Source organism: Phragmites australis, chromosome 22 (genome assembly GCF_958298935.1).
Source record: "Phragmites australis chromosome 22, lpPhrAust1.1, whole genome shotgun sequence".
Classification (NCBI taxonomy): Eukaryota; Viridiplantae; Streptophyta; class Magnoliopsida; order Poales; family Poaceae; genus Phragmites; species Phragmites australis.
In genome coordinates, this window is record NC_084942.1 from 23,873,074 (window position 1) to 23,935,374 (window position 62,301).

The 62,301-nt window shown below is 45.6% G+C and overlaps 7 protein-coding genes across 10 annotated transcripts; 3 read left to right on the plus strand and 4 right to left on the minus strand.

Moving 5' to 3' along the window:
* Positions 1-2,554: 2,554 nt before the first annotated feature.
* LOC133905491 (ribosome biogenesis regulatory protein homolog) lies at positions 2,555-4,980 on the minus strand. Its single transcript, XM_062347297.1, has 7 exons — positions 4,670-4,980; positions 4,164-4,215; positions 3,944-4,072; positions 3,617-3,734; positions 3,285-3,471; positions 3,084-3,197; positions 2,555-2,985 (listed from the first exon to the last, which is right to left on the minus strand). The coding sequence occupies exons 1-7, from the start codon at positions 4,919-4,921 to the stop codon at positions 2,860-2,862; spliced, it is 978 nt and encodes a 325-aa protein (XP_062203281.1). The 5' UTR covers positions 4,922-4,980; the 3' UTR covers positions 2,555-2,859.
* A 5,145-nt stretch (positions 4,981-10,125) lies between these two features.
* On the plus strand, positions 10,126-13,728 carry LOC133905511 (receptor protein-tyrosine kinase CEPR1-like). The gene is made up of 2 exons (XM_062347320.1): positions 10,126-12,937; positions 13,057-13,728. The coding sequence occupies exons 1-2, from the start codon at positions 10,396-10,398 to the stop codon at positions 13,422-13,424; spliced, it is 2,910 nt and encodes a 969-aa protein (XP_062203304.1). The 5' UTR covers positions 10,126-10,395; the 3' UTR covers positions 13,425-13,728.
* Positions 13,729-35,377: 21,649 nt separating this feature from the next.
* LOC133904643 (EPIDERMAL PATTERNING FACTOR-like protein 2) lies at positions 35,378-35,886 on the minus strand. The gene is made up of 2 exons (XM_062346108.1): positions 35,788-35,886; positions 35,378-35,650 (listed from the first exon to the last, which is right to left on the minus strand). Exons 1-2 carry the CDS (start codon positions 35,884-35,886, stop codon positions 35,378-35,380), a joined length of 372 nt encoding a protein of 123 aa, XP_062202092.1.
* Positions 35,887-36,798: 912 nt separating this feature from the next.
* LOC133904334 (pathogenesis-related protein 1-like) lies at positions 36,799-37,803 on the minus strand. The gene is made up of 2 exons (XM_062345801.1): positions 37,233-37,803; positions 36,799-37,156 (listed from the first exon to the last, which is right to left on the minus strand). The coding sequence occupies exons 1-2, from the start codon at positions 37,670-37,672 to the stop codon at positions 36,814-36,816; spliced, it is 783 nt and encodes a 260-aa protein (XP_062201785.1). The 5' UTR covers positions 37,673-37,803; the 3' UTR covers positions 36,799-36,813.
* A 1,400-nt stretch (positions 37,804-39,203) lies between these two features.
* Positions 39,204-39,963, plus strand: LOC133905201 (transcription factor RAX2-like). Its single transcript, XM_062346933.1, has one exon. The coding sequence runs from the start codon at positions 39,211-39,213 to the stop codon at positions 39,670-39,672; it is 462 nt and encodes a 153-aa protein (XP_062202917.1). The 5' UTR covers positions 39,204-39,210; the 3' UTR covers positions 39,673-39,963.
* A 1,733-nt stretch (positions 39,964-41,696) lies between these two features.
* Positions 41,697-49,647, minus strand: LOC133904723 (CSC1-like protein RXW8). 4 transcript variants are annotated; one of them, XR_009907499.1, is made up of 15 exons: positions 49,501-49,647; positions 49,360-49,422; positions 48,426-48,784; positions 48,156-48,302; positions 47,851-47,914; positions 47,546-47,755; positions 47,054-47,245; positions 46,669-46,967; positions 46,059-46,335; positions 45,619-45,894; positions 45,127-45,360; positions 44,733-44,991; positions 43,551-43,622; positions 42,121-42,240; positions 41,697-42,011 (listed from the first exon to the last, which is right to left on the minus strand). XR_009907499.1 is itself a non-coding variant. In XM_062346227.1 (13 exons), the coding sequence occupies exons 3-12, from the start codon at positions 48,704-48,706 to the stop codon at positions 44,770-44,772; spliced, it is 2,202 nt and encodes a 733-aa protein (XP_062202211.1). In that variant the 5' UTR covers positions 48,707-48,784; positions 49,360-49,422; positions 49,501-49,647; the 3' UTR covers positions 41,697-42,240; positions 44,733-44,769. The 4 variants fall into 4 exon arrangements, 2 of the variants coding, with proteins under 2 accessions (XP_062202211.1, XP_062202210.1); XR_009907498.1 differs by having other exon boundaries at positions 41,697-42,240; XM_062346227.1 differs by lacking the exon at positions 43,551-43,622 and having other exon boundaries at positions 41,697-42,240.
* An 8,070-nt stretch (positions 49,648-57,717) lies between these two features.
* Positions 57,718-58,578, plus strand: LOC133904256 (uncharacterized). Its single transcript, XM_062345714.1, has one exon. The coding sequence runs from the start codon at positions 57,963-57,965 to the stop codon at positions 58,341-58,343; it is 381 nt and encodes a 126-aa protein (XP_062201698.1). The 5' UTR covers positions 57,718-57,962; the 3' UTR covers positions 58,344-58,578.
* Positions 58,579-62,301: the final 3,723 nt, after the last annotated feature.

Here is a 62,301-nt window from a genome sequence, read left to right on the forward strand (position 1 = left end):
ATTGATAGGTCTCCTGCGAAGTCCATTTAGCCAGGATACCCCTTTACTTAATACACCGACAGTAGCTCCCAAGCCTCCCTATGACCGTGGTCCAACCTGGTCGCGCCACTTGGGTCCTGGGCAAACATAGTTCACCCAGGGAGTGGTCGTTTGATGTCGTTAGTTCCCAAGGTTTGACTCCGAACTTCGTGTCATGTGGGGAGGCCTAAGTATCCTGAGAGAGAGAAAATAGGGGGGAGCGAGAGAGAGACAGATTGCCGCTGGACCCGAAGGATTCTTGGTTCTGTCAGCGCGCCCCCTTGGGACGGCACGAGCCGGCTGGCCAGGCCAGCCGAGCGGCACGGCGGCCTTGGCCGAGCAGCGGTGCGGCGAGGGAAGGGCGAAGCGGCGGCCAGTGTGGGACGACGGCACAACGTTCGCACGAGCGGCACGAGGGTCAGGACGGTGGAGTGAACAGAGGAGGGGAGTGAGCTTACTGTGGTGGACGGTTCGTGGACAGTGAAGCTTCTGGGCAACAGGACTGCGACACGTGCACGGCGGCGACGTGGCTGCGCGCGCACGACGGCGACATGGCTACGCGCGAGCAGGGCACTACGGGGGTGCTCGGGCGAAGCTCACCGACGACGGGCGCGGAGGAGTGGTGTGGTGCGGTGCTCGTGGATGCGCACGTCGACTCAGTGGGGATGACAGCACGGTGAGAAGCACGATGGCTGGATAGCATAGTGGAGTAGCGATGCAGCGGCGATGTGCATGTGTGTGTGCTCTATGGTGGATGTTTGTGTGTTTGCAGGAGCAACGTGAAGATGAGCAAAGAGTAGAGAGGCTGTGATTTTGTGATGTGCTTGTGCATGTGTGCTCGTGTGTGTATTCCTGTGTGTATGTATGTATGGGGGAGGTCTAATACTGGTGAATACTAGAGAGAGGGAGGAGGAGGAGAGCTTCCCATTGAAAATATCAGAAAGAGTGCAAGGCATGGGAGAAGGTGGCCGGTGTAGAGCAGAGTAGGACTTTTGTGGTGGATGAATAGTAACCATCAGAGAAAAGATCAGGAGAGGGAGGATTGAGAAAGAGCATTTGAATGTTAAATTCAATTGATGTAATTGAATTTGAGATGGATTTGTTAATAATTCAAATTGAACAATTTGAATTGGTAATTGGATTTGGAAATATTCAAATGAATGTATTTAAATTTTGTAAACTTGATTTGTAATGATTCAGAGGAATGTATTCGAATATGAAATCGAATGTATGATGATTCGATGAATGACTTGAAATTGTAATTCGATTTGTAATGATTCAAATTGAATGATTTGAATTTAATTGGAATGAGCAAATCAATGAATGACTTGGATTCAAATTGATTTAGAACATGGATTTGAATTAGATATTGAATGACTTTGGAACGAGAATTCGAATTGAATTGAAATTGTGAAACGATTAAATTGGAAGTATTCGAATATAACTCGAATGATTTGAATTGCATTCGGATACGAATTTGACGATGATTTGAATGAGACTGGCTTTGAGATATTTGGGATTAAATTCAAATATAAGTATTTGAATTTGATATTGATTTTATAAAGAATATTTGAGTTGAATTGGAAGATCGATTTTCACATATTGATTTGGATTAGGAAATTACTGAAAGTAATTAAAATAGATTCGAATTTGAGAGACAGTCAAATTTGAATCACCACACAAGAACCATAAAAGCAATAAACCAAAATGCATATGCTCAATTTTTGAACAATTAATTAATTTAGTGATCTTTGGAATACTTGACCAAAATAATATATTTGAATATATACATACGAGTATATATACATCAAATATATATTTCTTTGATTTTATACTCGTTTAATAATTAGAATTTTTTTTAAGTTAGAGTGAATTTTACTATTTTTCTAAAATGCTAAAACACATGTGTTACAAATCTACCCCACTCTTGTTCTGGCACTGTAATATGCATGGATAAACATTCCAGAGTTTGGGCCAAAACGATCAGAATCCTGTGGGCCTTTACTGGGACCGGAAAAATATAAGTTTGGGCCCAAACGAGGGGATGACCCAACCTGTTGAGAACAAGGCCTAGCATCAGCATGTGGATCAGTTGTTGCGCATATATAGCAGCTTCTGAAAATGCATGCATGGTAATGCTTTTCACGACATCATAATGCACATTCAGGTGAAAATTGATACTGTACACTACATCGCCTCTTCACCGGATTTGGCGTTTTGGTGATCGATGTGGCTCAACTCTGAATTTTTATGTGAAAATACATTCATTCCCTCTGCTCTTGTTTGTTGCTCAGTCCTTTCAGTCTTTGGTCGGTCAGAACTCAACGGAGTTTTTGGATTCCCTCCGAATAAGTTTCAGTACAGCCTCAGTCTTTTTGCAAGTCTAAACGAAACAGTTTAAAGTTTAACCTACCTGACTAGTTCTAGTCAGTACAGGTCTACAAATGCTACAGGAACACCTACTTGGATACAGGTATATATGACAGATAAGATTTTAGTAACACTACCCATGAAGGAAAGCAATAATCACGAAAGCTAGACAACCGATTTCGTTTACAACTAAAATGCATTTTCATACATTAGGCAGCTACTCGCTCCTTTAGATTGCCAACGAACTTATAAACCACACTCCCAACAATATCTTCGAAAATATAATACGCGCACATCAAGGCAGCTATGTCCTAACATTCAGGTTCTCGTCTCATAACCAGCAAACAAAATAACAATATTTCTCATGGATGAGCCAGACAAATATAATAGTAAAATTTGCCGATCTTCATGAGCCTTCAAAACTGTGATCAACTCCTACAGGCTACAGCAAGTCACAATAACAATGCAGACCTAAGCCTTTTTCTTTGATAATTTCTTGTGGGGTATCTTCTTGGGCCTAAGTTTATCAGATTTCGAAGACATGTCTTTGTCTTTCCTTCTCTGCTTTTCCTTCTTCACTTTGTACATTGTAATTGCCTGGTTACAAAATTATTGGCACAAGCTGTTAGTTCGCTCAATCAAACAACGGGGAAAAACAACAGAATTTATGTAAGACACTAAAGCCTGGAGCTTACCTTGCCGACATCGATCTGTTCCTCAGAGCTTTTGGCAAGTAGAGAGTTTAGGATTTTGTCATTCTGCTGTTTCTCCAGGTTGCCCATTCCCTTCCCTTCAACAACAGGGAGGAACTACAGAAATAACACAATTCAGCTAGTGCACAATAGCAGCCTTCGAAAACAGAGACTCACAGAAAGCAAAGACGTTCAGATATAAACCTTTCTATGTTTGCCAGGGTGCTTTGGTGGTTTCTCGCCAGGCAACTTCTCATCAAACTTCCCACCACTCGCTGTTGCTGATGAAGCCATGCCAGCAACATCCTCAAGATCCTCTTTTCTAGATTTTTTTGGAACATCAGCTTTAGTTCCTGTGATGGGCAAAGCTGTTGCAGCAAGCTGTATATGACTGCATACAAAAGAAATTCGAGAGCTGTTAGATAGAAGCTTGACCTAATAATGTAATGTACTGAACAGTTCTGCAAGGTTCGTTACTGATACAAAAAAGAATTCATAGGACCAAAGAAAAGGGGGCATTAGCGAAGGAAAACAACCTTGGCAAAGCACCAACTTTTGCAGCTCTCTTTAAGTTCTCTAGTCTGTTCTTTTCTTGCTTGTCAACCCGTTTCTTCTTCTCATCCCTCCTTTGAGCAAAAGGATCAACACCAGCCTCTGTAACAAAAGCAATAGTTAAATAACAGGGTACCATTTTATCCACCGGCATCAACAAATGCATGATTAAAGCGGTGTACACAAGAAGAATGTAGGTGATTAAGCATTTATGCTCGTAGCATATGGAAGTTGCAATAGACTACCTAGTGGAATATAAATGCAAAGAACATTAGCATTGCTGCAGAACAACTATTATGTCATATGTATACCATCTGTTGCTTTCGCTTCAATGATCGGAATGTCCTTGTCATCATTAACACGGTCATAGCCATACGTTCGCTTCCAGGTTTGAGTTTGCTCATCCCATTCACGCTTATTCTTCTTGCGCTTTGTAATCCCTGCGTTATGTCCATCCAATCAAAAGAAAGGAAATAAGTCTAGTTCCAACAAAAGAGTTATAAAAAAAGTTAACAAGGACATCAAGGTCACCTTTCATCTTTGCGAACTGCTCCCACTTAGTAGGTGGCTTCGGCTTCGGTAGCTGGTGAGAACAGAAAGAAACCGGGCTGTTAAACATGAAAAACACCTCACAATACAATCTTCTTCAAGGCAAGTGCAGCAAGTACATGCATACATCAACATAAAGAAGGGGTCGTTCAGATTGATTTCGACAAACAAAACAACACGCCAGCAACTAGAGTTTCAGCTCGAATCATGGCATACACACAACGTTTTCTTCAAACGTTGAGTAAAAAACGATACCACAGTTTGAGCTCAGAGTCGTGGCATTCCATGGCAGCTAGAGTTTCAGCTCAAAGTACATGTTATGTAATTACTAAAAAAGATCGAAAATTCGGCACGAGATTTAACAGAGCTAAACAAGCAGTCCAATTTAGGCAGACGATGGATGCTAAGTAAGGGATCACTGCAGACAGACACGCACAGACTAGCTCTAGGTGTTTAGGGGAGAGAGAGGGGGGGGGGGAGGTTCTCACATGCTTCTCGCGGGGGAGGCGAGTGGTGGGCGGCGGGAGGCGAACGATGGGGCCGTCGCGATCCTCGTTAGGCGGCAGCGCGAAGAGGGCGTCGGCCACCGCCTGCGCCAGCTCCGTCCCCTTCCGCAAGCAGTCCTCCCTCAGCTCCTTCCTGGAGGAGGGGGCGGCGGCGAGGTGATGCGACGGGTCGTACGCCATGAGGTTGCCGAGGTCCACCTCGTAGTTGGAGGCTGCGGCGGCTCCCTCCGCCATGGTTGCGCTGCCTGCGGAGGTGGGGTTCCGTTTGGGAGGGAGAGAACTAGGGTTTACTTCTGGGGGGCGCACGGCCCATTTAAGGCCCCTGCTGATACCAACCAATTCGCAAGTGGGCTTCATTCCAGATCTAGCCCAACTCAAGAGGCCCATATTCCGGCCTTCCAACTTCTCTACATTTTTTTTTTCGATTTTCCTTTTCTCCTCTTTCCCGATTTTTCTCTATAGTTTTCAGAGGTTTGAATCGAATAATGATGAATAAAAGTTGTTGAATTCATAGAACATTGCATGAACACATGCAGTTCACACCCTCAGCTAACTGGGATCCTCCTCCTCCTCCTCCTCCTTTTCTTTTTCTTCTTCTTCTTCTTCGAATCGACAAAATGAAACTGGTCAATGGAGGAACCCGCTTTGTTCCTCAAATCAAAACAAGTGAGCTATCATCAAACTTGCATCCATTCACCGTCAGGTTCCCTTAAATCAAAAACCACCGTAGATGCTCAGCTACTGCTGCAACCGCAAGATAGGCGCTGCTCCAGCATAAATTTTTTTTTAAAAAAAAAAGGAAAGAAAAGCTTCAAGTTTGTTATATCTGCAACATTGACTGACTAGTGAGTGAAATGTTGATGCAACGAACTTTGTGGCTTGCCTTCAAAAGGAGTATTCATTCTCCGTCCACTACAAGCTAATGCTATATGACAGTGTTTTCACCTTGCTAATGACCGTAATCATTTCTCCTTTCACTAAAGGTTTCAAATCTTTTAACCGGTTCTCCTGTTTTTCATGGTGAAAGAAAAAGGGATTTACCATACCATACCTAACTCTTCCATCGTATAATGCTCTGTTATCTTCGTTCATAATATCACACACACTCACACACCATCAAGCAGCCTTTTTACCATCCATACATGTCTGATTATCAAGGTCTCCTTTTATAATTTCCACCTCAGCGCCACGGTGAGTTTTATCTAATCACAAGTGCTCCCTTTTAAGTGAGCATCTATATCTGTATCACCACCACCTTACTACCACACCTCCTTATCCACCGTGGATTCCTTCCTGCTCATGGACCCACCACAAAATTTGTTCTTATTCATCTTTCACAAAAGTTCTTGAAAAAACATTTGACTTTTCATGCATGTTATTCTTTCTAGGACAATGTTTTCTTGTTCAGTATGAGGACGGAAATTTTATTCGGTGCTATCCAAACAGCTGAAAAGAAGAGAAAACGTCGGAGCACACGCGTGCATTGTGACGTTCGTGTTGTTCTATTCTCATGACATTTAAATCTATTTTCGAACGAAATCTTCTCATGACATTTTAAAAACAGTGCAGAATATGTGCCAACGTCTAGAATGTTCTATCACTAATGGTGAAGTGCCTAAATTCAATTAATTATTCCAGGTTGAGAATGTTGACTAATTGACACTTGGGGCAAATCCAAGATCATCCATCAGTAAAAATTTCCCAAAAGCTTGCATATCAGTTCTCATCATGCGTGCTTTTTTAGGCTTTACTCCATTCGGCGATTATAATACGACAAACTAAAGTACTAATTCAGTTAATAAACTACTAAGTACAGTCTGAACAGGAAAAGATGCAGATTGGAATATGCACACATTGCTAATAAACTATTAAGTAGTACACATCATTGAGGCCAGGCCACTACTGAGAGGAGGAGCAGCACATAAGCAAGATGCTGTAGCACACACTTGCTTATTTCAATAGCTGCTACATTCTGGTACAGGCTACACTCCACTAACTCTCAACTCTAAATATAAGATAATAAAATGTATTTTAGGAGAGGAAGAGGCTTTACATTTGTCAGCTTGCTGCTTATCCTCCTAAAGTAGGAGCAATGATTGGGATTGGCACCACCTGAGGCTTTGTTCTTGTTCCCCATGGAGATTGCAAGATTAGTAGCTGCACTGTGACTGTGGGAGAGCCAGTAGCAGCGCATCTCTGCTCTATCACTGCTGCAAGTTGAGCTGCACTGCACTAGTACATGCCTTCACTGTTTTTGTTGCAGTGACGTGAGTGAAGGAAGCCTCTCCAGCTTTAACAGTGCTCTCCATTTGTGACGTCTGTCTTCGCAACTATTTTTGTTTCTGTGGCGCAGCGTCGTAACAGCGTGGTCGAAACTATTGGCATCCTCGTCTCCACCCGTGCCCACGAATCCCGCAACCACTGCCCCGCCCGCGGTTGTAAAACATAAATCGAACCCCTGGCTGCGTTTCCTTGTACTCAACCGCGCACAAGCCCTAAAATCTTGTCGGATTTTATCCACCCGAGAGCTCCCGTGACGCTACCGGACTCCGCCGAGCCTCCCTCCCCGTCGCCGAGCCTCTCCGTGCGATCCCGATGTCGTCCGAGCTTGCGACGGTGTTCGCCGGCAACATCTCATCATCATCCGCCGCTCCCCGATGTTTTTCCATCACCGCATCGAGCTCTCGTCGCCGCCAAACTTCCATCAAGGTGCGTCGTCATTGTCGCGCTTCTCCGAGTTGTCCTGAAGCCCAGTGATTCGCCAAACGAGCTCACCGCAACCCTAGGATCTCCTTCTGTCGTCGTCGTCGACTGCCAAGCTGCCCTTCTCCGGCAATCCTCAGTCGTCCCCGAGCCGCCATCGTCATCGATCCTAGCTGGAGCTCAGGTGAGCCCTCCCTCAGCCGTCCAATCTCGCGTAGATGGCCCAGATTAGATCGGGCAAAAACCGTACCCCTTCAGTCCACCATGGACCGGTGGACTATGCCACCTCAGCTGGTCAACGGGACCATAGACCCAGTCAGCACCCACGCAAGCCACAACGTCATTGTTTTGTCTGACGTGGCAATCCCAGTCAGCCAGCCATGCCACATCAGCGGGCCACGCGAACGCTTTGTCCTACGTGGCACGACCACGTTAGCCAACCGAACCGATTCAGCAGCCACGTCAGCGTGTTGACGTCATAATTAGATTTTCTAAATAAAAATTAATCTGTTAATTCTTTTAAATATATAATTTTACATATAGACCCCCAACTTTTCAGTTTTCACAAAAGACCCTTTCGGTCCCTGTTATTTCTCTTTTAGCCCCTAAACTTTTACAAATAGGCCCCTAGATTTTTTACAAATAAGTTCCTAGAACTTTATATTTTTCCAAATTAGCCCCTCCAAAAAAAACCCCATAGCTTAAAACCTTCGTAACTTTTTCATACGAGCTCCGATTTAGACTATTCTTACGCTCCTGCGATCGTAGCAGCGAGTACTATCCGTTATTAATCTTTTTATAGTGACTCGCTACTGTTTGATGTACTGTTCTTAGACGTTTATGCTTGTTTGTTTCCGGTGTGTGTGATTACAATAGGAGACGAGCAGTTCGTGAACTTGCAGGATCAGACTTTCGAGGAGTTTGAGCAACCTGCGGTTGAAGGCAAGTGTCCTTGATCATATTGATCCCATTATAGGAAAGTGTATCTTTTATTTTTCTAGATGCATGCTTGTCAATATGAATCCCATGTTTAGGATTTACTAGTATTTTTTCGTGATTATCCTTGTCGCTTGTGCTGTAGTCTAGGTGTCAAGGGTAGAAATGCTTAGTCATGTTGTCAAGTCAGGTGGGTTAAATGTTAATCTAAATAATGGTCTATGCAATATGAACCGGATTGGGTAATCTTTGTAGCAACTTTGATCATAGGGATCTAGGCATGTTAGTTTGGTTGGTATGGCTGCTGTGTGCACATTTAGTGATGTGCAAGTACATGTTGTAGATCCTAAGGACCGGTTTGTGAAGCCTGTAATTGGCATAACAGCGCAACCACGAGGTTTATATGGGTAGATCTAGCCAATTAATTAGATGTCCTCCTTGGTTTGTATGCACCAATGGGCTGTTGAGTAACACAAGATGAGGCATCTGGAGTGGATGAAATCCCTATTAGCAGTGAAACTTTAGTGGATGCATATGGATTTAGAGGTGCTTTGTAAAGTCCTTGTAGTGAGACCCCAGCTCTACACCACAGAAGTGTGAAGCAAAACGGGAATCACGACTCATGGGTAAAGTGTGCAAACTCTACAGAGTATAAAACTGATTGATCAGCTGTGCTTGCGGTTAAGAGCAGGCTCGGACTTCTTCATGATTAGTGAGGGATCTTGGATGATTGGTTTTGGGTAGTCGGGTAGTGGCCCCATGAGTTGGTGGCCGGATATGGAATATTTGGTGAGTCTGGTAGTCGGATGGAATCCGATGAGCTATTCTTTTAATATTGGGGTCATCACATATAGTCAATAAGATTGCTATGTTTTTTTGAGTCTTAAATTAGATTGGCATAGATGCAATAAACCTAAGTCAAGCTTTTCTTTCCTTAATCCTTCATGTTATATTTTTCCACACTTACTGAGTACTGCATGTACTCACGCTTGCTTTCTCCCAATCTTTTGATGCTGCTCAGAAGGTGAGGATTTTGAGGACATCCGGGCCGATAGGGTTGAGTACTAGGAGGGAGAAGATGTCGATCTGAAGACCATGTCGTAGGCTGGCGCTCCCCCGAACAACGCCTGTAGTTAGCTGGAAGATCTATCACGGAAGTTATCGTAGTGTTTTCTTTAAGACCTACGGATCCTTTTGTAATGAACCTTATCGCTATGTAATGATATTATTATATTATCACTTATGAAGTCACTGTGTATATGAAAACTTGATCCTAACATATATGTAAAATATATCTAGTTTGTTCTCTTGAAAACCGGATGCAACACCATTTGAGCAGAAATGCTACTCGTAGCTGAGAGCTCGATTTGTTATTGGTTATCATTGACCACTGGTTTATGTCAACTCTAAACAGAAACTGATAAACTGAAATGGTTTACTAATAATTTGGCAACTCCACCTCACCACCTGAAAGTGTGAAACACATTTGGGTTCAGTAATTGAGTAGTGCTCAGCCAGGTCGGGCCGGACCGGGTCAAGCTAGACGGGATAGTGTTAGTTGTGGACTGAAGAGTGGCCAGGCCCAGATGAGGCCCTGCCTGTTGTTAACCCTGAACAGCCACTGGACAAGCTGGGCTTGACTGGGCCAGACCTGACCAGCTGGTGCTGCATGCCAATTTGTTTGATCCGCACAGCACTGCACAACTGCACAAGAAGAGGCTGGAGAATGTTGCACACTGGACTTCACTGCACTGCAGCTATCAGTCGGTTTGGTTGTTATTGGCAATGAGCAATTGGGCATATATCCCTCGGCCAAGAGCAAAAGGCAAAAGGCAAAAGCATGCATCTCTCTCTGGTCCTCCTTCTCCTTCCCATCATCAGCAATTCCAAGTCCCTCCACTTATATACTCCCTCCGTTTTTGATAGCGCCTCCTCACCATTGCCTGCAACAACATCATCTCTCTCTCTCTCTCTATCTCTCTCTCTCTCAAGAACAGCAGCACCAGCACAGGCCCAAGAAGAAACACCATCACTGCTTCTGTCTCCCAGATTGGATACTTACTGGTGCTATGGTGGCCACTCTCTGTTCAATTCCGGCCTTGTTGTGGTGTTTGGCCGTCGTCCTGTTCGCGGCCGGCGATGGCGTCGGCACGTCAGTGGCAGCATTGGACACGCAGGGTACGTACCTTTCTAAGATGAAGGACGAGTTCGCCGGGCCGGGCATGTCGAGGTGGGACTTCTTGACGCCGGCGCCGGAGTACTGCAGCTTCCAGGGGATCGCTTGCGACGTCGGCGGCAACGTCACCGGCATCGACGTCACGTCGTGGCGGCTGATCGGCAGGCTCCCGCCGGGCGTCTGCGCGGCGCTTCCCGCGCTCCGGGAGCTCCGGATGGCGTACAACGACATCCGCGGCGGCTTCCCACTCGGCCTGCTCAACTGCACCTTCCTCGAGGTGCTCAACGTGAGCTATTCCGGCGTCTCGGGCCCCGTGCCGGACCTGTCACCGATGCGGGCGCTGCGCGTGCTCGACATGTCCAACAACCTCTTCTCCGGCGCGTTCCCGACGTCCATCGCCAACGTCACCACCCTCGAGGTGGTCAACTTCAACGAGAACCCCGGCTTCGACATCTGGCGGCCGCCGGAGTCACTCATGGCGCTGCGGCGCATACGCGTTCTCATCCTCTCCACCACGTCCATGCGCGGCGGCATCCCCGCGTGGCTCGGCAACATGACGTCGCTCACCGACCTCGAGCTCAGCGGCAACTTCCTCACCGGCCGCATACCGCTGTCGCTCGCGCGCCTCCCCAACCTGCAGCTCCTCGAGCTCTACTACAACGAGCTGGAGGGCAGCATCCCCGCCGAGCTCGGCAACCTGTCGCAGCTCACCGACACCGACCTGTCCGAGAATCGGCTCACCGGCGGCATCCCGGAGGCGCTGTGCGCACTGGCCAACCTGCGCGTGCTCCAGATGTACACCAACCGCCTCACCGGCCCCATCCCGGCCGTGCTCGGCAACTCCACGCAGCTCCGCATCCTCTCCGTGTACCGCAACCAGCTCACCGGCGAGCTCCCCGCCGATCTCGGCCGGTACTCGCCACTGAACGTGATCGAGGTGTCGGAAAACCAGCTCACCGGGCCACTTCCGCCGTACGCCTGCGCCAAAGGCCAGCTCCAGTACATCCTCGTGCTGAGCAACCTCCTCACCGGCGCCATCCCGGCGGCCTACGCCGAGTGCACACCACTGCTCCGCTTCCGGGTGAGCAACAACCACCTGGAGGGGGACGTCCCCGCGGGCATCTTCGGGCTCCCGCACGCCTCCATCGTCGACCTCTCTTACAACCACCTGACCGGGCCGGTGCCCGCGGCGGTGGCGGCCGCCCTGAACCTGACCTCGCTGTTCGCGTCTTACAATCGCATGTCCGGCGAGCTCCCGCCGGATATCGCCGGCGCCTCGGAGCTCGTGAAGATCGACTTGAGCAACAACTTCATCGCCGGCCCAATCCCGGCGGCCGTGGGGCGGCTGACGAGGCTGAATCAGCTGTCCCTGCAGGGCAACTGGCTGAATGGCTCCATCCCGGAGACGCTCGCCGACCTGAGGAGCCTGAACGTGCTCAACCTGTCGAACAACGCGCTGTCCGGCGTCATCCCGGAGTCGTTGTGCACGCTGCTGCCCAATTCGCTGGACTTCTCCAACAACAACCTGTCGGGGCCCGTGCCGCTTCCGCTCATCAAGGAGGGGCTGCTGGAGAGCGTGGCGGGCAACCCGGGGCTGTGCGTGGCGTTCCGGTTGAACCTGACGGACCCGGCACTGCCTCTGTGCCCGCGGCCGAGCCTGCGACGAGGGCTGGCCGGGAACGTGTGGGTGGTCGGCGTGTGCGCACTGGTGTGCGTGGTGGCGACGCTGGCGCTGGCGCGGCGGTGGGTGCTGCGGGCGCGGCAAGACGCGGAGCAGGACGGGGCTCCGAAGTCGCCGGCGTCGAGCTCGTCGTACGACGTGACGAGCTTCCACAAGCTGAGCTTCGACCAGCACGAGATCCTCAAGGCGCTGATCGACAAGAACATCGTGGGGCACGGCGGCTCCGGGACGGTGTACAAGATCGAGCTGAGCAGCGGCGAGCTGGTGGCGGTGAAGAAGCTCTGGGTGTCGACGCGAAGGACCAGCAAGCAGCAGCACGACACGGCCATGACAGGCGGCTGGCTGGGTGACCGCGAGCTGCGCACGGAAGTGGAGACGCTGGGAAGCATCCGGCACAAGAACATCGTGAAACTCTACTGCTGCTACTCCGGCGCCGACAGCAACCTGCTGGTGTACGAGTACATGCCCAACGGCAACCTGTGGGAGGCGCTCCACGGCTGCTTCCTGCTGCTGGACTGGCCGACGCGCCACCGCGTGGCTCTCGGCGTCGCGCAGGGCCTCGCATACCTCCACCACGACCTCATGCTCCCCATCGTCCACCGCGACATCAAGTCCTCCAACATCCTCCTCGACGCCGACTTCGAGCCCAAGGTCGCCGACTTCGGCATCGCCAAGGTCCTCCAGGCGCGCGGCGCCGCCGACCGCGACGCGTCTACCACCACTATCGCCGGCACCTACGGCTACCTCGCGCCAGGTATATACTCCATCAATTGCTAATCCTACCTGACTAATAATTTTAAAACTAATTAATTAATTGGCGTGATTATTCTTAATTAATCCATTAACGTGCATGCATGCATGCGCCATGAGCAGAGTACGCCTACTCGTCCAAGGCGACGACCAAGTGCGACGTGTACAGCTTCGGCGTGGTACTGATGGAGCTGGCCACGGGGAGGAAGCCCATCGAGCCGGAGTTCGGCGACACGCGCGACATCGTGCACTGGGTCTCCGGCAAGGTGGCCGCCGGTGCCGAGGCTGACGCGCTCGACAAGCGCCTGGCGTGGAGCCCCTACAAGGAGGAGATGGTGCAGGCGCTGCGCGTCGCCGTGCGTTGCACCTGCAGCATCCCGGGCCTCCGCCCCACCATGGCCGACGTCGTCCAGATGCTCGCCGAGGCCGGCCCCGCAGCCGGCCGGACACCCAAGGACCCCTCCGGCCAGCCCAAACTAGCCAGTCCCTAGGAATTCGAAGCAGCTAGCACGTACGACAAGCTACTATCGATTAAACTAAGAGGTGAGGTCCAATCGATTAGGCAAGAACATTATGATTATAGTAGTAGATTATTGCTATACTAATTGAGACGATTTACATAATGATACGAGCATGCAAGTTGCAAAGATTGTTCGCTCTTGCACTAAGAGATATATATATACTACATATACATAGGGTAGCAGCTAGGTAGCCAGCTTTACTGGGCCGTCGTTCTCCACAAGTGTATCGTCACTGACACTCATATATACTGCTTGGTGTTTAAGCAGAATCTGATGCTCTGAGTGGACCAAGAGAAAAAATTGTATCGTATATGGATGGAAGCAAATATGTTAGTGTATTCGACATTGAAATGTTCCTTTCTCTTTGGATCCATGGATCGAGCCTTTCTTTCTCTCTAACCTTTTCTTGTCCATGCATGCTTTTGTTTTTGGTGAGAGTGATGCCAACTCAACTTTGAGAATTTTTTCAGCTGTGCAGGTGTTTTTTACTTAATTTATTCGACCCTTTTTCCTTTTCTTTTTTGGCTAAAGGAAACTAATTAGCTCATGTCATGGAAGAAGGTTTTGGCTGCAAGTGCAGTGGAAATTTATTCCACTTGAAAAGTCAGCTGGATTCTGTTTGTGGGCCCAGATAGTGACGTGGCTGCGAGTACACTGCATGATAGAGTGCCATGGAAGTTGACTCAGCCTATTGTCAATAGGGCTCACGCCTACTTGATTAGTGCCACGGTGGCATTAGAGTACTGTGTTAATAATCAAATATTGTAATCCACGTGTAAAGTCAGTGCTGGAGTAGTATTTACTTTTACAAGTTAAGAAAGATAGGAAAAATTTGCTGCATGGTGACATTTTTAGCAACAAAAGTTTTATATACCAACATCTCATATCTTTTGTTCTTTAAGTTTACATCCTGATGAGAATCAAGCTTATCGTATGGTATACTTCACTACCCTTAATATGTGCGTGACACGTGAGATTTCATTTTTCATTTTTGGGATCAAGCAAACAAAAACCTCGATTACGCTTTTATGGTCGAGTGCCATTCCAACGGAAATCGGGTAAAGCATTCAAGTGCAAGGCAAAAAGATGTGAATTTTTTTTATCCTTTCTTCTATCTGCTAATTACAGATGTGAAAGAAAAAAAAAATTGCAGTCACTTTCACTATTTCGTTTTCAAACATTTTTGTAGGATTCAATCCCTCGTTCAAAAACTTGCTCCAATTTCCTTTCTTTGATACATTCAGTACACTGAAAAAAGCGCATGTCCACAAAGGACTTTTTTTTTTGTCTAAATTGTGCAAGTAAACATACTCCAGTTTATTCGAACGGTTCTAATATTTTGGACTGGAGACTTTTGACAGTCCTTGGAGAACCATAAAGCATAATTCAGTTTCAGATTTTTTTTCCCTCTAAAGCTTAAGTTCAGACCACCATATATTATTTTGATGTTCCCTTTTCCAAAAAAAATATTATTTTGATAATACTTCACATGTTAATGCGTTTTCCCCTTAAGGATACAGCCTTTCCAATAGAAATCAAATGAAATGTCAAACAAAAAAATTCAGCACTTAGAGCAACAATAATTTTGCAATGGAAAAAAAAAAGGAAATATGAGCTGGTTATTTGCAAGCGCAATGTGCTATAGGTATCTATGAGTGCCTGAGCCTTTCCTTTCATCAGCCGTAGAAAGTGCCAATAAGAATCCACTAATCTAAGTGGGAGCATTGCATGCTGTGGTATGTAGCAGTTGTAGCTCACTAGATCTAGCAAATTTGGTGGTCATCTTTGTTGTAGCCTCACCATGTTGAGTAGGATGCCATTGATCAACATAACATGCATGGCATTTGCAATTTTCGATCGATAAACTAAGCCTGTATTGATCATGCCATAGTGTCATCTCACCATTTTGGCTTTTGAGTGTCGAATATGTAAGTGGTGTTGATTCATGAAAATAGATGGAATATCATATAGTTATAGGATAGTCGACACATTATTTTTTTTCTCAAATACACAGTAGAGGTGCGTATCTTTGTATTAAGTGAGAGAAAATGACTTTACAGATTACACAACATCCCTAACTGGGCAGGGAAAGGAAAAAAAACTAAAATTTAGGACCTATTACGAGGTAAGGAAACAACAACAAGAAGGACAGAGCTAACGATACTAGAAGATCGAACCGAAACTACTAAGCCAAACCCTTAGGATGGAAAGTTGTCTTGCCCCAACGATATACCAGCGATCAATATCCTCCCGAATGAGGGTCATCAGTGAATCAGAAGTGATGCGATGATTGTTGAAAATAATATCATTGTGCGACAACCATAGCCTCCAACAGGTTAGTAGGACCATGGAGTTGAGGCATTTCTGATACTCTTTAACCACACGTCGCTAGAGCTCTAGCCACCATTCCAAGAGAGAAATTGTTGTCGTAGGAGCACGTAGTCCCATAGTTCTCCACCAGATCTCCCTCACTAAGGTGCAGTGAAGGAGCAAGTGGTCAGTGGTTTCCGGTAGCTGGGCACAATGTGTACATGAGTCTTCCGTTTGTAGATCATGCCTCTTCCTTTGGTCTGCCATCCATAGCCTCCTATGTAACGCGAGCCACCTGAAGAATTTTACTTTCGCCGGAGCCCAGGACCTCTACACCAACTTAGCGCCCTCAAACTGAATGGAGCCGAGGAACATGACTTGGTATGCCGATTTAGCTGTGTACTGCCCTGGCGGCGTCCATTTCAAGATTATCTGATCTTTTGCGTTACTCAAACTAACAGATTCAAGATAGCTCCAAAGCCTTAGGTATTGAGCTATGGCCAGTATGCACAATGGTCTGGAAATATCTTTTATCCATCGACGGTTGGGCAACATATCCCTCACCGTTCTAGTCTTTGATATATTAGGAGCAACACATCTAAAAAGTTTAGGAGCCATGGTTTGGACGGAGCAGCCGTCGATCCAAGGATCTATCTAGAACAAGGTCCTCATGTCGTTGCCCACTTCAAATTTTGTAGAAGCTGCAAAAAGGGTGGCAACCTCTAGCTCGTGATGCAAGCAAAGGATGGCCCATGGTTTAGATGGATCAGAATGTTGCCACCATAACCAACAGAGTCGCAAAGCCAAGCCGGTCAAACGGAGGTCTTTGATGCCCAAACCACTGTAATCAAGAGGCCGACAAACGCGTGACCAGGCAATGGCATTGCGCTCCCAATTCAAAGCCTTATCTCCGGACCAAAGAAAAGCTTTTCTAATCTGATAAATATTCTTGATAACCCAGGGTGGCACTGCGATAGAGATCAGCGTGTGCAGAGGGGTAGAGGATAGAACTGATCTCACCAATGTTGCCCGTCCAGCCTTAGAGATCAGCTCTGCCTGCCATGGTGGAATCTTGGCGGCTACTTTGTCAACCAAAGGCTGCAAATGTCCTCTGCGGAGCTTGCCGACCGAGAAAGCGGGAAAAAGTTGGGTCAAAACTAACCTGTAAGTGGTGGGAGAATCTCATGTTCCTTGTAGTTAAATCTCAACTTCCCTCCTGCTGAAGAGGAAAAACATAAGATCAGGAATATTCAGGAAAGTTACTTTTGTGTGGTCAATGCAAGCATGGATCATGAAGGTTAAGGAAAGGCAAGCTTTTTTTAAGTAATCCCCCTTAGCCTTGTCGGGATCAAAGCGTGATTGTAATAGTGCACTAACTTGCCAATTCTTGCAAGCCTGTAGGCTAAGTGGTTGAATTATCCTTGTTATGATGTGATTTCTAGCCAAGAAGATACCTCAGCTTTCCAACATGTTCTCCAATGTTCATTTTGTAAACATAAACTAGCATTTAATTATGCAAAAAAACAGGCTAGCAACTTTTGAGTAAATGGAACGATGGAGCAATAATATATCGGTGCACCATTCAACAGGGCTGTTTCTTCAAGCAACCGGTTAAACACATACCAAGATCTCTCAGCATAACAATTGCGAATATCTGAACAAAATGCCTGCATTAGTAAGGGGAAGTAGCACAACAAACAATACCCTGTCGTGTTAGAGATCCATTTTTATAGCAAAGCATAACCATGAAGGTCTTGGGATCAACCGGGTTAGGAAGGATATTTCCCTCCAGGGATGGCTCAGGTGAATCAGTGACCTGAAACCTAAAGGACCATAAAGACACCTCTATTTAGCACCAATGCTTGATAAAATGAAACAACTTGGTATAATGAGTTGTTTTCTTTTTCTTTCCTATCAAGATCCTCTTACTAACTAATCCATAGCAGAAGAAGCTTTTGTTTGCACCCTATGCCAAATTCAGAACAGGTCATAATGTGCATTTTGGTACGCATTTCTTAGTAGCATTGTTCTTGGGGGAAAACGTATTTTGTAAAACAAGGTGACTAATGACAATATACTTTAAGTTTTTATTCTCGACACATATCAAATTATGTCATTCTTTTATAGGACCAAACAGACATATCAGAAGCTACTAGCTAGTAGCTTACTGGGTGGAGCAATCGAAGCCGAGAAAGAGGGAATCGTCGGGGAAGCGACAGTCATTGTTGGCGTCAGTAATGAGGTAGGGTGAGTAGAGCAAAGCAGAGCAGCTGCCGGTGGCCGTGGATTTTGACGACGGGGAGGGGAAGGTCCAAGGCAACAACAACAAAAAATACTTTGGCTACTTTCGTTGAGAGTCGAACTCAAGACCTCCTGCTTATACTAAACGGGTGCTCTAACCAACTAAGCTAGGAAGCTGCTTACTGTAAGTTTTCTGAACATTGATAGAGTACAAAAAAGTGGACCTCCCAGAGGTAGAAGATGACTCTCCTCGCTCAATGGCATGCAAAATCAAGCTCGAATTTTACCCTACGGATACACGTGCGTCTTCATCCTTGATTTACCCTACGCATGCACATCGTCAAGCAAAGAGGCCGACTTACGACCACCAAAGGTCCATGTTTTCCGGCCGCAAAGCATCGTGCAAAATTTCAGACCATGATTCGATATGTAGTGGGAGAAATTAAAAAGAGAAGCCGCTGCCTGGGGTGCTCGGCAAATGAGATAACGACCACCCCAAGGATACCAGATCATCCTCTTTTGTCGGTGCCACAGACACGCAAAAATTCACCAAGAAGGGTGATGGAGAGCCGGGTCAGCACGAGAAATTTTAGACCTTGATTCAATCTATTGTGGGAGATATTAAAAAGAGAAGCCGCTGCCTGGAGTGATCACCAAGAATGGTTTATTATTATTTTTGTTTAGCTGACACAGGGGCAGGCATGGTGTAATACGATGATTTTGCATTGTTCGCTACAACCTGATTATGGTTAACGATCTAGATATATGTATAGGTATATCTCCAGCTGTAATAAATCTATTTGTAATCCTCATGTTTTTTGGTTTCTTGTTTCCTACCTTGAAGGACAAGGAACACTGCCGTCCGGCATATGCTATATATATGATATCCTGCGCATTGAGATGATTGCACCATGATTTTTCATCAAACCATTGTGATATGATTTTTCACATGGTACCAAAGCCATTAGGATCTATTATGTCTTCCGCAGCAAATACATCATTGACCTTGGGCTCGACGGTGTCCACATCCATAGGCAACACCATGAGCTCCATCCCGGTGCCATCGCTCAGCCACTTTGTCAGCATCAAGCTCAACCGAGATAATTATCTCTATTAGAAGGTGCAGATCCTTCTGTTTCTCAGAAGCCAACAACTCCTTGGCTTTGTTGATGGCACCAAAGAGTGCCCTTCGTGGATGCTAACCACCGTCACTGAAGGAGGGGCGGCGTAGGAGATCAATCCTGCTTATCTAAAGTGGATGCAGCTAGATCAGTACGTTCTCGGCGTGCTACTGTCATCGCTCTCCAACAAGGCTCTTGGTCAGATCATCCTCCTCACTACAACGCGAGAGGTTTGGGCCACCTTAGAGCGCCTCTACTCTTCCCAATCCTGGGCACGGATCATGCAGGTACGCCTGCAGATGGCAAATCTGAAGAAATAGGACATGTTAGCAATGGAGTATTTCAATCGGATCAAAGGGCTAGCTGATGTTCTGGCCTCCGCCAGTGCTCCACTTCGTGACGATGAATCATTTCCTATCTTCTTACCGGATTGAGTGAGGAGTATGACCCACTGGTGACCTCGGTCACCACCCGTGCAAATGCTATGACGCTGGGTGAGGTATACAATCATCTCGTGAGTTTTGAGATGCGGTTGGAAAGCTGCAATGGACCGCTTCAAGATGGTGGTTTGTCAGCCAACATTGCATCAAAGGGAAGTCGTGGAAGTTTTGGAAGAGGTCGCGGTGGCTACGGCGAAAATCACGGTGGAAGTTGCGGTGGACATGGTGGCGGACGCATGAGCTCTCAAGGAGGAGGTGGCGGCAGCAACTTTGGAAACAATTCAAATAATCCTGAATGCCAAATCTGTGGCAAACCTGGACATCTCGTGCCTCAATGCTGGTACCGCTACGATGAGTCCGATGACAAGCCCTCGGCTGCATTTGCTACAATTTCATCCTACGGTGCTGATGATAGCTGGTACAGTGACACAGGTGTGACGGATCATATCACTAATGATCTTGAACATCTCGTCGTGCGTGAAAATATCATGGAAAAGACCAGATTCAGGCTGCAGGTGGCACAAGTTTGCCTATTCTCCATGTTGGTCACTCTCTGATCTATACTCCACATCGATTTCTAAAACTGTGAAATATCCTCCATGCTCCTAAAGTTTCCAAACACTTGATTTTTGTCCATCAATTCACCAAAAAAACAATGTGTTCTTTGAATTTGATCCGGATTTCTTTGTTGTCAAGGACAAGGACATGAGAGCCGTTCTTCTTCAAGAGAGATGCAGAGATGGCATGTATCCTCTTGATCAAGTAGGCCTGCTTAAGAAGACTTTTCTTGCGGCCAAGCCTACTACAGAGCTTTGGCACCACCGCTTAGGGCATCCAGGATTTTCCATAGTTCAACAAGTCATTAGCCAAAATAAACTTCTAGTTTCCCCTTTTAATAATGTTGCAACTGTTTGCAATTCTTTTCAGATAGCTAAGAGCCACCAATTTCCCTTTGCAAATTCAGATAATGCATCATCTGCGCCTTTAGAACTTGTGCATTCTGATGTGTGGGGCCCTGCCATTAGATCATCTAGTGGTTACAAATACTATATGAGCTTTGTTGATGATTTTAGTAGATTCACGTGGATTTATCTTGTAAGGCACAAGTCTTAAGTTCACGCGATTTTTCTTCAGTTTCAGAGGCATGTTGAATACCTTCTGAACAAACAAATTCTTGCCATTCAGAGTGACTAGGGAGAACAATATCAACATCTAAACACTTATCTTAAAACTGTGGGAATACATCATTGTGTGTCTTGTCCTCACACCCATAAAAAAATAGAGTCGTAGAACGAAAACATCGATACATCGTCGAAGTTGGCTTAGCCCTTCTTGCTCATATCTCCCTTCCTCTTCGATTCTGGGATGAGTCTTTTGTCACCCCATCTTACTTAATCAATCGGCTGCTAAGCCGTGTTGTGAATAATAAAACTCCTTTTGAGCAACTTCTTAACAATTCACCTGATTACACATCTCTTAAGGCTTTTGGTTGCACCTGCTGGCCCGATTTGCGGCCTTACAACACACACAAACTTTCCTTTCGATCTCTACAATGTGTTTTTATTAGTTATAGTACAATGCATAAGGGATACGAGTGTCTATACATTCCTACTGGCCGTGTGTACCTCTCCAGATATGTGGTCTTTGATGAGCAAGTTTTTCCCTATGCCAACAAAAACTCTTCTCCCCAAACTATCTATGAGAGTGTTCTTCTGCAACTGGCCTTGATATCTTTTCCTCTACCTTCTTCCAACGCTGAACCCACTGTTTGTGACCAACTAGGAGATAGGGCTACCAATCCTACTATGCAAAAAGAATCTCACCTTATATCTAAAGATGTGCAGGCACCAGGTAATTTGCCGTTAGAACATATTCATCAGCAGTCTGAGCTATTGTCAGATTCTGGTTAGGGCCATGAAGAACATTCGGAGCTGCTGCTAGACCCCATTTAGCAGCACTTTGATTCAGTTCAGGTTTAGCCATCTGCAGAAATTGGATGACCTCGCATACAGTTGCAAAATAAAATTGTGAAGCCTAAAATACTTACTGATGGCACAATGCATTATGACCCACAGAAGCGCAAGTTTGATGCTCTTACTAAACAACAATCTAATTCAGACACATAATCTACCTTGCATATTGATGTCTTGAGTCAACCTCACTGTAAGCAAGCTATGCAAGATGAGTTCAATGCACTGATGCGCAACAATACATGGCATCTAGTTCCAGCAAAGAAGGGGATGGATATTGTGGACTGCAAATGGGTATTCAAAGTAAAGCGTAGAGCTGATGAGACTGTTAAGCATCACAAAGAACGGCTAGTAGCCAAGGGTTTTCGGTAGAGGTACGGTATTGATTACGAGGACACCTTCATCCCGGTAATCAAACCAACAACCATTCGGCTTATTCTTTTGTTAGCAGTATCAAAAGCATGGTGCATTCAGCAAGCATATGTTAAAAATGCCTTTCTCAATGGAGATCTTCAAGAAGAGGTTTATATGCAACAACCTCCTGGTTATGAAGATGCAGCTAGGCCAAGCTATGTATGTAGATTGGACAAAGCCATATATGGTCTCAAACAAGCACCTCGGGCATGGTATTCTAAACTCATCTCCACTCTTTGTGCTCTGCAATTTATACCTTCCAAGGCATATACCTCTCTTTTTATTTTACAGGAGTGCAAATCTGATCATGTATGTTCTAGTGTATGTTGATGATCTCATCATTGTCAGCTCTTCACTAGCAGCTACATATTGGCTTCTTCAGAAACTGAACATTGAATTTGCCATTAAGAACTTGGGTGATTTACATTTTTCCTTGGAATTGAAGTTCACCCAAGTCCAGGGGGCTGATCTTATTGCAGCAAAAATATATTGCTGATCTGCTTCAGAAGACCAACATGATGCAATGTAGGCCTATTACCACTCCTATGTCTAGCTTAGAGAAGTTGTCTAAGACATGTGGAACTGCACTCTTTGCTCAGGAAGCTACACGATATTGCAGTGTTGTCGGGGCACTTCAATATCTAACCATGACACGACCTGATATCTCTTTTGCTGTCAACAGAGTCTGTCAGTTCATGCAAAATCCTACTGAAGATCATTAGATTGATGTGAAAAGGATACTGAGGTATCTAAAGTTCACTTCTACTGATGGCTTGAAAATTGGCTGCTCAAGGTCCACTCTTGTCAGTGCCTTCTCGGACGCAGATTGGGCTGGGTGCTCTGATGATTGTCAATCCACTAGAGGTTTTACTGTCTTTTTTGGATCAAATTTGGTATCTTGGAGCTCCAGGAAACAACCATTAGTCTCAAGGTCGAGTACTGAATCTGAGTACAAGGCTCTAGCAAATGCTATTGCCGAACTAATGCGGATACAATCGTTACACAAAGAATTGGGTATCCAGTTCTCTGGTGTGATAATCTGGGTGCGACATATCTTTCAGCAAATCCGGTCTTCCATGCAAGAACCAAAAATATTGAAGTTGATTTCCATTTTGTTCGAGAGAGAGTGGCTAACAAGACACTTGAGATTCGATTTGTATCATCAAAAGATCAAGTAGCAGACGGTCTGACAAAACCTTTATCAGCCAGCGTATACAGAGATTTTAGATTCAATCTCAATCTGGTTGCTAACCCGTTGAGATTGAGGGGGGCTGTCAAACAACCTGATTATGGTTAACGATCTAGATATATGTATAGGTGTATCTCCAGCTGTAACAAATCTATTTGTAATCTCCATGATTTTCGGTTTCTTGAAGGACAAGGAACAATGCTGTCCGGCACATGCTATATATATGATATCCTGCATATCGAGATGATTGCGCTGTGATTTCATCAAACCATTTTGATCTGATTTTTCACAGACATTGTATTGACATGCAAACACTCACACCTACTAGAATGCCCGAGGTTTATTTATTTATTTTATGCCAAGTTTGCACACATCAACGTAAGCTGTACATAGATGACGCACACTGACACAGCACAATATGCAGAATTACTACACGAGATCGATAGGGCAGCAGTGCATGCAGTACTAGTGATGGTCGGAGTGCTTCTTCCTCTCAAAGAGGCCGTCAAGACTGCGACAAGACACCAGGATGGTGCAGGAGCAGAACAATTAGCGTGGAGCGTCTTCCTTTCTGAATAACAAGTGCGGAAATCGATTTTATGGTTTTTCTTTTTTGCTTCGCTCATCATGATGGATGAAAATAAGAGTTGACAAAAGGGGTGAAGATACGAACATTCTCATATTTGGCATGCACTGGATCAAAAAGAAAGAGTAAAGAACAGACATAGTAACATCACATTGCTGAGAGAAGCTTTCTAAAATGAGAACACGGAGGGGAACAGTCCTCCTCGCGTTTGCGTTTCATTAAGTTGGATGTGATCTTCGAAGCCAGGTGGGTTGTGCTCCTCAAACACTAGACCCGTGAGAGGACCACACTGAGAGAAGCTTTCTTACCCCAGGGGAACTCCTTGTTCCAGATGTCCAGGTAAGGGTAAGCCCATAAAGTGCAAACAGTAGAAAAAAGAAACTAATGGTCAGGCATGTTCTTCACGTAAAAAGAGCAATTTTTGTGAGCGAATATAAATAGCAATTTGAAGTAAGCATGTCGATACTAGGAGAGTGAACTTCCAGGAACTGCAAGATTGAATTGGTACTGTTGATACTAGCAGCAACTAGATTAGGGGGGAGTATGTTGGTGTAATCTGGTAGCTGCTAGTTAGTTAGAAGTTTTCCTTTAGAATCGGTCAGCATGTTAGGATCGGTCAGTAGTTTCAGTTAGTCGTTATTTGAGTTTGTTCAGAGTCGACCATAAGCCGCGACGTGTGTGCTATGCGTGTCAGGACTGCTGCACGATCTGCTCGTGGGATGGTGCGAGATGATCGGATCGTGTGTAGGCATGTTCACTTGGTTTTGTTAATAAAAGGGAGAATACAATCACAGAAAAGCTGCGACATTTGCAGCGCATATCATCCGCCTGAACCCTGAACTCAGCACTGAGTCTGCTTCTTCGGTTTCGTCAGAGTACTGTAGCTTGTCTATTGCCGGATTTCTGTCAGGCGCAGAGCAGAGCGTGTGCGAGTTGAGAGCAAGGCGATCTGAGTGAGAGTTTCTCATGTTCGGAGTGCACTCAGAAAGAAACATTAAGAAAAAACTACAGAACGAAGGCACAAGGCGACTTACCATGAAAGAGACATCGCGCTAAGCATAAGCTAGAGTCTTCTAGCCTACCAAGAGGGGTACGGCAGAACTCAAGATCTAGGATCCACGTTAGATATGGGTGAAGAGCCCTGTCAAATGGGATAGCTCCGCATTTTCTTGGACCAGCCTAATCCATAGAGTTGATCTCCTCATAGTATAAATTTGTAGAGCAGGTAAAAGGATGCTCCATAAAAAACCTATTTCGTGGAGTTGGGAGAAATTTGCCACCATTACCACTAGGGTAATACTCCCTCGGTCATTTGTCCCTCCTCCTCAGTCATTTGCATGCCGCCCAGTCACCCTACACCTACTGCCATCGCCTCCCCCTCCCCCTCCCCCCAATTGCACTTCAAAAATCATAACAAGTATTCGGCTGTTTTACCTGCAAAGAAGCCTACTGTGCTCAGATTTGCTGCAGCCATGGTGTGATATATCAAGTATTCAGTGAGGAAATGACCAAGGGCATAGATGAACGATAGGAAGGTGGCTAGATACAGAGGCTTAATTTCCTAGAAATTTTACAATGGTCCAAAATTAATATGAGCCATCTATGTTTAGAGTCTAACAGTCCAGATTAGTCAGGATATTACTCATTTCTCACCGATAGTATAGATAGTATATGTGAGTAGTATGGTAGTTGTCGGTGTATTCAGAACCAGGAGTCCCTAAGTCCCGAGACCAGGCCGGCCATCCGCCACATGTCACCACCCTGCAAGGTAAGAAGAAGCTAAGTACCGGGAGAAGGTGCTCGGAGCCGCCGCCTCTGGTTCCCGAGCACCCTAGTTCCCCGATGATCCGCAGAGCCCAAATACCGGGAAGGAAGTGTTCGGGAGAGAGTGCTCGGGGCTGCACGTGGCAGCCCCCGAGGACTCGGTGCCCCGAAGGTCCCATCGAAGTACTCGGGAGAGAGTGCTCGGGGCTGCACGTGGCAGCCCCCGAGGACTCGGTTCCCCGAAGATCCTCCCAAAGTACTCGGGAGAGAGTGCTCGGGGCTGCACGTGGCAGCCCCGAGGACTCGGTTCCCCGAAGGTTCACGCAAGATCATTCGACGACCCGAAGGGTCCCGTCGTCAGGGTGTCATCCAGTCAAAGGCTCAATGCCGCATTTAATAGGCACGCGCGGCCTGACATCCTGACATCCTGACATTCTCAGCTGCCCACGCCCCAGTGTCAGACCCTGCCATGCACTGGCAGGGGGGCGTGGGTCCATTAAATGCACGGGTCCCGTCCCGTTTCACCCGGGTGCCTCGGGATAACGTTGCCAGAATCGACGCGCTCCGCCGGCCACCCTGCCCTAGTAGAAAGACAAGACAGGGTGGGCGCACCGGGCACCTCTGAGGCTGCCCGGTGGGCCCCCTTTATGGCGCCCGGAGGCTTCCACAGTGGCGGGTGGTCGGATGCGCGCCGCATTTCTCCACCGCCCCTGTCACTTCGCCAAGACGAAATGATGACGCCTTTCTCCGTGGCACCTTGGCATTCGCATCCCCTCTTTCCCATTCAAGATATGTCGAGGTCGGCGCGCCTATAAAAGGAAAGAATGAAGAACACGTAAAGGGGGTGGTGTGTGAAGAAGAGGACGCAGACGCTCAAACCCGCTCAAGCCAAGCTAGAACACGAGAGCCTCAAGCTCTCAGTAGGTCTCTCTCTCTTGTAATTAGATACATCCTTGAAGAATTCCCTTCAAGGGCAGATATAACACTCACACAGGAGTAGGGTGTTACGCCTCCGTGCGGCCCGAACCTGTCTAAACCCCAGTGCACCCATTTTTCTCCCGTCAGGGCGATCATCTCCCACCAGCCATTGCATTTGTTTCCGTTCCCGCTTATTTCCCAACAAGCTTATCCAGGATCATCCCCCGGCCGAATCTCTAAAAAGGGGTCTCTCGGGATCCCTGCGACAGGAGTTCATCCTCCGACAGTAGTATTAGGGTTATTTTGGGGAGAAAAATATGTGACATGAAAGTAATTAACTGCAGTTATAAGTCTCTAAATAGAATCATATTTCATTACCGTTTTAACATTTTAATCTACATTCGGCATGAGAGTTCATTTGCTACCCATCAGGTAGGGTTAGCGATCCGACGTTTGCGGCGTCGATCTTTTTATTAGCAAAAGTATGGTAGGTAATTTTAATAAAATTATCATAATTATCAAAATATCCAATTACGTGGATTGTCGGATTAGATTTATAATACCTCCGACCTCTAGATAGTATAAACCACATTAAAAGAGCTCATCTTGACCGTGGTTGAAGAAGGCGGCCTGGTTGAGCGCGCTTGGTGTCCAGGTAAATTATGATGGCCCTTGCTGTCCAAGGCCTGCAGCGTCGTGGCGAATTCTGGGTACATGGCGTCGTCGGCGTTGGGCAGGAGATCGTTGCTGAAGTATGTGCAGTCGCTGCGGCAGACGGCGTGTGCGCCGGAGAGAGCCACGAGGGATCCGCCGTGCTCTGCTGCGGTCGGGTTCGTCGTCTCCGGCCATGGGGACGACGAGGGCGCTCCAGGCGTGAGGCCCGCCTGAAGCGTCTGGTAGTACATGGATTCCATCAACTGAGCAATATATTTTTACTTTCAAGAAAAAGGTGCAACGCACACGTTGCATCAACAAGTTAGAACGAAGGACCATTTTAGGTCCTGTTTGTTTCAATTAAAAATAGTTGTTTGTAATTCACGATCTGTAACTTGAAATAAACACTCTTTTATTATAATTCAGCTGGTAACATTTCAGCTTTTAGATTGTAATAATCTAGCAAGTCGAGTTTCATCGGTTTCTGCAAATGATACAATCTAATTTTTTACAATCTAAAATCTACCAACTATATTTTACAATCTACAGTTGAAACAAATAAACTCTTGTATTACCAAACTACTTACATTACCAACCTACTCTGCTGGACGGCTAGCTGTGGTGTGGCCATGTTTGGTTTCTAGCCAAAGTGAGCCAAGCTAAAATTTAGCTATAGTCAAAATCAGTGCATTATCAAATTTTGACCTTGAACATGGCGTTTGGATCGTAGCCGTATGAAAAAATTTAGAATGTCAAAGTTTGCGAGTATGACATATGAGATTCATATGTCATTATTTTTTAACAAAATATATCTAAATCTTATTTTATAGATTTAATTGTAAGGAATATAACGGTGTAAGCAGATCGTAATTTAGATATACTGTTTAGTAGATATAGCAATTTAAATCTTATTAGTCTATATATTTTAAAATCCGTGTCACGCTGAGCTGCCACGTGCTTCGCCTGGCCAGCCATTGCTCGCCTGCGTGCGTAGTAGAAAGCAGCTAGGTATACCAAATTTTTTCCAGGCCAGCTAAAATTAGGCTTCCAATTAAATGACGGCTAAATTTTCTAGACACGATCAATTTTTGGCTTGGTCACTTCGGTCCCGATCCAAACACGCCCAGGTCAGGCTTGAAGCTACGCGTGGCTGCATGGATGCGAGCTTACTGTATTTAACCCGCCCATTTCCATTTCCTAGACAAGTAAAGATGCTCGACTGCTCAACTGATCACTGACGCCTTTACGCACGTCAAAAGAAGCATGGATGCATGGACTGGACTGGACTGGACTGCATGCATCGAGATCGAGATCGAGATGCAGGCACCTGATCTGACTGACTTGACAAGCCTCAGCCTACTCTACTCTTGTAGTGTCTCAGCGTCTGTCTGCATTGCATTGATAGGATTAGACAGGACAAGGCGGCCCCAGGCCACATGAAAAAGAATCTGATTATCTCATGGGATGGCTGACCGCGCAGATGCAGCGTTCTCTCTGACTCTGACCCATCCATCCGAGCGATTTTAACGGGTGATCTGCTTCCGATCTCCTTGTCTGTCTCTGGCTGCTGGCCTCTGCAGTGTGTCTTCAGAGTGACATTACAATGTCAGGCAGGCAAGCAGGCACATTTCAACAGATGTTGAGCGTAGAGGTGCATGCCTGTGATTTTGCATCCAATCATTTACCTGCTGTTCTTGAATTGTAGTTGATACGCACAGGTAACAAACAACAAGAGGACGGTAGTCCGTGTCCGTCCTAACGGGAAAAAAAAGACCAAGATGAAGCGGCTGACACATCGAGCAGTGCACGCAGGACATAGCCAAGCTCTCTCTCGTCTTGAAGCTCAACTTTACTGCACTGTACTTCTTCCTTCCCGTTTACAGGCATCGCCGAGACGCCGAGCTGCATTCAGGCTATCCATATGTGGCTATGACTTCCTGACCAGCCCGTTCACAGCTTTCAGCAGCCTTTTCAGATCAACAGCCCTGGTTGTGCAGGCTCTTCTCGCTCCCTCGCTTCGCTCTTCTGATGCAGCTGCAGCTGCAGCTAGTGCAATTCCCTAGCCATCCGCTACATCGCTTTGCATCGTGAGCTTTCGTCGTACGTACATTTTGGCTGCAGACAGAGACAGAGCAGAGGGGAGAGAGGGGGGAACACTGCTTTGCACTGGAGTTAAAAGGGAGCTTTCATTGGAGTAGACAGGACCTTCATGGGATGAGATAGCATTTGTTTAGTATATCTCTCTATGAGCGCGTGCATGCGTGACACAAGCCCAAAATCCGAATCTTGGCTCCCTAAACTGATACCAATTTAAACCCATATTTGTTATACTATAGATTTCAAAGAGAGACAGTGAAAGTCCTAATTAGAGCTAATTTTTATTATTAGTACCTGAATGACAATAGAATTGCAGAGGGAAACACTATGTCTGCTTATATCCAGATTAAATTTCTACTCACTTGTCTATTACTTTAAAAAATACGTAATGATCTGTCCTCAACAGGTAGTACGTCCTGCCACTCCTCCGCTCTATTTCTGATAGGTGGGCCCTCTTTCTTGTCCTCCCTCACGTCTTCCTTCGCACGCATCGCACATGCACCACGAATCATGCCGCCCCCCTCACCCTCCCCCGCCTCAACCCCCCATCACACAGTGCCTCAGGCCTCCCCCTGCCTCACACCGCCACCCCCTACCCCCGCATCGTGCCTCGGTCGGATCCCATCCGTCGTCCCGGATCCCTCCCCCACGTCGTCCTCCTGCCACCGCGGTCGCTAAGCCGTCTGTGAGAGCCCAAGGGCGCACAATAACATGGGTTCCTCCATTCTCGTGCGCGCAGCTCAGATTGTCATGTCCCAGAATGCTAATCACGTGATTAAGCATTTATAATCATCATTGACATTATGTTTATGCGTATTCGTTTGATAACTAGAGTTTAAACATGTTTCAAAAGTAGTTAGAGATAGTTTAGAGCCCTTAAGGAAAAACCTTAAATGTCTTGCCTTGTAGATGAAGAAGAATAGAAAAGGGGAATATAATCAAGTTTTTAGTATAAGACCTCCTCGTGGTCTGACTGGGATTCCCCGTGGTATGACCACCAGGGGTAGCCACATAGGCTTACCACGTGGCCTTTCCGTGGTCTGACCGACACTTCTCGCGGTCTGACTACCACAACGCAGAGGCTCCACTTAGCTAACTCTCTTTCACTCACGCTCTCTCACACTCTCACTCTCACTCACTCCTTCACCCACACCAAGAGAGAGAGACCACCTCGACGTCCACGACGACTGGAGATCAATGAATAGCACTTCATTAAGCTCCTCGAAGGCTTCCTCGAGCTCATCCCATTCACCCTCATCGTCTGTGAAGTTTTCACGTGAGTTTATCCACCTCAAGCCTCAAACCACTCCAGAGTCCGATCTCTAAATTAGAGCTTTCCTAGAATGATCCCCTCCAATATAAAGCTTCTTACACTAAAGTGAGGCATCCCCTACTATTTTTCCGTCATTCTCAAGCTCGAGTCGATCCTCATGTCGTTTAGACCCAAGCTTAACCCTAGCATTGGGTTCATCTGTGGGGTATTTTGAGTTTAGCTCGGTGAATATTGTCCTAATTAGTCTCATAGAGTATTTTGGTACCCTTCGTGGTTGAAGGTTTCGACGAAGCCTTCGTCGGCGACCTCGCAAAGTGGCGCCAGCGGTCTGATCGCCAATACGGCCGGTTTGACCACCAGACGGCTGTCTAACCGCCGACATATCGTCAGCCTGACCGCAAGAGGCCAAAACCTTCTACACGCTGGCAGTCTAACCTCCACTTTAACACCGGTCTGACCGCCAACCACTTAAAGCTATATGCACTTAGTTTGTCTTATTCAGGGTTTCAAACTTCGGAACCCTAATCATTTGGTGGTCTTTTGCAAATATTTTCAAAACACGACGCTCTATTAATTTTTAAGCATGCATCATATGCACACTTTTCCATCATTTGATTATTTTTGCAATACATTCTTGATTCATTTAGAGAGCGTTACACCGACGGTCCAAGCGAGTAAAGGTGACGCCAATATATCGAACTTCTGTGAGTGTTACGCTGAGAGTATCAGGTAACAACCAGAGCAGCAAGGCAAGCATCTAAGCATACTCAACCTACTACTTTGGATCTTGTATTGTATAATTTGATAAATTACGTTTTATGTATGTTTGCATGAGTAGTGAGTTCATTGTCGAGTTTAGATAGGAAACCTATGTTGATGAATTATATTACCTCTACCTTGAGTTATTGATTATCCATATCCTTATAGCCTTGCTAACATTATTGATGTCTAACTTATAAGTTTGTTCGATAGGCTTAGCAATGCTTAGGTCATGGATAGAAGACGAGCAATGGTTCAACAATTGTTCGCGAGCTTAGGGCTTACTTTTTGTTTACAAACACAATGACAATAATGTGGATTGTATAAGATGTGAGAATGAGGCGAGATGTCGGCCGTGCTAAGGGATCTTCTGCATCGGAGGAGTTTCTCGGTGTAGTTCAGGAGAGGAGCCTGGATGTCATATACCGCTTGCATCGTTTAAGCACCGTCTATCAGTGTAGTTGGCTTTAGCACTTTTCGTACTTACTACATATCGCATATGGGAATAATAAGCTGAATACTTTTGTAGTTGTGGCCTTTTGGTGTGCGAGTCGATGGTGTCGTGGGCATAATAGATTTCTAGAGGTATCTAGTTTGCTCCAGTAGTAGTTCTGGATGATCCCCGCACCTATCGGCACATAATCAAATAGTTGGGGCTTATTAGGAAAGGTTGACACAAGTATTCCTTATGTGGGCCTATGTGGACACATGAGCCGTATGGTTCTTGAGTTATGTAGGTAAAAGAGTACCCCTTGCAAGGTGTAAAAATAATTCAAATTTCCGTATTCTCGGTCATAAGCATGCATCTGTCCATTTGCACCGGTCGCAGAGTTTCCTAATTCGGGGATGCGTGATATGAAATAGTGTGTTGGGGATGGATGGAAATGATTATTGATTACATGAGATAGTTCCAGATACATTTATGTTCAATTTGTTGGTTGCAGGGTCAAAAGATACTTTTGGTTAGTATAGATGCTCATACATAGATGTCTAGGTTACTTACGTTTATGAATTTACTTAATCTTATAGCCTACTCCTTGCTATTGACTTAAATATATAATCCTTGGAGTCGGGTTATTATATGTACCTATTATAGATTAAATCTTGCGAGTACCTTCGTACTCATACTGCTCTTGCAGGTTCTATCGGTGAGGAGGAGCTCGTGTTTGGCTACTTCACGTCCGTCGATGTAGGTGGCGGGAATAGTAGTGCAAACTACTCGTGTGACGTGCTTTTAGGTGGAGCCTAAGGGCATATGGCTTCACCTAGCTTGTGGTGTTGATAAGTGTTACTTTTTCGCTGCGTAGTTTCTCTAATCTTTTGTTGTAGATGGTTGAATACTTAAGAACTTGTAATATAATTTAATTACTCGCTCTTTCTTAAGCTTTCTTGTGATGCTATATGTTGGAAATGCATGTATTCCGATACTGGGCACAAAACATGTGCTGGGACTACCGTAATCATCGTGGTTATAATTAAGCAAATAATCGTCCTGATGATTAATTGGAATACTATTTGGACGGTTCCTCACAGCGTGGCATCAGAGCTTGATTTGGCCGTTGCCATTTCTAACTAAAGTTCGTATTTAATCTTCTGTCTTCTCTCATTTTTGTCATCTCTAGTAGGATGAGAACCCGCCAAAGTCTCAGAGATCTTCTCGAGAGTTCCAATGAGAACAATCGTATATTGCCTTTGCCGCCGAGCATCGTGGATGTTCTCATGTACATAGAACAAAACCGTCAAGCTCAGACGACGCTCCTCGAAACTCTCGTGCGTAACACGACCCCTCATGGAGAAGGTGGAGCCGGACGCTGGGATGATTTCTCGGATTTCCTTTGGACTCAACCGCCCACTTTCACGCAGACTGAGGATCCTCTTGATGCCGACTACTGGCTCCGAACCATCGAGCAGAAGCTCACGCTACTCCAATGTGAGGACCACAAGAAGGCTCTCTTCGCCACCCATTAGCTTTAGGGTGTTGCTGGCGTATGGTGGTCTAACTTTCTAGCCATGCACGCCGCCAACCACCGGGTGTCTTAGGTGGAGTTCTGTCAAGCCTTCCGTGGTTATCACATTTCCAAAGGGATTATGGAGACTAAAAGGCGAGAGTTTCTGGACCTCAAGCAGAGAGGCAAGCCAGTGAAGGAGTATGTACAGGTGTTCAATCACCTTGCACAGTATGCGCCGAAAGAGGTCAACACGGACGAGCGGAAGCAATACCACTTTATGAATGGTCTCTCTTTCAAGATGCAAGACCGCTTGTTGGCTCATGATTTCGTCGACTTTAACAAGCTGGTGAGCACTTCCCTCACGGTTGAGTTCAAGCTGAAGAACCACCAGGAGGAGAAGAAACTCAAGAGGGTTTTGTCGCCTCCGTGGGTGGGAGCTCTCAACATACACGAATGTAGAGTCAACCTCCTCCATCTCACATGTCGGCTTCAACTGCTCCACGACCAATGTGGATAGTGCGATGTTCACCGTTCTTCGCTCTGCAAGGATAACTTCTAAGACCTACCATATCTCAGGGGAGTATGACAAGTGGCCCTGGCGGCCCATGTTACAATTATGGCTATATCGGTCACTATACGTAGGATTGCCATTTCTCGAAGTCGGGAGTCGTGCTGACCGCTCCCCGACCGTCACTATCAGCTTAACCCCCTCCCCAAGCCTCCAATGCTGTGAAAGTTCCCAAGCACGGTCGAGTCAATTACACCACCGTCGAGGAAGCTCACGAGGGAGACAACGTATTGATGGGTATGTTGCTTGTGAATTCTTACCATGCAATTGTGCTTTTCGATTCCGATGCATCTCATTCATTTATCAAGGAGAGTTACGTCTCGAGTCACAACATGAACACCAAGACCCTACCTACCTCTTATCATATTGATGCACTCGGTGCCCGATTACAAACCAATTGGGTCATTTCTTTGGTCAAGATTCTCATTGAGGGACTTCAGTTTTTTACAAACTTGATTTTTCTTGATACTAGGAGAGTAGATGTCATATTGGGAATGAATTGGCTTGCCAAGAATAAGATCGTTATTGATTATGCTCATAGGACTGTCACTCTTAACGATGTGTCCGACACCCTAGTCCATTTGAGGCTTGAGGAAGTTAATCCTTGCCTTTATGCCCTGAAGGTTGTCGTAGTCAAGGATCTCCTGAACATTCCCATCATGTGTGAGTTTCTTGATGTCTTCCCAGAGGAATTGTCAGGAATGCCACCCGATAGAGTAGTGGAATTCTCTATTAATCTCTTACTCGGTATGACCCCGATTTTGAAGAGGTCTTATAAGATGTCTCTAAATGAATTAGCAGAGTTAAAAAAGTAACTTCAGGAGTTGCTCTCGTTCGAGCTCCTCACCCTGGGGATGCCCGACGCTCTTTGTGAAGAAAAAGTACCAAACTCTTCGGACATGTGTTGATTACCGTCCGTTGAATGGGGTTGCCGTTAAGAACAAGTATTCAATTCCTCATATTGATATTTTGTTTGATCAATTGACCGGTACCCAGATTTTCTCTAAGATTGACTTGAAGTTGGACTATCATCAAATAAAGGTCCAACCAGAGGATATTCTAAAGACGTCTTTTTTTACCATTATGAATTTACCGTCATGTCTTACCAATGCATTGACGTTCTTCATGTACTTGATGAACATAGTCTTCATGAAGAAGCTCTGACAAGTTTATCGTGATTTTCATCGATGGCATTCTTATATACTCTAAGACTGAAGCGTTCTTCATGTATCTTCTTTCTTCAATGCTGACTGATTTTCATATGTCAAACAAATACCTTCTCAGCACAAGATTAGTACACGCTCACTGAACAAACTATTCGTTGTAAAGCCAAAGGAAATATGGTCAAGTGAAAGCGCAAAACATATAGGATGGATGTCATTCATAACCTTCACCTCGAAGCAGGTGGAGTGCACACCAATCAGGCAAACGCATATGCTTAATTAGTAGTCTCATCCAGTCATTAGTACAAACTGAAGTTGGAGGGACCGGACAGGAGTTTAACAAAAAAGATCATCCATCGTCATAAGATCGATCCTAATTCTTCTACAGTCGTATATCCACAAACACAAGGAATTGGACACTCTGATCTCGGCGCATAACAAGGAACACTCCGATCTTAATCACGCCACACATGCATGCCCATCAAGCAGCTATGCATGCATCAGGGATCACAACACACCCCCGCACTTGCATCTCCAGCTGAGCGGCTTGTAGTTGGAGTGGTCGTCGTACGAGGAAGGCTGCAGTGAAGAAGAATGTGACGACGCTCCTCCTGAGCTCCCATGGCCATGGCCTCTCTTCTCCTGCAGGTCCTGCGGAGTGATGGGCACCTGCACGGCCTCGCAGTGGCGGCCCTCGCACCACCAGCACCTCCCCGCGCAGCTCGGCGGCCGAGACCCAACCATGCTCCTCATCATGCTCCCCACACCTGTCTCCTGCTGCTACAAGATGTTCGATCTATCGATCAGAGAAACAACAACCACATGCAGTTTTTACTCACCAAACAACATTGACCAAATGTACAAAAGGTAAGCAAACGTCTTGCAGCATAACCAACTATTACGAGTGTCGTAGGTACCTGGGTGACGGCAGCAGCTTGAGCATGGCCTGCGGCGCTCGTGATAGTGATCATGAGAAGAGCCAGCGAGAGGAGGAAGAGGAAGAGATGATGGCCCATTCGATGGATCAGATCAAGGAAGGCAAGCAAAGGGGAGCCGCCCGGCTGGTGGAGGGAGACGATGATGGAGGCGGGTGGTGGCCAGGCCAGCTCAAAGAGGAAGCGCGAGAGAGAGATCTAGAGAGAGAGAGGGGCAGGACAAGCACTCCAGTGCAAAATATGTACGCGTCTGAGCCTACTGACATGTGCAAACAAAAGTGATTTTTTTTTTATATCGAATGGATCCTCTCATCTCTTACCATTTGCCAATTCACTGCCACACACTACTCTACTAGTCGTAGTAGTAGAGTAGCATCTGATCATCTTGCAGTGCCCGGCTCACCAGGTTGGTTATTCGGTAACGAAATTGTTCAAATATTCAGCACTGATCAGGAAAGGGACTATATATATGTTTATGTAAATATATATTTCGATTGAATATTTGAAACAAGTCACTCAGGTTTTGTGTCATCTAGCTTTATGGTTATGCTACTTTGTACTTTGTGGAGCAAACAAAAATCAAAGAATTTTATAGATTAGTAAAACGAAAAAGCATGCTCGATTAGGAGATGGATATATATATGGCAAAATCGTTCGAATTAAGTGCACACTTAACATATGAGGTCGCTTAAAAATGTTTAAGTTTACATCGATCAATAAGATGGATGTATATACATTATATTAGCAAGAGATCCTGGAGCATATACAGACTGGGCACAAATTAAAAGTAGTAGCACCCCACGAGCTAATAAGTCGGGCCTATTGGGCACGACTTGATTGTGAGAAGGAAAAGAAAAACAAATTAAGCATTGCTGAATAATACATTTTAACCAAGCTGCATGCATGGCTTGGTGACATCAATTAATAATGTAGCAGGATTATTGGAGCTGCTGGTGGATGGCTCGAGGTAGCAAGCAGCTGGCATATGGATGGATGGATTGGAATAAATTAGAAGGGCCTGACGCCGTCGTAGTTCCCGGGCGGCCAGTAGCTGCAGACGATCATGGTGTCGCCGTTGTTGCAGAGCACGCGTCCACACCCGACGCCGGTGGTGCCCTTCCAGACGACGGCGGTGTAGTGGCCGCACATCTTGCCGGGGTCGCAGGTGTTGGGGCCGTAGTGGTAGCTCTCCTTCTCGGCGCTCCACACGTCCACCGTGGTCTTCCACGTGATGCCGCCCGTGCCGAGCATGAGGTTCTCCCCGTACGGCGACGTCGAGTGCACCATCTTGCACTCCCCCTTCAGCTGCTCCGCGTACTGCTGCGAGAACTTGGCCAGCGTCGCGTTCCACCTGCATGCATGCGTCGCGCGTCCATTCATCTCGATAGATCATCATCATATCGTTGCCTCGATGGATTAAACATTACTTGAGCGGTGGCACGTGCTCCTTGGCGCGGAAGATGTTGTGCTCGTTGACAATGTCGTTGATGGCCTTCTCGTTCAGCCCGGTCGTGGGTTCCGAAGATTCCGGCGAGGCGCCGCCGTAGGTTTGGTCGGTGGCCGGGGAAGCGGAGCCCTCGCCAGACGGCTGGGTCTCGGATTGCCCGGTGGACGGGACAGACTCCGACGGCGTCGCCTGTGTCGGGGTGCCGTAGGACTCGTCCTTGGGCGCGGTGGAGTCGGCCGGGCTGGACGGCGCCGGCTCGCTCGGCGTGGAGTAGCCTCCACCGGTGGCCGCCGCGGTGCTGAACGTTTTGCTCGCCGCGGCGAGGCGGCCGGCGAAGAGCAGCAGGCAGAGCACGGCGGCGTGGTTCGCCATGGCGGTGGGGCTCATCTTGTCAAGGACTCGTCGTCTGCCTGTAAGCATTCGCGTTGGTCGATGTGTTCTTGTAGCGAGAGATGGGTGCTATTCTTGGCGATCGCGCCATTGATGCATGCATAGAGATTGCGATTGTGGCAGGGCGAGGTGACGACGAGTGGCTGCTCGCTATTTTGGACGTGAGGTGAGTGGCGCTGGAATATATCAAGCTCCGTCCGGCCTTGCATTTGCACAACAAGATGGCCCGTGCATGTTGTAAATTAATAAAAAAATTGCTATCATTTGTAAATTACATTTGTACGTACTGCCGTGCACTGCGATAAATAGACAGTCCATGTTTCAGTTCCAACTTCCAAGCTTGAGTTTTCCAGTAAAAACTTTCTAAGAATTGTGTATTATCATGGCCGGTTTCAATTTTAGTCTGATCTATCAAGAATTGTGGTGGATCCTTCCTTACGAAATATAATCTGTGTACTGATCATGATGTAACTCTGGGAACTCGCGTCAACATGTGTAAACATGATCACTTGGAATAGTTGATTTCTTGTTCACATGGCACTGTTGATCGAGTCCAATGCCATCGGGGCAGGTAGGCAAGAGACATGATAAGACAGTGATATGAACTCGATCAACATGCATGCATGCAGCGAAAAGTCGCCGTGAAATGATGCTTAATTAAGAGCTTGGTTAGTCGACGAAGAAATCATGCTTCAAATGTTCTAGCCAACCGGCCGGCCAAACTGCCTAACAAGATGGATCAAATCTGTGTGCCATCCCTGAATTCTACAGTGTCTTTCAGGACGCTTCCCTGACAGATGAATTTGTAGGCATATATAGATGAAAGCGATGCTACAGTCGTACACGTAATACCCAAATTGATCTAGATTTATATATACACACCTTAAAGTCGACTGGTTAGCGACAACGGGGTTTGAACTTTGGGGTTGATGACGGTGACTTCTCAGCAGGCGACAGGTTTAGAGGAAGGTCGGTGGCAGCAGATTGGTTTGGTAGAGGACGCGAGCGTGGGGTCAAAGCAGCGAGGTGGCCATCGATCGTGAGTGGCAGAGGACAGTCGATGGACAGTGCTAGAGGCGAGAGAGATAGTTTGATGAAATCAGGTTAGTGAGATGATGAACAGTGATGACGGATTTAATAGTGGATAGTGGTGGGAGCACCGCCAAAGACATACCAGAGGCGGCAACATCAAGAGGCAGGGGAGCAGCAGTGACTAAGCCACGGTATGGCTAGAGGGGGCCTGGCACCCTCAATGACGCTGCCATCTCGTTAATGAAATAATTATCAGCACGTGTTAATTACAGTTCAATTTAATTTCTGATCTAATTGAATTCTTCCATATCTAATTGATCTCTTTTATATCTAATTTCTGGTTTCGCACCTTGGAGCAGAGCTGATCTCTGGAGGCGGGGCATCATCGAGAGGTTACAGATGATTGTAAGCCGTTAGATACCCATCCAGTGTTTTACGGTAGTTCCGAAAAAATGGGCGGTTAAAATATAGGAACAATCTTATATATACAATCGCCACCCTCTTGTACCTCTGATCCCTTTCAGTTTGTTTCGGGAATGGGGCGGTCGCCGTGCTGCGACAAGGCGACGGTGAAGCGCGGGCCGTGGTCGGCGGATGAGGACGCGCGGTTCCGGTCCCACATGGAGCAGCACGGCACCGGCGGCGGCTGGATCGAGCTGCCGGGGAAGGCCGGCCTGCTGCGGTGCGGCAAGAGCTGCCGCCTGCGGTGGCTCAACTACCTCCGCCCGGACATCCGGCACGGCGGCTTCTCCCCGGAGGAGGACCGCGTCATCTGCGCGCTCTACGCCGCCGTCGGCAGCAGGTGGTCCCTCATCGCCGCGCACCTGCCCGGGAGGACCGACAACGGCGTCAAGAACTACTGGAACACGCGCCTCAAGAAGATGCTCCTCGGCGGCAAGAAGCCGCCGCAACCGCACGACCGCCGTCAATACCGTCAGGCTGCAAATGTCCACCTCTGCCGCCTTGGAGCTGCCAACCTTACGAATTACCGGCTGTAACGGTGGCGTTGATCAGATGCACGTTGGCGTCGTTGGAGGCGGCACAGACATGATCGCCAGCACGAAACCCGCCGCCGCCTCAGCATGCAGATACCTGCTACACGATCGACGAACCCGCGGCTACGTCAGAGCTCGACGAGATCTTCCGGTCCATCGGCACGAGCGGCGGCGAGCACTCTGATCTGTCGCAGAGCAGCACGGACATGGAGGCCCTCAATTTGTATCATCATCTAGGCATGTCATACCCATACTGGTGATGTAAACGAATAATACATGCACGCGTGCATCCTACATTCCAAGAGGAAAATCTAGCAGTATGAACTTGTTGCTCTTGGTTTTGATTATGTGTCCTGTTCATTATCCAACTAGCTACTGGGTTCTGCAATAAAATTAAATAGTTTCTCTTCATTGGCACGCTGTGATTATTGTCGAATTAACAGGGATTCAGGGAATCTAAATAAACAAGTGGAGTTAAAAAAACCGTGCTGTACGGCGTTTTCTTTTCTTGTTTAATTTTCTCTTTTGTACATAAGTTTTTCTTATAATATATGCATGCAGTAGAATCCTGCAGTCCTACTGTTTTACCGCTTTTAAAAAAAAAAAGACTGCGTTTTTCTTCGCCTATAAAGTTCGGTGGTTTTCCGGTATGAAATTCCGTGATACTTTTTATTATATGAGATAAAACTTTGGGATACTTCATACAAAGAGTGGTTATAGGGTATATTTGTCAAAGCTTACCAGTTTTTATAGTCAAATTAGTGAGAGTTCTGTTAAACTGTAATTTGTAATTTTCAGCTCTCAAGTGATACCGTGAGAGTGATTTTTTGAAATAAACTAGATGATAAGAACTAAAAAAAATCAATTTTCTCTAATTTATTCTCTCACAGAATCATTTTCTTATAGAATTTACCTAAAGAATCACTTTCAACCGTTTATAAAAAAAATCAAAATCAACCGCAGAATCATTCCTCTCGTAAATTTTTTTTTTCTAGAATACACAGGAGACGTATCTTTACATAAGGAAGACCCGGACGAAGGACCCGGACTCCTCTCGTAAAATTTGAATTAAGGGAGTATTAATTCCTAGCCGGGACTCGCCGCCCGGTCAGGAATTACAAAAACTTTACAGCAAGTTGCTCACTCCTCATCAAGCTTTGCAACTCAACAAACTAATAAAAAAGAGAGTAGATTTCCATGAATGGTAACCTGTAGGGTTCTAACGAGCATGGAGATGCACTTGTCAGATTCAACACCGTACAGCGGTGGCTCAGTTCAAATACAGCGGGAGCTGCCTGAGAAAAGCCGGAACTAGCCAAGTCCAAAGTAACTTGTGGAAGAGGAGGCAATAGATACAATACAAATATCATGAATCAATTGACTAGATTGGGTAGCAAAAACACCAGCCATACATTATAAATTCATTTCTAAACACTTTCTGTGCTGCAGATCCGCTCTCTCAAAAGCATGATTGAGGGCGACGGCAGAAAGTTGCTGCTGGTAAGTTCCCCAGAATGGCACAAGCCCTTGTCTTATGCACTGGCTGCAACAGGAAAATCATTTCTTTCCCAGGAAGAAACATTGAAAAAGATTACAGTTTACAGTAAACAAAACGAAACTATCACTGAAATCAACAAGCTCTAGATCTCGGTGAGGGGCAATACAAAAGATGATCCCCTGAGAGATTTAAGGCTGTGGCAGCTGTGAAGTTTGGTAAAGGAATATGATTCCCAAAAGTTACAGATATGGCAGAAACAGCCCAATGCTAAATGTTAAGAACCGCCAACAAATACAAAATGATGGCACATGCTTCCTGACAAATATGATTCCCAACATGCTTCTTGACAGATATGTTTACAGCTACCATAGCTCAAAGACCAATTAGTATAATCCTCAATACTTCAAAACGATTAAACATTGGTGATTGGTGCATGGAAACTTGGAAGGCTACAATCAGGCGAGTTGAAGATAGAACAACAGGACAACATCGCTGCCAAAGTAGGTAGGCTCAATCAAAGAAGCCAATGGAGAGGAGGAACAGCACCATTTCTATATAATTTTGGCAACATATGAAATTCATACAAGTTTCATCGAGCATTACATCAATATGTGCAAGGCTAAGGTTTGAATAGCTTAATCTGCACCAAACAAATAAAAACACCAAAATTGCACCTCAGCAATCATGAAGATGCTCTCTTAGATTTCTATGTTAACCCATTTTTCTCGGTGAATGTTGTATTGTGTATGTCGCTGTACAATTACATGAGCGGATAAGTGAAGGGGTGTCGAACCCCTCCTTTGGGGTCACCTCATGTAGCTCATACCAGTTCCTGGATCAGTAACTGGTACGCACGAATTCCAACAGAAGTAGACATACATCGATTAAATACGATAATAGAGTACAACACATAATTCATTACAACAGAGGCCCGAAGGCATAAATTAACAAACCTTCACAGCACAACGAAAACATGCCAAAGCGACCCATGCCCTACAGGTAGCTTGAGTGCAGACGAAACCGGCTTCTCTAATCTTCATCTTCTCTTTCGACGAAGTTGGCCTCTGGATCATCTGGATCCACAATTAGCAAGTGTGAGTATATAAGGTACTCAGCAAGTCCTACCTCAAGGGGAAAAATTAGATGCTTAAGAGTAGATCAAGGATAAGGCTGTAGAGTCTTTTAGGTTTTGCGGAAAGCTAGTTTTGTTGATGTAAGGTTCATTTTGCAAAGACTAACTTTAATAAAAACACTTCCGAAGAGAACACGTAAGTTGAGCTTATGAAGGTTGACGGCCCTGGGGGAGATACTTTCATCCCACCAGTTCCCATAAGTCTTTTGCTAGCGGACACAGTCCAGGAGGCTTAGAGCACAAAGCCAAAACCCTTCTTTTCGAAAACACGGGCACACAGCCCACTCACACACCAAGGAGATACTCACGCCGAAAAGCTAATCATTGTGACCAAACCATAGCATGTCCTTGACCGAGGACACGACTATCCGGATAGGTTTAACACTCTGCAGAGGTTGTACACTTTACCCACAAGATATGCACAAGCTCCCACCTTAGCAACTGGTGAAACTGTCATAACGAGACGCAACGACCTCACAACGAAGTCACAATATCCACCCATGGGGCACTAAGATACCAGGGGCCTTAGAAGATCCACGGGAAGGACCACTTAGCAATCCCAAGGCTTTGACATAGCCTTAACAATATCACCAGCCGGACCTTGGGCTACGCACCACCCAAGTCTTCTCCTGGTCCCCATTGCCACTACCAGCCTCCGGGTGGGTACCGCACTAAGTCAGAGGGGTTAGGTCAAGTCCTGCTCATTCAGGCTATGTGGTTGTACGAGTGGATACTAGGTGAGATGTCACAGCGAACCGGTCCTTATACGACCGAGGCAAGAGTCTCCCAGCAAGAACACCACAAAGGCGAACCTTGCTCCAAGGTAGTTCTCACCTTTGTGGGGTACCTTACTCACCCTCGTCAACACTACTCTAGAGTTTTTCCAAGAACACAAGTTTTACTCGCACACGCACCAAGCACACATCACTTCACATTTTTGAAAAACATGATTAACATATGTAAATAATCTAGTCATTTCTTTTGAGCAAAGCAATCCTAAGCATACTAAGTAAACAAGCATTCATCCAAACAATCATTATAGTTGATGTTAGGAACTTTCTAGAGTTTAAACGGAATAAAGGTAACAATGACAAGGCTTGGGATAAACAAGCTAGATCATAACTATTCTAGCATTTCTCTAAAATCACAACTATTAATCTAATCATGCATACTCCTATTGTTTGAAACAACGGCTCTACAGGTTGTATTTAAAAACATAGGATCAACATAATCAACGGTTGTAGGACTTGCCTTCGTTGAAGTCCTCGTCTGCTCCTTCTTCAAACTTCGGGTCCTCGGGGTCTTCCTCGAATGCTCATTCCTCTAATAATCGCAACAACGACAAAGGCATACACGATCAATCAAACGATTAAAACAATAACTAAACAATTTACAAAAATTATGAAATTAACACGATTGGGTAGATCTTGAATTTAGATTAATATCGGTGGAAGAATCTTTGAAAACGGAGTTAGGACGGAGGAGAAACGGGCTTCGGAAGTTTTGCCGGAAGAGAAATTCAGAAAAAAGAAAAGGGGAGAATATTCTCAGAATATTCTGTTGAGTCGGCTCGGGGTTGGGCTCGGCTCGGCTTCACGGCTCAGGCTCAGTGGCTCGGCTCTCGGCTCTCGGCTCTCGTCTCAGCAGCTCAGCTTGGTTTCACGGCTCAGCGGCTCGGCTCAGACTCGGACCCACCTGTCAGCCGCGGGTGAGAGGGGGATAAAAAGAGAGAGCAGAGAGAGGAGAGGAGCCGATCAGCTCGGGCAGCGGAGAGAACGAGAGGGAGAGAGAGAAGGGGCGCGGGCGGCGGCGGCGGGCCTCGCCGGCTGGATCCGGGTGACGGGTGGCCGGGGCGGCGGTCGGGGAGGCAGGAAAGCGACAGACGACCGCGGGGACGCGACGGCCCAGCGTCGAGAGGGCGGCGGCCGGTGACGGGAGGGTGACGGCCGGCGACGGAGGCCCAGGTACGCCCAAGGGGAGGGAAAGGAGGGAGAGGGGGAGAGAGAAGGGGGCCGGGGAGGGGCTCACCGGCGGCGGCGCTCGGAGGGAGGCAGCGGAGTGCTCGGAGAGAGAGAGAGAGTGGGTGTGAGGAGGGGGAGTGGGGAGAGGAGAACTGTTCATCTTCTTATATAAAGGTCGGCGACGGGCTGCACGGCGCGAGGGGCTGCGGGGCGCGAGATGATGGCGCGGGGCGCGAGGCAGCACAGGGCGTGAGGACTACCGGCGTGGCGCGCGGCGATGGGACTGCGCGGCGCGGCCAGCTCTGGCAGGCGGGTCACGGGGAGGGTACGGGAGAGATGGAAGAGAGAGGAAGAAGAGAGAGAAGGGGGGAAAAGATTAGGGATTTGGCAAGTGGGTTACTGGTTAGTTAAGTATCCAATTTTCTATTATGATAAACCTCTTTTCTGTAATCTGATAAGGAAAGTAATCGACCTCACAACATGCTGCAGACGGCTAACGGGGAGTCCTTTCAGTGTTGGGTGAGACAAATCTCTTCTGAGATTCTCACAGGTTTCTTTGCCATTGGACTCATCGAGCTAGAACCTTGCTCCTCATTCCTACCGACAGTCTGAATTTTCTCCAAGGGTACATCTTCAGTGTCAGGGAACTGGCAATAAGCAGAATGAAGTCGGTGGTGAATTTCATCTATTCTCCCTGACCGTTCATCTTCCCGGTCCATGTCAATTAAATCCTGCACAATCAGAATGTAGCAATCAACATCACAAGAGAGCAACTCACAATCACGACAAACTCTACCCCTTGATTATTTTCTAGCCTCTAGTACACCTAGTAACATATCCACAGGATATTAAGGAACTAATATTACCTGTGCGGGACAAGTCCTGAATAATGGGAGAAGCTGATTTCTGCAATACTGATTGAATAAAAGAGTAAGGATGATAAGAGGTATGGTGAAGCCTGCAGCTACTGGTGATTCTTTAAGGCCAAATACACCGAGGCAGATGATCTGGGTGAGCACAAGAGAGAATATGACTGTGTTGTGTGCAATTGGCCAATACAAACCACCTGTGTCATACCTTGTGCGGTAAACATTGAGCAACTGAAAAGAACACATATAGAAAATATTTAGCATGTGGGAGGAATAGGGTTGAAGCCTCACAAATAAGAAACATTATTTTACCAAATATTTTATTATAAGAATATGCGCTTCATTTTCAAATTTTAACAGCACAAAGCTGTGTAAGCTTCAAGTAGACAGCATGTTCGCCTATAGTCGCAAAACATTATGAAACATTCATATTCATGGATGGATTTACGCGAATGGACACCAAGCAGAATACTACCTCTAACTTCTCACCTGATTGCGATATACAACATAACCAAGGACAAAGTACACCAACAGGAAAGGTAAGATCAGAGGTTCCAGTACTGAGCATGTGAAGCCCAATAGTCCAAACAACATAACTTTTGGTACTTCTGTGTGATAGGGAAACGAGGGAACGAATTCTGCATCTTCTCTCATGCTCAGAATATATTTCCTTATAAAGTTCCATATCAGACCAAAGAGCTGCATAACTTCAGATGATAAACTGGCCCAGCCTGAAGTCAGAACATAGGTTATGAAGAAGGTAGCCTGAAATGAAAATAAATAACAAAAAAGCAGCAATATGTTAAAAGCAAACTAAATTCTGGATAAATATAGTATATTTCTACATGCAAGAAGCTTTTTGTAAGTGAACTTTTGTTCTTTCTAAAGCATGAAGACAAAAAAAAAAAAGGATCTTAGATTTTATTTACCTGCCCAGGTATAGCTCTAGCAAGCTGGACAGGGATATCCTTTGGGCTTGACAGCACATTCAATTGGCTTATAACAGTACCAGATAAGACATTAACAAAGAATACGTTCCAAACTGTGAAGTATAGCACTTTGCAGCAAGCACTCTTCTTCCTTTCACTGTGCGATGTAGGTCCCTCTAATGTAGAGAATAGCATCATAATTGGTGCAACGGTGTACAGAAAAATTTGCAGTATGACACTGGGAAGGTATCCAGTCACTAGCTGGCTCATGTATTTCCTGCACATGGATAATAGTCAATAGGAGCAGCATGGAAGCAAACAAAAACCCGTTTTGCCATGTTGACCTAGGCATTTGAATAAATACATCAAAATATGTTAATCTAGGCATTTGAATAAATACATCAAAATATGTTGATCTAGGCATTTGAATTAACAAAGTTCAAAATACATATTTTAGAGGGTGGGGGGATCCCCCTGATCAATAGCTTTGTCACAATTGTCCATATTATTTCAACCCTACATGAGATATGATGGGTACTACAGCCTACAAGTCAGTAAATATCATAATGCCCTTTATACAATAAAGAGGTAAGCTTCACTAGGTGCTTACTTCTTCAATATTCCTTTTAGGAAAGGAAGCTTCTGCTGCAGTTGCTCTAGCTGAGATAGTCCTTGTATAAATGTCACCGGTATCAGAAATAAGAACATAAAAACAATAGAACCTAGGAGTGTAGCTATACGGCGAATCCAAAGCTGCTTATAGGGTAGCCAAAGGTTGGACCAATACACATCATCTGGTTCCGGAGCTAGATTAGTAACCCATTTCATAGGGTTAGATGTCTGAAGTATTTCTGATGCAACAAGTGCGGCATACCGAGTTTTGAAAAATACAAAAGCGGCTGTACATTCCTGCATATAATTCAACAATATTAGTTACTAATTTGTTCCGACTTATTGATAAATTTATCAAAAGAATAAATGTATGCAAACTTAACCTCATCATGCAAGTTCAAGCTGGAATCGCTGTCAGCCTTCCCCTTGCTTTGCTCAAATTCTGTGCTTAATAACGTGGAAGAATTAGAAGAGGCTCCACAAAGACAACATGGGTAGGTAATTGCTCTGCATCCCTGATCGACAGTGTTGTCCTTGAAATGTTTGAACTTGTTATATACCTTCTTTGCACCAGTCTGTTAGAGTTAAAAAAAAAAGTTACACCAAAAGCAGATAGTGAAATACAAATATGAATAGCAAAATATATACATTCAACTCATGGAATTGGACATTAGTTCACCTATTCATGTAAAAAGACAAAAGAAAACACATCAGAATGAATATGGCAATAAGCAATACAATAAATAGGAATTTACATTATCTGCCATAATGATAATCCATCTGTGAGTAAACTCTAATTTACAGACTCAGCAGTATTAGGAATAGAGAAATGTTCAGCAATTTTAATATGACCCATGTACTTGAGTATTGCTTACCATTATCTTCTGAACCTTCCCAACTTTGTATACAACTTGATGGAAGAGGTAACTTGATGCATGATACTTTGTGAAGAAATCATTAACAACATCAATGCATGATTCTTTAGTAGTCTTTGGTATTCCACGAACAAGGACAGTGAAATGGCTTGGATTTGGTGTTGCACTTGTAAGATGAAGGAGCTTCAACCTGGCAATGTGCTTGTACTCCTAACATAGTTAAGTAGAAAAACAACGGCATCAAATAGGTTCCACACTATGAGAACATAGAACATTCCACCAATTCATATGGGCAATAAACTTACAAGGTATAGGAGAATGCAAGCTACCCCAGAAATTATGTACAGGACTACACAATGGACCCAGAGCCTGCAAGGAAACCAGCACATAAACTGAACATGGAAACATATGTTTTTTTTTTCTACTATGTTATGCCCGTTTCTCAAGTTCTAAAGAGTGAAGAGGCTTAGTGGATCAACCAACCCAGATAAGAACCAAAGCCACAAAACACTACAAAAATACTAGCTACAGAAAATAATACATAAATACAAAATTTCAGCCATTGGTGAAACCACTTCATAATAAAATTAAAAAACATTGCCCCGCTTACCATCTTGATCTCACTGCCACATTCCCGATTGTAAATATAACTAATGATTCTGAAGGAATCCGGACATGGTGTATATCCTGTCCGAAATAATTCAGTGGAATAATTCCGAAAACACACAGAAGGGCAGCAAGGGAGAAGATGCGTATGCTGTTGAAAGAAAAAAAAAAGTTGTATCAGTCTGACAATTTGTTAGTTGAGGTTAGACAAATGTGTTAGTATGCAAATTTCAGTACAAAGGACGCATGGAGGTCAAAATGAAGTTCAGTATACCTGAATACTAGAATTCTATTGAAAACAACAGCATCCATCCCAGCAGCAGCCAAGATCTCTTCCTCAGTTAACTGCAGGGCTTTCACTATCCAGCCAGTTGATGGAACAAATCTCTCCAAAACAAAAGCCTCTCGGAGCTGATCGTGGTCCTCAGCAATCCTCCGCCCAAAGTAGACCCTGACATTAGCTGGTTGCTTTCTGAGAACAGAATAGAGCGACAGGAAGAGCACACAGAGGCCGATGTTGATGCCCGCAGAGGTGAGAAGCGCGCTGATATTCATCGCTTCCTATCAAGTGTGTCGCGCACGACACGCTTTACGTCATCTAAATACGAGCATCGTCCTTGATAAGCTCAGTGCCTGCAGGAAGAGATTGCTATTAAAATATTTAGTCCGCACTTGTAACAGAACTAGAGAAAGCTCCTAGATAGCAGAATATAATCACTAGTAATCTCTTGTGGGGAATGACTACAATCAGATTCGAAGGTGAAGAAGTCGGTTGCTGTTTGTATTGTAGATTTGCGGTGGTATCGAGGATGATGTGAGAGGAGCTTCAACATTGTAAAACAGGATGAATCCAGAGAGCACGACCATTACTTTACTTAGGTGCTAGATTCGATTTCGATCAAGGGAATGAATTTGCGTTGCGTGCGGGCATCAGCAACACTGGGCTACGACGCGAATGATGAAGCACGGTTGCTTCCACTGAATGAGGAGTACCTAATACAGCAACCGCAGCCTGCCTCCGACGAACTGCAGTGAGAACTAAAGTTGCGAACTTGGGCAATCGAGGAGCAAATGCGGGAGCAGCCAGCACCTGGGAAGGCGAACGCCTGCTACTAAACTCGAATCCGCGCGCGTGCGGGCTCGGGCTTGGCGAATCTCCCCCAGCAACCAACTGAGAAGGCAAACGAAGCAGGAGAAAAACCAGTTACCTCCAAATCGATGCGACGGAGGGCCGGCTCGTCCAGCAACCGCCGCCCCGATCCCGCAAAACGCTACACGGATACACCACACCACACCATTAAGCAATCAAGAAAAAAAAGAGAGAGAAGGCAGACGCGAGAGCAACCCACCTGGCTGCGCTGGAGCGCGGCAATGGCGAGGGCTCGGAGGCGCTTTCTGCGCAAGGATTTGCAAATTGGAGAGGAGAGAGCGCGTTGCTTGGGAGTTGGGAGGAATCGAAACCAACGTGGTGTTCTTTGCTTTTGCGACAGAGAGAGGGGAGTTAATGAGTTCGAAAAAGGGTTTCGTTGATTAATTAATTTGATTGGTTGGCAGGCGGTGGGGCACGTGGTGGGCGTGGGTTGGCGGCGGATCCTGCGGGGTGACACGTAGGCTCCAGCGGGTTCGTGTGGTGAAGCATGAGCAATGGTGACAAGCCGTTGGATTTTCAAGGCAACGGCCGTGATCCAAACACGCGCGTTTTTTTTGGGATTAATTTGCATCCAAATCAAGTACAATTGACTTCATTATCTTGCACGATTATGGGTTACAATTGGCACATAATTACTGCTACTAACTGGAGTAGTATCTTCCTTTTGCCTTCCCCTTACATCATCGATCCATGCATGATGCATGGAATGATGGAATGGAAGAGCCAACGCAACACCGACCGAGCCAACCTTGACAGTGACCATTTTTATTTTACTAGTAAGATACTTGTAAGTTGTAACAGTTCCTAAGTTAGATGTCTAGGAAGTCAGGTAAGTGGGTGGCAACATATACACCTATAACACGTAAGATTCTGTCCAAAATCTGATTATGAATATCCATTTAACTCTCTTCAACCATTACGAAAACTAATTCTAATAGTCGTTATCATGATGTGTAAATCTGTTTTCGCTAGGCTACTCAACCAAACGAACATGTATAATCTTGATAGTCATGATGTCATGTCTCTTTGGCAGATTCATTCTTGCTGTCAAAAAATAAGATGTCGTAACCAAGAAACAAGAAAAGGTTATTCAACATATTCAGGCCCAAATATATATTACAACAATGAATAAAAAACAACGTATAGATATGCATGTTGCACCTCAGTGATAGTACATCACATCGAAAGGAGCTAACTAATCTTCAACCAAAGATTTTTCATTTTTCTCATGCACAATATGGACTTGTGTTTCATCACGTCTTCTGCAGAACCACATGCATAAAGAAAAACAGTTGCAGTTATCTATGATGCATATGTGCTTTAAATGGATCCAATACACCTTATGATGAGGTGAATGACACAGCATATGGACTAAACCTAGGTAATACTTTCTAAGAATATTGCAAACTGGATCAGGCACTAATATCAGTCAGAATGAAAATAAAAATAATTGTTTCCCTAAAAAATAGTTAACCATGAATTACTGTTTACTTTATGGAAGGCTATGCATGCAAGTAAGAACATTTTGTCATACTTAGTCTAAAAAAAAGAAGTCCCTATGATGGACGCGTGGAGCTAATAAAAAATTAGTATGCACTGCAAGATCATGTTTTAAGTTTGATATTCCAACTGATGCATACAAAGACAGTAGCAGCACCTCCATCAGCTAGTAGTGTCTGCATCTTCAATATTGTATACTTCAGGTAATGACAATGTTTATTACCGGCTAGCCATAATTTATTTCTTCTGAATTCAAATTAGCCGCTCCCACATCCTTAGTGTCATGCAAAAATGTCCAAATGGGCCAATTGGGCCGGGCCGGTACGGCCCGAAAATGGCACAGCCCGATAGGCCCATTTACTGTAACGGGCCGTACCGTGCCGGCCCGCATGCCGAGTCGTCGGCCCACGGCACGGCCCAGCTTTCACCGTGCCATGCCGGGCCTAGCATTCGTGCTTCAGATTGTTCCCAATCCTTTACTATGGTGAGTATTTCAACCATCTCACTTTACAGATTTGTTCTTCTCTCTTCGATTATCCTTCCAGTAAAACTGAATGCAGCCTCAGAAGAAACTGTAGATACATGAACCGTTAACAGATCTCGCGCTAACAGTGAAAGCACTGGATAATTTGTCTTGTGCTCATGCCACCATTGCAGTATGTTGAAGTTTTCTTGTTCATGGCTGATAACGTCACTGTCGATAAAGGTAGTTAGCTCCCATCCGGATGTTGGGATTCCGGTGCTCGTAGACGATCGTGACGAAGAGTCTGAAATTCTTGATGAAGAACCTGCACCAAATATTTTCCCCCACGTTATCGTCTTCTTACTTGTTGTGGGTGCTATTGGAGGTCATTGCAGGCGAACTCCGACATACTTTGTTTCATATTTACTATAAACTTCGAATAACTTAGAACGAACATTAGTATAATAATTAGAATAATCGTGACCAAGAGCATCACCTAGAATTGCGAGAACTCTACAGAAAGCTGCAATTTTAGTTCTAGGATCTAAAATAAAGGCAAAGACGTACAACAAAGAAATTTCTTTCCAATACTTTAAGAATTTATATTTCATAGGAACTACACAATCTCTTAGAAGATTGTCATTTTCATAGTTGTTTAAATGAGTAGCAATTTCAACAATATTATACACTACTAAACAAGATATTGGATAATAAACTCCTGATAAACTCACAGTTGAATCATAAAAAAATTCAAAAAACTCCAGTATCCTTTCAGCAACATACCAATGCGCTTCCGTGAGTAAAGTTTGACCCCCATGCTTGCTAATGTGTGCGCACTTGTAGAGCCTGACGAATGGATCTGCTGCTGCATTATCTGCATGTGAACCAACCGAAGGTTCACCGTCGGGTCCATCATCACCTGCAGCACTGGTATCAAAGGGTCCGTAGTCCCCTGTGAGTCCTTGGAGAAAAAAATCATGATCTATGGATGTATCATGATCACCGGCATCCATGATCAATGTCGAATGACACTATAAAAATTGCAAATATTCAGAGTTAGAAATAATCAAGTAATAAAATTAATAATAAAATAAGACTCAACAATGATGAAAAAAATCACCAAGATTTTTTCAACTTCAAGACAGCAAGTCAGCAGGATGACGGTTTTGAAATTGCTCGGATTTTTTTGCAACAATTCAAACTAATTTTACCAAATTATCGTTAATTCTTAAGAACTTTGAGACAAGAATGATAGGAGGAAACAAGAGAGAAAATAGTGTTGTTGGTGTGGAATGGAAGGGCAGGGTGCTCCTCTATTTATAGTGAAAAATGGTGATTTTTGTAAAAAAAATTGAATTTTTTGGAGCTCAAACGGTCACAAAACGGCTATAAAATTCAAATATATCGGGTTCCCGGCCCGTTAACCCGCGTGCCCCCGCGTGCCGAGCCAACGCGATGGGTCGTGCCGTGCTGGGCCGTGCCGTGCGGACCGCCGCGTGCCCGGACCGTGTCGTGCCGTGCCGGGTCGTGCCCGTGCCGACCTGGGCTGGGCTGTGCCCGTGCCGGCCCGACTCGACCGGCCGTGCTGTGCCGGCCTGCCGTGCCGCGCGCTCGGCACAGGTACGACCCGTGGCTTCGTGCCGTACCTGGACCGTGCCTACAATAAAAAAACTCAATAGACACGACCCATTTAAACATCTTTAGTGTCATGCATCTGTACATGTGATCAGGTACTAACATTCATAAATCAATCGTCTCAGCAAGTGTTCCGGTAGTATATTTTTTTCTCATGAATTGATATGACGAAAAGGAAAGTCATGGCCAATAAACTCTCTATTTCTATAAGCATTTGAACCAACACATAGTGAGCAAATTAGCTTGCTACCATATACTATTGAACAAACCTAAAGCTCCAATTTTGCTCCCTAGTCTCTGACAGTTGGATTGGAAACTTCAAGAATATATAAGATTGCACACTGAAATATACAGAAGGAGCAAATTCAAATCAGCACCTGGCTAATTTTCTCTTCTCACTTTCAGATATTCTCAGCCTATCTGACCATTGATTGTTGCAGCGGCACCTCTTCCGCTGCCAACCCGCTGCACGCCCAAAGAGGAAGCATTTAAGGATAATATGGTGAGAGCTTCATTTACCATGTTGAGCTACCGTAGCTGATGTCTGCCGCATCCTCGAGCATTGGCTGCTTGCCGTTAGTTCGTCTCTCTTTCAATTCTCCCTATTCCGATGCTAATTTGTTCGCTTCTACAACCCGTCTTCTAGTAATATTGACAAAATGATCTCTATAAGTGATCGAAACAGGGCACACTCGTTCAGTGGTAGCTCCAGAGCCTCAATTATTTGAGACTGAAAACAGTTTTGAATAAGAGTCATGTATATAGGACAACAAACAATAAACAGAGACTTCTGACTGCTAAGCTGTATAAAATTCTATGAAATTACAATAGGTAGTTTGTGTCAGTCTTGGCAGATAAGCTCGTGTGAATCATCTAACAGTCGTTCTGCACTTCAGATGGTCAAACAAAATGAAAATTCGTAATTCCAGATTCTACACTTTGAAATGTTGTAAGAAGCACAACAAAAATTCTTGACGACGATACACCTTCTCAATGGCAGCATCATGACACCTACAACCATAAGCTGCGAGGAGGAGCAGGTGAGCGTGCGGTACGCGGCACGGCTCGTGTTCTTGGAGGTGGCAAGGTCCGACTCCGAGGAGGACGGGGAGGGGAAGAGGAGGTCGACCTGCAGGGACTGGACCTTCGTCGCTGAAGTAGGAAAGGAAAGAGGGGCGGCAGCAAAGGCAGGGCGAGGAGTCAGGGTAGTGGGGCTGGGGAAGACGAACGAACGGATGGTTCTGGCTTCTGAGGGTGGTGTCGTGCACGAGGAGCGCTTCTCTTCCGGTTTTCTTAGTTTCTTTATTAGACGATGCATGAAGGGAGCGCGAGCTTCAGCTTCAGCTTCTTGTCGCTGTCGTCGAGCTCTCCGAGCGCAAGCTTGAGCTTCTTGCCGTCGTGGTCGTGCCCTCCGAGCGTGAGCTTCAGCTTCTTGTCGCTGTCGTCGAGCTCTCCGAGCGCACGGTGGCCCATTCCTCCTCCTCCCAGCGTACGTGAAAACGGACCGGGCTCTTGGGCTAGGCGATGGGTTGACATGTGGACCGGAAGCCCTCCCAGCTGAGAGCCAAGGCATCGATGAACCCAAGAGTAGATCCCCCTTCTTCTTCCTCCTCCGGCTGCTTCTCCCTCCGTGATTCTCCTCTCAATCCCTCCTCTGCTCTCTCTCCTCCTTCCTACCCGGTCTAGAGTGTTTCCCATCAGTACTTATCTCCCTCTCTCTACTGCTACATGTGCTGTGTAATTTGAACTCTCTGGTGCTTGAGTCGAGTGGGGATCGTGACATTCTTTTTCTTGAATTTTGCATCTTTGCCGGGCATGGTTGGCGATTCTTGCATCTAGACTTCAAGATCATCACCTAGGGACTGTTTGAGCGATCGTTGCTTCAATGTACGTTTGAACTAAATCATGCATTAAAAAAAAATCTTCTCGTGCAGCATAAACGCCCGTGTTTGCACAAGGTTGCCTCTATGGGTCTCTCGCTGCGTTCGAAAAGTCCAATTCAGGCCCATATGCTAGCCGTTTTGTGTCTGTGTTGGGCTGGAATAGAAACAAATCAAATCTCATTCTGTAATCCTCCTGAGACGTAATTTGTAATTCTGAATGCATATGGTGTTTTCTTTTCATGTGGAGCTGATCAACTGATTAGTTCAGGTGTGAAAGCCCCCTGCATCGTCGCAACAGATTTTTTTTTATACTAGCACATCAACCCGTGCGACTGTACAGGCTAGAAATTTAGTTTACGGCTGAATTGTAGATATTCGTGTTAATAATAACTGTATGCTAAGATATATTAACTATTTATATTTAAATATTAGAATGTAAAATATAAATGTAATTTTTATTCATAATATTGGAATCATGTTTATTATTTGTGAATAGATCTAATTTATAATTTTTATTTTATGTGTTATGCAAATTGATTTTTGTTTTTTTCTTGATTTTTTGAAATTATTATTATTTTTAATGTCGTCACCGTATCTCATATTATTATTTTTGAAATACATTATAAATTCTTTGATATTATTTTTGTGTGATAATCCGTAATATGTTTGCATTCTGTTGTTTTAATTTTGTAATGTTTGATTATAATTGATTTAGAAAAGTGTGTTGATTTCTAACGTAACTAAGTTGGAGTTTGCTAATGTAACCTTGTTGGACAAATGATATCTAAAAAAAAAGGAAAGGAAAGGCAATAGTCTTGGGGTTGAACTCTATGATTTGTCAAGGCAAGAAGTAGTTTTAGGGCTAGACTCTATGATTTTTTTTAATCTTCTATATTGTTTCGTCTAGTTGTTGATCAATGGTTACAGTTAGTCAATCAATTAATTCGACGGTTAGATGTTTTGCTTTTTTATAAGAATTTCTAAGATTTTTTTAAATTAACGTGGAGGCATTAAAAGTAATCTCCAATTAGTAAATATAAGATAGATTAAGAAGGTACAGAAAACAGTGCAGAAGTTTTATCATTCCAGTCATTTTCTGGTACTTGAGGATCGGTGTTCTTGAGTGCTTGAGTCGAGTGGGGATCGTAACATTCTTTTTCTTGAATTTTGCATCTTTGCAGGGCATAGTTGGCGAATCTTGCATCTAGGCTTCAAGATCATCACCTAGGGCCTGTTTGAGCGATCGTTGCTTCAATGTACGTTTGAACTAAATCACGCATTAAAAAAAGCGCCCGTGTTTGCACAAGGTTGCCTCTATGGGTCTCTCGTTGCGTTCGAAAAGTCCAATTCAGGCCCATATGCTGCTAGCCGTTTTGTGTTTGTGTTGGACTGGAATAGAATCAAATCAAATCAAATCAAATCTCCCCTCCAACAAACAAGGCCACGTCGATGCCTCCTCGGAGGTCGGCGAGGGCCCTTGGCGCACCCAGTGATGAGCACCACCGGCTTGCCCTTGCTACTGCCGTTCGCCATGGACTGACTGCATCTCTGCTGATCTGCATGCATGCAACCATGGAACTATGCTGCATTGCGATCGAGCGTACGTCCTTGCTATCTATATTATATATACGCACGAGAATTAGCGGCCAACATAGCTTGTAATTCAGATATAAATATGTATACATATATATGCTCTGCAACAAATTCGATCAGCTCCTTCTGTAATCCTCCTGAGACGTAATTTGTAATTCTGAATGCACATGGTGTTTTCTTTTCATGTGGAGATGATCAGCTGATTGGTTCAGGTGTGAAAGCCCCCTGCATCGTCGCAACAGATTTTTTATATATATAGATTAAGAAGGTACAGAAAACAGTGCAGAAGTTTCATCATTCCAGTCATTTTCTGATAAACCTACTTGTACGAACCTGTGCAAATCAGAAATGAGCACGGACAGAAGCTTCATCGTTAAATTGGATTGCTCGTTTTGTTGAACAAGGCCACTCAACATTCCAACCGTCCTCAAAGACCAGACCGTATGTAACATACTAGTAGCTCAGAGACTAGAATTTGTAATACAGTGGCTACGCCATTTATTAATCACATCATTGGAACAGTCATGTATGGCTAATTTAGGACTAACAAACTTGAATTACAACCATTGACATCATGGTCAGATTATTGAAGTTTACACTAGCATCCAAATTTATGGCGGCTAAATTCCTGCCACCAAACATTGTTTTACAGAGAGTATTAAAGTTTATGGCATCCTTTTGGAGGCCATTAGCGGTCAACATAGCTTGTTTTGGCGTTTCTCATGCCCTCTAACACGTAATGAGAATGATTTCCTAACTCCATGATAGCTACTGGATGTACGAATAGTTTTATATATGCTCGCTCCTGACTGTAACCTTAGGAAATTAATTGGAATTCTAGATGCTTTCTTTCGTGGGTCGATGAAATTCCATGAAAGAAATTTGATTTCGTCTTGTTCCCAATCCTCCTTCACCTTTCACAGTCAAATTGGTGTCGTCTATTTGCATGCATACAAGTCATGGTTGGTTTGTGCTTTGACTCTTGTATTGTTTGTTACTTAGCAAGGTCACAAGAGGGTAGGGAAAGCTCATGTCTGTAACCTGCCATTTGCCCCAATCCAAGTCGAATACAATAAAACCAGCATGGTTACTCAATAACATTAATTCCCAACTGATGTTTTCCCTTGGGTTTGAAGTGTGGTTGATCACATTTTTGTGCTATTATACTATACACATTCGTTTTTCAGATATACTACTAATTTATCAAGCGCTGCCGCCAGAGTAGGTGGTACCCAGAATTCGCACACGACAGTTGCAATCCCTGACCCCAAAAAATCAAGGGAAAAAACAAATGAAGATTAAGAGAAGAGAGAGAATGGTCAAGCCATCACTGTTGAAGCCCACCATTTGCTATTGCTAGCTCACACACACGTTTGGCATGGCATGCAGGGAGAATGCATTGCATTGATGCAGCATGCATGACCACCACTGCTAAATGCTACTGGTGACTTGAAAACCAACCACTCTTCTTCGTCTCCTCGTCTTCGTCTTCCCACAACTTAACCCAGAAGCACAGCAAGAAAGTGAAACCAATCCATATCAACAGGACAGTCTGATTGGCGCAGGAGCAGGAAGTACGAGCTCGGCATGGCGCAAGAGGAAACCGTGCCGATGCCGGCCGCCGTGGTCTTGTCATGTGATATGCTGCCGGAGAGCCCGAGGAAGGCGAAGGCCCCTGCGCGCCAGCTCTCCGTGCCGCCGCCGCCGGGCTGGCCATCGGTGACGCCGGCGGCGAGGAGCTTCTCGAGGGCCCGCGCCGTCCAGCCGGAGGACGACCCGTTCGTCGCCGCGTACCTGGCGTGCACCAGGAGGAACGGCGGGAAGGACGGCTCGCGTGAGCACAAGCAGGGCCGGAGGCGGTTCGCCTGGGCCGGGCTTGGGCTTTCCTGCAAGGGCTCCGCCGGAGCTGCGGAGCATAGCATGGTGAAGCTGGCTAAACGGCCGGAGTTGGATCCTAGAGATGCTTAATCGGTCACTTCAACTTCTCTTCCCATCTCTTGTTCGTTTTCCAATGTTTCTTTCTCTTTTTAATCTGTTAGTTTAAGGTCGTTATGTGCGAAACTTGGTGATTAGAATTACGGAGGTAGACACATGTGTGTGCGTTTTATGTTTTGGTGAGGGAAGTATCATTTGTGAAAGAGATTTGCAGTCCCATCTTCCTCTTAATTAGTTTCAGGTTATGAAAGTTGAATGTTTCTTTGTCCATCTTCCCTGCTTGCCTCGTTTGTCGATTTCCTTAGCTTTCACAGTGAATGCATCTCAACATGATAAAGACAGAGACTTTTGTTTATTGTTTGCATTTAGGCAAATTTTAGGGTACATCTAAATAACAATTAGCCCTCCATCTAATTAGATCGGGATGGCTAAAATTAAAGGAGGAGGTAATAGGTCGTCCATAATTATTATATTTTTTATATTTGTTGTTTTGGAAAGTCAACTAATAAATACTAATTAGTAACAAATTTTTCTCCCCACGTAGCACAGGATGTTTAGGAAACTGAACTAACCGACTAGATTTTTCTCCCCAAATCAAATAACTAAATCTCCAACTAAATCAACTGGACTTTTTAGTTTACTTGGTAGTTGGTACATGCAACATTCTCTTGAAACAAACATGCATATGCACTGGAAGAATTTTGTACAACAATAATCATGATCCTTTAGTTGGGTTCATGCCGTGTAGTAATCTTGGAAAACATCGTCGAGTACTAATCATGGAACACGTGACCGGATTTTCCTCCTTAGACTAAATTTTGTAGCAGCCCAAAATGTCCTCCCTAATTAACAGCCGGTATGAGTAATCTCCAACAATTAGAATTTAGAAAGTGAACACGTGATGGTCCATGGTTTGCACCACACACGTGATAGGTAATTCCAACACCATAGTGGGATAGTGCACCACATAGTACGTGAATGTAACAATTATTGTAGCACATGTATGGTGTTATACGATTGCCAGGTGACATGATGGAGTATACTATTGAACTTGAGAATATGTTAGCGTGCATAAGGTATAGATCCGATAAAACAAACACAATATTTGACGCGACGTTTCTTTAGAGGTATCTCTCTAGGCTACGGGGAACCGAAGCCATGCACTAAGTGTGCCTTAGGAGGACATCCATGAAGGGGTTATGAAGGTGCTGGAGGATGATGTTATGCAAACACGATGTCGAAGGGTCACAAAGATGTGACTTTAAAGAAGTCATGAGAGATGTACACATGGTCCTAGGAGCACGGGCGGATCCAGCCCAATGCCAAGGGGGTGCTGGGCCTCTTGCTATTGGACCAAATTTATAGTTTATGGGCTAAAATGATGTATTTTTTTCTGGATTTTTCATTTTTTTTTTCTCTGGGCTTCCTGGGCTTGTGGGCTAAAATGATGCATTTTTTTCTGAATTTTCCTCTACTTCCTTTGAGCTTCCTGGGCTGGGCCCGTGCTACAGCCCCCCCCAGCACGGGCCCTGGATCCGCCCCTGCCTAGGAGGACATGGTACCTGGCGTGTCGACTATGAATAGCAAGTGTGTTAGAAAATCAGCTATCAGCGGAAGCAATGGATGTATCTACCAAGATGATGCACACGATCACAGACGACACCAGAGGCACGATGTTTGTTAACGAGGTTCAGCCGAAGTCTATATCCCCGGGGCATGACTACGGGCGCTCCTCCCCAACTAGCAATACCGACCGCTTCCCGGGGTTCCCGCAGACTTGCTGCCCCCCTACGAACCTGTCGCTATGTCATTATGGTTACAAACAGCGGCCCTCCTCTCATATTTATGAGGAGGCCTAGTTACAGTAATCCTACTAGGATTCCACTAGAGTCCTACTAGGATTCCGCCATAAACCGCTAATACAACTCTAAGTTCTATACGTAATCATCTCCGTACAATTATTCGATACATATCCAATAAACTCCACCTTGGCAAATAATTTGCCATCTTGAAGCCATCATGTGTGAACATTCATGTACATCGGACTTGAGTTGTCACCTTTGCCGCTCAACGAGAGCTGCTCGATGAGTTTTACTCAGACTCACCGCCTTCCAGAGACTCAGCTATCCCTGCAACTTCAGACTCCATGACTCCACCTGCAACTGAGCACATTTCTCTTCTATCAACACAATCTCCTTGAGCAAAATCAGATTCCTCTTTAGCCTTGACACATGCTTGACTCCCCGAAGCACACAACTTCATTATAGATCTTAATTTTGATAGCACATACTCCAACATCACGGTAGCCCGCGTCGTCACATAAGTAGATACAACCAGAATCACCAGACTTCATGAAGAAAATTGCTCCCTGATGGGCGTCACATGAAAAAATCAACTGAATCCAACATCCACGCTCCCAATTTACTGCTTCTTGATACTGAGAACTTCACTGTTGTTTTATGAGTCACACATAGAAATTGACACATTAGCATTGCTCCATTACCTGACTGTTTAGGTTACGATTCTCTGACGTCTTACACCGTAGCCTCCTGCAGTCCTAGACCAATCAGATTACTCCTGTTGCAAGTAAAAATTTCAACAATCTCTACTTCCTTCCAATTAAGCCCTTGAAGCTTCTTCACGCTCATCGATCCACACTTCAGAGACCCGTACGTACAACTCGAATCGATCTGCGACTTTGATGATTTGGAAACATGCAAGCCCTCTCCGATGCCATCCTGCATCCTGAGCTCCCGCCATGTGTTGCCATGCCACAGAAAATAACCACCACTGGCCCTCACGCTCCTATGTCGTTATTGTCAGTCTCATCATTTCTGCTACCCGCGGTATGACTGGCTTGTCGCCACTAGCATGTTCGCCCTGCACCACGGTATGTTCACCCTCCAAGTGAACTGTCCGCTAGCCTTCCCTGGAATGTCTGTCATGTGCCCGCAAATTGTCCGGCCACCACTGTCGAACTCTTATCAGTCGCTTTGTGCATCACAACCAAACATCATCGACAGCCCATGCTCATCACCGAGCACTGCAACACCGGCCTGAAGTCTGGCCAACCGGTCGATTGCCTCTCCTCCTCCGCCTGTTGCAATATTCATCAGTGTCTCCGTGACATCTTGTCATGCTCCAGCATCTGCGCACCTCGTGTCTGTGACCTCCTGTCACACTCCAACACATGCGCATCTCGTGCACTTGCCTGCACGACACGCCTTGTCAGCTATACGCCAATCCATCTGACGCCTGACTGAAACTTCAGTCTCACATCGCCGAATACCAAACTATTTACTATCATTGCAAATTGTCTGCCTGGATCCATCACTGAACCCATATATCATCGTCGAATCTCCGTGCGAACCCATAGGCCACCACCTGAGAAGAACACCCTCGGTCTAATCCAATGCTGCATGCACAAACCGTCTTCTGACCACACACGCCTTCCTGCGCTCATCATCAGAACCCATGTCAATCTCCACATCTCCTAGCTGACTCTTGCTCTATCATGTCTGCTCGACCGACCCCAAGCCAATATGTCGCATGCATTGCAGACCGGAAACCGAACCTGGTACGTGCTGTCTGCCTGGGACCTACCAGTCTGAAGCACAGCACCAAAACTCATCTGACCGAAAAAATGAACGCAATTCCTAGCCGAACTCGGTCGTGCACATCACCCAATTCCGAACGAAACACGTCCGACACACCCACGTGACCGTGCTCCTCTGACTAACGCCCGCATGCACAACCAGAATTAACTCCAACTCACATCCGATTCCAAACCCACGTCCGCCTGGCACACCCTGCCTGGAGAGCCTCTCAGGCCACCTACCACCGAGCTGCACCTATCTCTACGTGTACCAGAGCTCAGCCCGCACACGACTGACGCACCCCGACACGGCCGCAGGCTCCCTCTCCATGCTGAGGACGCAGCCGAGCGACGACTTGCTGAACCCGACCACGACCACCAGTGCGCCAGTTCGGA

What these genes read in the sequence shown, in the direction of transcription:
- LOC133904334 (XM_062345801.1), bottom strand. Translation starts at nt 37,672, where the DNA reads ATGCTTACAGGCAGACGACGAGTCCTTGACAAGATGAGCCCCACCGCC. An exon ending in GAGCACGTGCCACCGCTCAA is followed by an intron (nt 37,157 to 37,232) that starts GTAATGTTTAAT and finishes GCATGCATGCAG; the next exon opens with GTGGAACGCGACGCTGGCCA.
- LOC133904723 (XM_062346227.1), bottom strand. Translation starts at nt 48,706, where the DNA reads ATGAATATCAGCGCGCTTCTCACCTCTGCGGGCATCAACATCGGCCTC. An exon ending in GTGGCAGTGAGATCAAGATG is followed by an intron (nt 47,915 to 48,155) that starts GTAAGCGGGGCA and finishes GTTTCCTTGCAG; the next exon opens with GCTCTGGGTCCATTGTGTAG. An exon ending in GCTTGAACTTGCATGATGAG is followed by an intron (nt 46,968 to 47,053) that starts GTTAAGTTTGCA and finishes AATTATATGCAG; the next exon opens with GAATGTACAGCCGCTTTTGT.
- LOC133904256 (XM_062345714.1), top strand. Translation starts at nt 57,963, where the DNA reads ATGGCGCAAGAGGAAACCGTGCCGATGCCGGCCGCCGTGGTCTTGTCA.
- LOC133904643 (XM_062346108.1), bottom strand. Translation starts at nt 35,886, where the DNA reads ATGGGCCATCATCTCTTCCTCTTCCTCCTCTCGCTGGCTCTTCTCATG. An exon ending in AAGCTGCTGCCGTCACCCAG is followed by an intron (nt 35,651 to 35,787) that starts GTACCTACGACA and finishes AACATCTTGTAG; the next exon opens with CAGCAGGAGACAGGTGTGGG.
- LOC133905491 (XM_062347297.1), bottom strand. Translation starts at nt 4,921, where the DNA reads ATGGCGGAGGGAGCCGCCGCAGCCTCCAACTACGAGGTGGACCTCGGC. An exon ending in GCAGTTCGCAAAGATGAAAG is followed by an intron (nt 4,073 to 4,163) that starts GTGACCTTGATG and finishes GACATAACGCAG; the next exon opens with GGATTACAAAGCGCAAGAAG. An exon ending in AAAGTTGGTGCTTTGCCAAG is followed by an intron (nt 3,472 to 3,616) that starts GTTGTTTTCCTT and finishes TTTTGTATGCAG; the next exon opens with TCATATACAGCTTGCTGCAA.
- LOC133905201 (XM_062346933.1), top strand. Translation starts at nt 39,211, where the DNA reads ATGGGGCGGTCGCCGTGCTGCGACAAGGCGACGGTGAAGCGCGGGCCG.
- LOC133905511 (XM_062347320.1), top strand. Translation starts at nt 10,396, where the DNA reads ATGGTGGCCACTCTCTGTTCAATTCCGGCCTTGTTGTGGTGTTTGGCC. An exon ending in CTACGGCTACCTCGCGCCAG is followed by an intron (nt 12,938 to 13,056) that starts GTATATACTCCA and finishes CGCCATGAGCAG; the next exon opens with AGTACGCCTACTCGTCCAAG.